At 35.8% G+C, this 72,089-nt stretch overlaps 1 pseudogene; it reads left to right on the top strand.

Annotated features, from left to right (window-relative positions):
- The first annotated feature begins 31,954 nt into the window (after positions 1-31,954).
- Positions 31,955-65,198, top strand: LOC122732105 (annotated as a pseudogene).
- The last annotated feature ends 6,891 nt before the right edge of the window (positions 65,199-72,089 follow it).

Below are 72,089 nucleotides of genomic sequence, written 5' to 3'. Positions count from 1 at the left end.
AGAAATTGCCTTGCTGATTCCAGCTGTATTCTGGAAAACTCATTTTGCTGGATTACAAATCCTACATAAAAATAGATTCTGCCCTATGGTAAATATGCTAAATATATTTGCTGCCACTTAAAAAAAAAAACTAACTTCTATTTTTTTACAATGATAGGACAATTGATACACATTGTGTTTTTGTTCATCTTCCTATTCTCATGGAGAAAGTATGTTTTATTGGATAGAATGCTGGGCTAAGATTTTGAATCTCACATCTTATGTTTTATGGCTATATGATCTTTAATGAATCATAGAATCTCTAGGTTCTTTGGGTAAGTACCTGGGACATGCCTATTTATCACAGGAAGTTTTAAACTCAGATGATAAAGGAATTTTCCACACTAGGAGATCACTACATTGACAAAACAATAGAAACTATTTTTATTCATGAAATTTATTTATAAAGCCCTTTAATTCCACCTCATTTGGAAGTTAACCTGTATTATTGAAGGCTCTGCCATGATCTGGAGGTGAATATGATTTTGAGGGTTATACCTACTGAGTACAAAATCTGTCTGTTACAGGCAGATACTCCTAAACTTAAAGGACTTCAAGTATGGGGTTAAGGACATATTCAACATCTCTTAGTCAAGGACCAGGTTGACTGGGAATATGTTTTTGAAAACAGTCACACTGGAGAGTAATTTATTAAAATAATTCCATATGTAATTTCAATTTTTACAAATCAGAATATGTTTACTGACACCTGCCATTTTTGCCTGAGCCTTCATATACGTCCAAATGTTAGTTTTTTTCATGGGATGATGATAAATTAATTTCTTCCATATTATAACTTAAAACTCTAAATTAAGATTCTGTTAAAACGATATGGGAAAATGACTTTCTATATGGGACTTCCAAAATGATATAGACTTGTTTTTCCGTTCTGCTTGAGAATACATGTCTGAACTTATTGCTACCATATATAAACATCCCAGGAGGAAGTATAGAACAGCAGAAAGTAATGGATCTGATTTGGGGTCAGTAATGGAGTCAAATTTTAATGGCTTGCAAAAACTGGTTTTTAAATTTTCAGGGTGAACATTCATATCTCAGAAACATACAAATGTTGCAATTTAGAGTTTGATTTATTATTTTGTTCTTTATTGTTTACTGGGGTCATGAAGAGTTGGATACTACTAAAACTACTGACAAACCACAACAACTCATTGTCTAGACTTAAGGAAATGAAGAAAATAATAATGAAGATTAAACTTACAAGTGTTTTGTGTGAACGTTTCCCTCCAGAGAGCCAGTTGTTAAACATTTATCATCACAATGCTGAGTTCAAATCCTGGCTCTGCGACTCCCTGCCTGTGTTACTTTAGGCAAATTATTGAATATATTGGGCCATGGTATCCATAAACTATAAGCTTCATTTGCACTTTCTACCGTATTTTATAAATAAAAGTTTACATCCTGGTGTGGAACTGTAATACTGAACTTGAAAACTTTTCACCTAACCCAAAGAGTATGTTTTGAGGCCAATACTTGAATGCTATTTTAAGGGTTCCATCACTGAACTGAACTTTGATAAGATGTTAATTAGTATATTCAAGCCCCTAAAAAAAGAAAAACCTTTACAAGCAAAACAGTCAGACAAAGCTTGAATATCTTTTGTCTCCACAGCTGTGTATTCTTTGAGAATCCACTTAAACAAGGTATTTACTGACAATGATATTGTTAGGGGGAAATGGAAATTTTAAGTACCATTGATTCATGGCTTAGCCAACTTGAATTAGAAAGATGTCAATATAGAGACTTTGTTCAACTTTTCTTTTAGACTGAAAAAATTGGAATAATAAGATATCAACTTAAATTTTTCTATGTCAATGATAATAATGAAAATTTTGTTAAAAGCAGACAATTCTTTTTGGAACTGAGATGAGTTATGATATGGTAGAGCTAGAAGACACCTTAGAGTGATTTCTAATGCTACCTCCTCATTGCACAGATGGGAAAACTGATTCCTATGGGTAAACTGATTTAACCGAGGCCATATACACAACAAATGTCAAGGCAAGGATCCAAATAATAGTGTTCGGATTTCAAGTACAGTGTCCTTTCCATTATATTGTCATGGGGGAGAGGGAGTCATCCTTAGGTATTCTTTAATAAAGAATTATACAGTGGGGCAGCTCGATGGCGCAGTGGATAGAGCACGGGCCCTGGAGTCAGGAGGACCTGACTTCAAATCCGACCTCAGACACTTACCAGCTGTGTGACCCTGGGCAAGTCACTTAACCCCAATTGCCTCACTAAAAAAAAAAGAATTATACAGTGCAATTAGATTTAAAATGGTCTTTTATTTGACCCTAGAGAAGAAGGAGTGGGGAAATTTGGATTCTTGTCATTTTCCTGAGAGTTGAGGGGGATTTTTTTGAAATGATAGTCCTGACTTTTGGGGTTATCTCCTAGCTCTGGTCATATAGTAGCCAACGTTAATTGAGTTTCCTGTTATAGAATTTTATCTCCGCTTATTTCTTAGATATGTCTGTCTTGATATCTAGTTTGTCAATCTAAACTTTAATAGTCCCTTGATTCCTGTATATGTCTGTCCTGTTTTCTGGTCATCTTTGGTTTTGTTTCTCACAGGACAAATTTCTGATTTATCCTAAGCCCCATGTCAATGTCATATACTTTTAAAAAATCCATGTTTTCTTGCATAATCTCAAATCAGTTTCAGGTTTGTATTCTAACGTAAAATGGACTTTTTGTAAGAGATAACAAAAGAAATGTGATGATAGGAAACTACAGGTATTAACAATATTCATTATTTCATCAGAAGAATTAATAAAAATCAATTTTATTACACAAATCTATGAATGTGTATTTCATTTAAGCTGCTCACATTGGTTCACTTTAATTATACAGTATTTCTTGAGAAGTGTTTAAGTATATTCATTTACTATTATTAATATTTAAAAGAGAACTTGAGTAGAATGCTTAAACTTGCTAGAGAAAATAGCTAGAGAAAAAATTTTAAAATCTTTACTTATAACATAATGTAGCTAATATTAATATGGGAAAGTATGGGGGATAAAACTGAGGCCCAAGCTGAGACCCCCAAAATGAGAGCATACAGTTTTTCCTCTGAAGTCTGTGGTTTAGTACCAACTTCCTGATATATGCCTGTTTACTGGAACATGCTGTCCTGTCTGCCAAGTAGCTCACCACAATGTACCTGTGAAAACCTGCATGTATTTCACACTTAAAGGGGTATATAACTGCTGTTTGGACACTTGCTCGGGGCCCAAAGAACCGGGGGCTACTCTGCTTTGGGCCAGTGCATCAATAAACTACTCTTCCTTATTCCTGAGTGCCATTTGGGTTTCTCCATTGAAATTCTGCACAACATTTGGTGCGATGAGCCATGAAAAACCCACTCAGGTAGGCTGGATTGGCCAGAACCGAGAGCTGCGAGCACCAGGGGACCTGCCCCTGAGGAGAAGTGGTGCCACCTGTACCCTGTTTGCAGGACTGTCTTCAGGATCGGCAATCCCAGGGACCGTAGCTACTCGACCGACCGGGTTCCGCTTGGCATTTGGAACAGTGGGCTCCTGGAAGGCACCAGTAAGGTAAGGTCCCAGGGTGCTGTGTCTATAGTCAGGCCTGCCACAGGTGGAAGGGGAGACTAATCACCTCCCCATACAGGTTCAGGTTCAGGGCTCACCATTTGGGTGGGATTGTTTAACTTCTGTTTGATTCTGTGAGTGTGTGTGTGTGTGTGTGTGTGTGTGTGTGTGTATTTTGGCTCCACAGCCCAAAGCTACAGAGTCTGAGTGGGCCTTCCCCGGCTCCTGACGGAGCAGAAAGGCACCTGGCTGAGCTCTGTGAGCACCGCCATCCCTTCTCTCTCTGCAACACTGTACATTCTATCCTTTCCTCATGGGTGGGGCTCAGTCTCAGCATACAGCCTTGCACTGTATGATTAGGAATTTTAAGAAAGGTTTCAGGGGAGATTATGGAGTCAAGATGACTCTGAGTCATCTCCAAACCCTGTGCACCTTGGAATGGCCACATTCAATGTGGGTGGGCCCTCAGAGGAAACTCTAGACCCAGAAATCACCAGAGCAGTTTACAGGGGGGGTAGTTGGTCTCACAGACCAGCCTGAGCACCCAGATCATTTCCCCTATATAGACTCCTGGTTGGAAGTTGTCCGCACCAAGCCCCCGTGGGTTCAGGTGTGTAAGGGAGCACAGAGACAGGCTAGCATTTTTGTTGACCAGGCTCAGACTCTCACAAGCCAGTCATCTTACAGGGCCACCAGAAGACGAGCCTCCCCTGTATATCTTGGCTTCAGATCCACTACCACCCCAGAATCCAAACCTCGATCTACCCCTGGCTCCCTAAGAGACTCCCTCTCGTTGGCTTCATCTCCTCTACTTCCTCCGGGCCTTTCCCCAGACCAGAGAGAGGGACTGAGCCCCGCTGATGTAGCCGAGGCCAGACCTGCCTTCCAGATGCCCCTCTGAGAGACCCTGAGGCAGGGCTGAGAGAACCCAGATGGGACTTACCAACCAGACAGGTCTGTCTTCTATTATCAGCCCTTCACCACCACTGACCTCCTGAATTGGAAAAACCATACCCTTCCCTACTCTGAGAAGCCCCAGGCCATGATAGACCTCCTTGAGTGAATCTTCCACACTCAACAATGCCACTGTCATAATCCACCCCTTGGTTCCTAACCCCTACACCCTATTGGCACAAATACCTCCTGTGGCTGCCTGGTTCACATGCTTGGATCTCAAGGATGCTTTCTTCTGCCTGCGAATTGCCCCAGCCAGTTAGCCCCTGTTTGCCTTTGAGTGGGAGGACCCAGACTCAGGCTCGAAAACCCAGCTAACCTGGACTCGCCTACTCCAAAGATTCAAGAACTTCCCCACTCTTTTGGGGGAAGTTCTGGCACGGGATCTCCAGGCATTCCCTCAGCAGGAGCTTGGCTACACCCTGATCCAGTATGTAGACGACCTCCTCCTTGCCGGATCTACACGAGACCAGTGCTGGAGGGGAACCCTGGCCCTGCTGGATCTCCTCTCTAAAGCATGGTACAAAGTCTCCAGTAAGAAAGCCCAGATCTGCCAAACCCAGGTGAAGTATTTGGGGTTCCTTGTCACACAGGGCCACCAACCTTTGGGTGTAGAGAGGGTAAAAGTCATTCTCAACATTCCCATGTCAAGGACCAAGAGGCAGCTCCGTGAATTCCTCGGGGCTTCTGGATACTGTCACATCTAGATGCCAGGGTTTGCCCAGCTTTCCAAACCCCTGTATGAGGCCCTCTCGGACCGGAGCAGGGGCCTCTATTTTGGGGGGAGGTGCAGGAGCAAGCTTTCAAGGAGATTATCACAGGCCCCTGCATTAGGTCTCCCTGATGTCTCCAGGTCTTTTAATCTATTTGTGACTAAGAAGAACAAAGTTTCCCTGGGGGTCCTTACTCAGACTATTGGGCCATGGGAGAGGCCCATTGCCTACCTATACAAGCACCTTGATCCTGTGTCAGCAGGATGGTCTCCCTGCCTGAGAGCGCTGGCAGCTACTGTCCTCCTTGTCAAAGAGGCTGATAAGCTAACCTTGGGACAGACTATCCACATTCTAGAGTGCCTCACTCTGTTGTCACCCTCATGAATTCCCATGGCCAAGGGTATCTAACCCATGGCTGGCCCAGTATCAGGGGCTCCTACATGAGAACCACCGATTTGGGGGGTTTCCATACAGGAAAGTACAAGGGAAAGGGGAAAAGAGAAGTGGGATAGCGATAGAAGGGAGGGCAGATTGAGGTAGGTAAAAGAGAGAAGTAAAACAATTTTGAGAATGGGCAAATTGAGACAGATACATGGTTGGTAAAAGTGTACACTAATTCAAGCATTCTGGAGAGCAATTTTTAAGTATGCCTATAGTGCTACAAAACCATGCATACCCTTTGACTAAGCAATGTCACTACTAGGTATGTATACCAAAGAAGTTAAAAATGGAAACAACCTATAGGTAGAAAAATATATTTATAGGAACCCTCAAATTTGGAATTTGAGGGCATGTCCATCACTTGGGCAATGGATGAACAAGTTTTATATGATTGTGATAGAATACTATTGTGCTATAAGAAAAAGTGAACAGGATTCTTTCATAAAAACTTTGACTTACATGAACTGATGCAAAGTGAAACGAGAACTTTGTGGACAGTAACATTAACATTCTATGATGTACAACTGTATATGCCTTTTAGATTTTCAGCAAAACAATTATCTAAGATAATTCCAAAGGATTTATGATAAATGCAATCTACCTCCAGAGAAAGAATTGAGGGAGTCTAAATAAAAATTGAAGCACATTTTTGCTTTCTTTTTTTTCTCTTTTTTAGTCTGTGTTTTATTTCACATGACTAATATGGAAATATGTTACACATGAATGCACATGTAGAACCTGTATCAAATTGCTTACCTTCTCAAAGAACAAATGGAAAAAGCAAATTTGGAACTCAAAATTTCAAAAAAATGTTTAAAATGTCTTTTGCATGCAATTGGAGAGAGATTAAATCATTAAAAACCAATATCTTAGATGGGCATATTAAATAAAAGGAGAAAGGAAATATTCTTAGAAAAAGACTTGCAAAAAGATGTAACTTAACATAAGAAATGGTAGGGGAAGCCTTGAAACCACATGCTTATCTAAGCGGGGAAAAGGAAGTGTACAAAGTATATGTGTAATGGAGAGAGGGAAATAAATACTTAAACAAAACTTTGAATAGAATTCTGATTTTGTTACTCAGTCTTTTCTTTAACTATTTCTTATAACTCCCAACAATGTGCCATTGACATTCTTTTTTCTGTCAAACCTTCTACTTTCTATGATATATATATATGCATATATATATGCATACATATACATATGTGTGTATACATAAGTTTCATCCCTCCCAATATTTATATATCTTTCCTAGTATAAAACCTTGATTAAATTCAGGAATCAAAATTTATAATTTCATTTCCTCCACCCCTCCTAAACGCTTATAAAAAATCAAAATATACTTATGAATAACCTTCTGATAGGTCTTGGAGAACATGGAAAAAATTCATCTTGTACACTATTTCTGCCTTAAGTAACTTAGTGATTACCAATGAATGACATAAATTTAGATAACTACAATATATAACATTACATAATAAATGACATTTGGAGGTACAAAACAAATTACAACATTATGATGAGAAAACTGTTAATAGTCATAGGGATGAATTGCACCCAAAACAGTAACCAATACCCATTAATATTCATAGTGCCTTTGAGGATGACATTTTTGAACTATTATTACTTCACATTTTACATTTTTCAAGTCCAGTTAATGTTAAAAACAAAATCTGGACCATCCTTTTTGCAAATAATGCATACTACAAAGTTCTTTTCTAGCTGTACAATTTTAGAACTGACTTCTTCCTGTCTTTGCTTTTTATTCACTTTTCTCTTTTTAATAGGCAACTGATGCATATTAGAATGTAATTATACCAATTAGTACTGCCACATCAGACATATGATGTGCCTTCAATTAAGAAGTATCTAATGGATATTAGTACAATTTAGATTCATAATTAAAGTTCTAAGAGCAGCACAAATTAAACATTATGATTATAAAACAGTAAAAAAAAACACTGGTGACATTAAAACTGAATATTTTTAGACAGATGTTATATGTTGATATTTTTTAGTAGAGTCTAGTTTTAGTAACATTGTTTTTTTTATTTTATTCTGTTTTATTTTCTTAATGATATGTAAAAATAATTTATTTTCTTTTAAACTTTGAGTTCCAACTTCTCTCCCTTCTTCGACTTTCCTCGATCTTTGAAAAGGTAAGCAATTTGACACAGATTACACATGTGAATTCAAGCAAAATAGATTTCCATATTAACCATATTTCAAAAGAAAATATAGATTTAATTTTTTTTAATTAAAGCAAGAAAAGCAAAGAAAGTAGGAAGGGTATACATCAATCTGCATTTCAATTCCATTAGTTTTTTTTTTCCCTTTGGGAATAGATAGCATTTTTCATCATAAATACTTTTGAGATATTAAAAAAAGGAAAAGGTGATATATTTATATGTGTGTGTGTATATATGTATATTTTATGTAGATATTTAGATAGATAGATAGATAGATAGATAGATAGATAGATAGATAGATAGATAGATAGATAGATAGATAGATAGATAGATTATACTCTCTTTGTGGTAGACCTAGTAGTGATATTGCTTTATCAAAGGGTATGTAAAGTTATATAGCCCTCTGGTCATAGTTCCAAAGTGCTTTACAGAATGCAAAGAACAATTAAAATCCTCACCATTCAAGCATTAATGTTCCCATTTTGCCATATCCCCTCCAACATTTGTCATTTTCCTTTTCTGTCACATTAAACAAACTATTAGGTGTGAGTTGGTACCTCAGAAAAATGTTAACGTGTTTCTCTAATCAACATCTTTTTAGAATTTTTTTATAGGAATAGTTTTGATTTCTACCTGTTCATTATCTTTTGACAATTTCTCAAATGGAGCATGACTCATTGATACAAATTTAAATTAATTCTCTACATATTTGAAAACTGACATCTTTATCAGGAAACTTACTGTTATCCTCACTGCCACACCTAACCAGTTTCTCACCTTCATATTAAGCTTGGCAGCATTGGTTTTGTTTCTGCAAAATTTATTTTTTTTAATGTAATGTAATCAAAATTATCTATTCTACATGATGTAATGCTCTTTAGCTCTTGTTTGGTCATAAGTTCTTTACTTATACATAGGTCTGACAGATAAACTTTTTAAATGCTCCCCTAATTTTCTTATAATATCATTCTTTATATCCAAATCGCTTACTCATTCTGACTTTATGTTGGTATCAGAAGTGAGATATCTATATTTAGTTCCTGCTAAACTTCTTTCCAATTTCCCCAGGCATTTTTCTCAAATAATGAGTTCTTATGACACAAGCTTTGATTATTAGGTTGATGACAAACTAGATTACTATGGTCATATTTCTGTTTATTGTTTACCTAATCTCTTGCACTGGCACACCACTGTGTGTACTCGGGTACCAGAAAGTGATGCTAATCGACTTGAGTTTTTAGTCCTAATAGCAAACCATGCCCTGAGGATGGTTTCAATACCTTTTTTAACAAAATGTAAAATAGCCTAATTTGCATAGATTCAAGAGTTCTGATACTGTTTTTACCACATGTGGGGACCAATTTTTTAATTGGGCAGTGTTAGCTAAGTGGCTCACCACAATATTGGGGCAAGGAAGGAAACCGGCAGCGTCCCTCAAAACAGAACAGGATTTATTTTAACAAGAAGGAACTTAAAAAACAACAACAACAACAACAATAACAACACAAACAGGATCAAGGGAAAGGAAAATAAAATGGGAAAGGGAAATTATACAACCTCAAAAGATACCACCACCCAGGAATCAGCTGAGGATACGAAGCAGACCTCCTGTCGTTCCAGCATCCAGCTAGAATGCCCAAGTCTCCTCCCCCAATCCCAGAAAAACCCCACACCAGCCCCAGTCAATGGGATAGCTTCTCTGACAGTCACATGACTGCCCTCACTAGGCTTCCAATCATTATAATTTTGCCAGGCCCATGTAGGCATCAGCGAGTGGTGATGATTTGAAGTGCCAGCGCCATGGCAACTGCTACAACCAGTGGGTGGAGCACCGTGCAATTTGCGGAGCCCCAAGCCAGTGCGCGCTGAGGCATAAAAACCTCAAATAACAATTAATTCTTTACACACACCTATCACATATTTCCTTGTTGTAATTTTTAACATTACTTTATGAAAGTAGTGGTGATCTCTTAGGTCTCTTCCAACTCTAAATCTCATGAATCCTGTCATCCAAGACTTTAAACTCCATTAGGGTACAGAATGCACCTTGTTCTTCTTCATATTCCTCCAAAACTTTAAACTCCATTAGGGTATAGAATGCACCTTGTTCTTCTTTATATTCCTCTAGCATCTGGTATGGTCCCTTCTACATAAGAAACAGTCAATAATTATTTCTTAAATGAAAGAAAAAATGTATTACTTGTTTAGTTTTGATATTGTGAAAGTTTTCAAGAATATTTCTGTACTTGTCTCTCCTATTTAGATGCGTGTCTCTGGAATGGAAATGAGTCTGTATTATTTCTTGCTCTATACCAGCACAATTCAAGCTCTGGATCATTCTAGCAAACTGGGAAGGATTGTATATTTATCATTTGAATATCAGTCTAGTTAAAGGCAGAGAAACATATCTTGAGCAAATGGCCAGAAAATGAATTATGTTTAGCAAAGAAACTCAATATATGATATGTCTATTTGCTAAAATTCTAGTTTTGTGAGTTATGAAATCTTTGCTTCTGATGATACAACTTTTCAATTCATGGATGTTATCTGCTTTGACTTCAGGACATGCATGTGGCATATCATTGGTTTTATTTTATTCTTTTAGGCAAATAAGCCACTTCAAAATAACCTAATTTCTATCCTGACTTGCAAAAACAAACAAAAACAAAAACAACAATAACAATAACAACAACAAAAAAATAAAAATAGGACAGATCTCCAAATGAAGGCAGGGAGAATTTTATTCTCCCTTTATTTGGAAGATATTGGTAATGAGATTCTGGATACTATTTTTTTCAGTGTCACTGTTTATTAAATGATATCTAAGACATGAAAACGTGAACACTAATAGCAATTATATCCAGGTGATGAGATTACCTGTTACTAAGATCAAAATAGCCTTTCTCTCTCTCTCTCCTCTCTCTCTCTCTCTCTCTCTCTCTCTCTCTCTCTCTATTTCACTAATGGTTCAAAGAACTCTGGTTATATCTTATCCAACTGTTTTTTTCTCCTTTACCCATGCAAAATAGATTAGAAATTGAATTAAAAGCGTTAAACAGGAACAAAAATAAAGTTTGATTTCATTTAAAAATTGTTCAACATACAAGGTGAAACATGATAGTTTTAAAATATTGTGTATACATGTAATAATTGAAAATTTAAAACCAGCTCAGCTTTACTTCAAACTTAAACCAGAAAATTTATTAAGGAGCATGTTTGCATGTATAGACATTATCAGTAAAGAAAAACTCAAAAGAAAAATGTCATTATAAGCTACCAATATTAAGTAATATTATATTATCCCTATTCACAGACTGACTAGGAAAAAAATTACTCACAATTCATACAGAGAAAAGATTTTTTTTAAAAATAAAAGAATAATGGTCTCTAGTGCACTGAAAACTAAATCAGAAGACACACAAAGTCATTATGAAAAATAACAAATATACCATGAAATATAAAGAGAAGGAAAATGATTCATTTGCACATAAATTTCAGTAATTTACCAAATTCAATACAAAATGGCCACTGGGTCATTTGCATCCTCTCCTCCCTACCAAAAATTAATGATTTAGTGATTAATTTTAAAATGCAACTAGATATGTCAAAATCAGTTTCGGATCTTCATAATCAGACTCAGGTTGCCTTAAAAAAAAAAAAGTTGGGTGGGCCAGCTAGGTGGTGCAGTGGATAGAGCACAGGCCTGGATTCAGGAGGATCTGAGTTCAAATCTGGCTTCAGACACTTAACACTTACTAGCTGTGTGACCTTGGGCAATTCACTTAACCTTATTGCCCCCACCCAAAAAAAACAAACAGTTGAGTAATCTCGAAGTTAGAAGAATCTTAATTTGGTATCTGCATCTGAAGCAGATAGACTATGTAACAATGGACTCCTAGCAATACTTTTCCTGGTTTCAAAATGCATCATTTTAAGGCAAATATTTAATATATACTTTAGTTGATTTTATTATTTTTATATTAAGAATTAAGGGAGCAAAGGCCTTGTTTCTGCCTATTGATATGTAAAGTAAATATTTAAATATGTCCTTCTTTTACCTTTCTTTTCCCTTTGAGTAATTTTGGGCAATATATATTGCCCACTAAAATGTTCATAAGGTAGAATTAGTGGGGTTATTAAGTGGAAAGACTGAATGAAGGAGGCAGATAATAGATTGGGCTATATGGGGCAAAGTCAGTTTAATCAAGAAGAACATAATTATTCAGTAAAGGCCTATGCCCTTATCTCAAATCAAACATTGGAGTATCCTAGAGAATTCTGCTATTTATTCATAAAATTGTCAAAATGGCCGTAATAAAAGTAGAAATTAGAGCCCTGAAATGGAAGAAATGTGAAGGAAGTGAAGAAAATATGACAGCTAAAAGGAAAGTAATACAAGCCTTTTCCTTCCCCAAACTCCACATGTTAAGAAAAAAACACAATCAAGGCTTAATCTTATAACAATTGGAGTGACACCACCTGCTGGAGAGTTACTGTAGGAAAGCTCTGCTATGAGAAGAAGGTGTCTGAGGGCAAGCATGTGGTTTGCGAAGGTCAGGTCCTTGGCAATCAGGAAGTGACGTTTGCTTGTGGGTACTGTCTATCAAAGCTACCAGCCAATTAGCTTGGAGCGGTGTGTGTGTGATGGGATGTTACGGGTTCCACAGGAGGCTTGTGGGATGAAGAAGGGGCGAGGCTGGTTCTCTCTCTTTCGAGAGGAACCTCAGGGGGAGTGGAGCAGGAGATGCTGGCTCCTGGAGAAATATAGCTGAATTTAGGCCTCTTTCTCTCTCTCTTCACCAAATTCTTATTCTCCTTAATAAATACTTAAAAGTCTAAATTCTTGCTAAAGCTTATAATTATTGGTGACCACTGATTAGATATTTTAGACAGTATAGCTAGAATTTTAGCTCCTTAACTTCTGAAAATAATGAAAGAGTGGTTATAATAAAGACATTCATGTAGTTTACACATGTATGTGTATGAATATACACATTTTGTTTTATTCCCTCTTTGGATAAATACTATTCTATAATATTGGACATTGACTTGAGAATAGAGAATGTTTAAGAATATTGGAAGTAGGGTACAACATGTGTATGTAATCCAATATTTCATTGCTGGGTGCTATAAGACAAAAGTTTTAGAATATTCTGCTTTGTGAATTGAGAGAATCCTCAGCACAAGTGTTTTAAGTCTAAGTATAAAATTCCTTATTTTTATTATTTGTTATTGAGAAGTTATCATATTAATGGATTTCTTGCCTTTTAAAAACTCAAGAAATTCTCAAATTCTACTGGATAAAATTGAATATTTTTGTGAATTTAAATTTTATGTAGTTTATTACATTTATATTTTAATTTAATAATATATGAATACTAAATTATAACCCTTTAATTCTATATTCTTCTTTATCTTGGCTGTTTGATGTTCAAAAGTCCACTTGACTTTGGGAAATAAGTCAGCAGAATGTCACCTCTCTCCATTTTGGTAATAATTTAAATAAAATACATTTTAAATATATGTAGATTTCATTTTCAAAACAATATGGTCCTGAATGAGTTCAGGAATTAGCATGTTTTGCCTTTGCCAAATTAGATCAATTTAGTTAGGTTATCAGCTACCAATTTTGCTAATTTCAGTATTTAATTTTTGTAATTTATTACTCTATGTTATTAACACCTTGAGATTTGAACTATATCTCTTTCTAATTAATTTCAAAAAAGGATCCAATAAAGATCCAATCTTCAATAAATCCAATAAGGCTTTAATTGTCAAAAGAAACTTCTATATGTACACCTCTTCATCATTCCAACAGGGCATACTGGAATCTTCTCTGACACTTCAATTTTTACCCTAGAGCAGAGAGAATAAGCAAATTATATTCAGGTCTATATTATGTTATAGGTAAGACTTCAACCGAGGTGTTCTGATTCTATATTTTGTTTTCTTTTACTCTGTTATGTTGATCATGCACACATAAAGTATTCATTGAAGCATGCAAACATAAGTATATACATAGACATACGTGTTTATATCTCTGTATCATTTATTTCCACAAAATCCTATTTCAAGAAGTTACAAGTCAGAAAAAACAATAAAACTAAGTAGGAAGAATTTAGTAGATATATAGAAAAAATTAAATGAGGTATATGCAATTTTTAAAATATAAGAACATTTTTAAATATGCCATAAGGAGAAGAGTATGAAGAAACTAAAGTATACAAATTAAATTTTAAAAGGCAAAATATTTTTAAATTATTGTTGAAAATGTAACATAAATAAAATAACATTTGCTAAGGAAAATGAATCAAAACATATGGTGCTACAGTGAGAACAACTAGTTTACAAGAAAAGCTTTTTGAAGTTTGAAGTTTTTAAAGAAAATCCTTGACTTTCTTTCTCTCTGTCTCCTCTTGGTGAGAAAGAATAGTGAATCAGATAGCAGTGAATTGCAATGGTGAATCAGAAACACTTAAAATTCACCATTTAGAAGTTACAATTTAGACTATAATACATTTTCCACATTTAGACTATAATACATTTTCCACATTTCCACATATATGCATATAGATATTTAAACACATATACTATCAGCTTTGTATAATGTGTATAGATGCACATTTCCCATATATGTATGTATATACACACATATCACCAGTGGGATAATATAATTCCTCTATCAATAGGATAAGATAAATAAATAGGTAGTATAGCTAGAAAGATACAAGAAGAAAAAAGAAGCAAGAGAACAAGGAAAAAAGTTTAGAGCAAAAAAAAAAAGGAAGAAAGACAAAAGAGAAGGAAGGAAGGAAGGAAGGAAGGAAGGAAGGAAGGAAGGAAGGAAGGAAGGAAGGAAGGAAGGAAGGAAGGAAGGAAGAAGGAAGGAAGGAAGGAAGGAAGGAAGGAAGGAAGGAAGGAAAGGAAGGAAGGAGGGGAAGATGGAAGGAAGGGAGGAAGAAAAGAAAGAAGGGAGGTAGGGAGGGAAGAAGGAAGGATGGAAGAAAAAGTCATACTAATACTATGATAAAATTCTAATATTAACTTCTATAAATAAGGTTGCTGTGATGGTGCAATGATTTTTAATACTTATATTCCTTTCACAAGGTGTAATATTCTCCACCTTTATCTTATATTGATTACAGTTAAAATCAGTGTTATTAAGAAGAATCAAACTGCAAATAAGCCAAGGATCAATAGAAACCATAATGAAAAGTAAACAGGTTGCAGCATATCATAAATTCTTGATTCATGAATAAAAAAATATTAGGCACTTCACTATGTACCAATTTATGTGATTAGAACTGGGAATTAAAATACAAGCAAGACAGTCCCTGTTATCAAGGAGCTCATATTCTAACAGAGGGAGATAAAGGTTGTAAGAGAGATCAGCTCCAAGTATGATGAAAATGCCAAAGTTACCCTCGAGTTTTGACAGACAAAGCATATATCTATAGCTATTATCAACTATATATCTATATCTCTGCCTATATCTGTCTCTGTCTCTATCTATCTCGTACCTGTATGTGTGTATGTGCATATGTATATATATGTGTATATTCATATTCTTTAGTGTATTTTTATATTTAAAAAAAAGTACTAGGTCCATTTTAATGTTGAACTATTTATTGAAGCCAAGGGCTATTGGTAAGATCTTCTGAGGCTCCTAAGGAAGTGGGCTTACCACATCTTCAAAAGCATTTGCAAGATAATTCTTCTAAAGGTCTCAATCCCTTTCATGATGGTATAGGGGTCAAGCTAAAAGTAAAACCTTGGGTTTAGGGAGCACACATTCCTTTACCTCTTTGTCCTTGGTTGTCTCTACCATAGTAGGAGTATTTGTGTTAGTGGTGGCTTCTCTTAGTTTGTCTTGTTGCTTTAGTTCAGCTGACTCACTTGTTTCTTCATTAACTGGAAGGTGTTGGAGGTAATAGTGGGGGTGGATAGTCCTTTATTCACAGGATTTGCTATCTTAGATGAAGGTAATAAGTCATTTTAGGGAATGGCGTATTTACTATTCCAGGAGATTCTTGAGCTTATATGACTGTCAGTAGCTACTGTTTGGTGATGTTATTGTTTGCAACGATCACAATTTACTTTTTTCACAAAGCTGTCTCTTCTCTATGATGTCAGACTGCAAGCAAGACTAGTGGTCTGGGCTTAAGGCTACTCCCAGAGCCCCTGAACTCTGTCATGGGCTTTCTATATAACAGTTTAACAGGAGTTGGTGATAATGGTGGTGGTGGTTTGAGTTAATTGGCCTAGAGCACCTCTTGTTTCTCCAACAAGATCCTTTGCTGTCATATGTTATTAAAAAAAAAATATATATATATATATATATATGTATATATATATAATGTGTGTATATATACACATATATACATATATATATGCATGGGTTTGTGTGTGTATATTTGTGTGTGTATGTGTGTGTGTGTGTGTCTGTGTGTGTGTTTTGGGATGGAACAGGGAAATGAGGGTTAAGTGACTTGCCCAGGGTCATACAGTTAGTAAGGGTCAAGTGTCTAAGGCCAGATTTGAACTCAGGTACTCCTGAATCCAGGGCTGGTGCTTTATCAACTGCTCCACCTAGCTGCCCAGTCATTTGTTATTTTTAAAACCATCCTTGGACATATTCATCTAAAGATTGATGACCAGTTTTCAGGGGTTTTATAGAGATAATTTTTTAAGGAAGGGATTGGATTAGTTGACCATTGATATCTCTCACAGCTCTTGAAATTCCCTCATTCAATGCAATGTGACTACAAATGGATAAAGTGATTAATATATAATAAGAATGAGAGGTAGCAGATGGATAACCAGAGTGATATGTAAGCATTTATTAAATATTAAAATAAAACAAAAATATAGGAAAGTCTTTAGTGAATCAGATAGTTCTCTTTTGGGGGGGGTGCTTATAAGGAGAAATGGGAAAAGAATCATACAGACTGAGAATGCATGAAGTCATCACAACCTATTGCCCCTCTAAAGATTCATGGATTGCAAAATTACAAAGTAGACTCTTTTTTTTTTTTTAAAGTGAGGCAATTGGGGTTAAGTGACTTGCCCAGAGTCACACAGCTAGTAAGTGTTATGTGTCTGAGGCCGCATTTGAACTCAGGTCCTCCTGACTCCAGGGCTGGTGCTCTATCCACTGCGCCACCTAGCTGCCCCTATAAAGTACACTCTTGCAGAATATCAGTGAAAAAAAAATATTTCTTTTAAAATAGACACTTAACTCTAGGAGTCTGGTGGAAGTATGTTTATATCCAACAGAATCACATTGATTTCATTAGCAAATAATTGCTCTGCTTATACCTAATAATTAGCAATTATATCCTAGTCTCCTGTGCCGTTTTTTTTTTTAATTATTTTAAAGGAAAGCATGGCAAAAGTGTGAAATAATGGAATTAAAATTTGCTGTAGTATTGAACTTTTTTTTCTTTTCCTAAAAACAATTTAGAAAAAGAAAAAAAAAACTAAGAAGATGCTCCTTTATACCTAACACTACGGCATCTTTTCAAAACATCTAAGCCCATTTGTCTTTCTGAACTGCACCCAATACAAAGCTTTTTCACAGAGAACTAAACAGAAGTGAGCATCAGTCACACTTCTGACATGAATACACCGTGTTCTAAAGTAACAGCTGTTCCTTGATGAATAGTTGATGAAAAATGGCCAGCATTTGTTAAGGCAGGAAAAAAAGAAAAGAAAAAGTGTTATTACTCCAACAAGAACTGTTGGGAACCAGATGTTAAAATTGAGTGTGGTCTGTTTATTTCAGTTAAGAGTGTTATAAAAATGTTAATAAGGGGTTTTTATCTGTTTTATGCTGTGATGTCTTTTTATGTTGCCTTTGTTGTTATATTTGACTACTAGTTTCATAGATTGGTGTTATTGGCATACGATTACTGAAGAGTAAATAAGGAGTGGATGCCTTCTAATAACTGGAATGCAGAGCTAGGTGAATATAAAGGCCTACATTTCACAGATGACTTCTAAACTTGGAAAAAGTCATTGTCCTTTTTGGTGATTCAGTTTTTCCTATTCGATGACTTAATCTTTGAGGGCAGGGGCTACTCCCTTTTTAAATTTTATTTTACATTATAGTGAATGTATCCATTAAATATTTGTTGAATTTAATGAAGTGAAATTAATATAAATACTAATAAAACAGTGAAAGGAAACCTTTGACTAAATAAAACAGAAAGGTGTAATAAATAGAATGTTGGCCACAAAGGAGATCTAACTTCAAATTCAGTTTTAGATACTCACTAACAATGATGCGGAATGAGTGACTTAAATTATGTTTCTCTGTTCCCTCATCTGTAAAATGAGGATTATAAGAGCTCTTATACCCCATGCTTGATATAAGGATAAAATGAAATCACCTTTGGAAAACGCTTTCTAAAGATTAAAGGGCAAAAAAAAATGTGTTGTTATTGTTAAGAATGGCCAAAGGAAAAAGTGGGATTATAAATCACAGAATTGTAGGATCATAAAATTTATGTTGGTTCAACTAGTATGAAACCTGAGCATACAGAGTGGCTTTCTTCTCTAAATCCATCAGTCCCCTATACCAAAATACTTTATGTAACTTTTAATAACATCAAAACAAAATCTCTCAATCTCCTATTTTCCCCAACAACAGATTTTAAGGGATGATAACTCAGACTTCTCAAAATTTTTTAAGAGTATTTTGATCGGGAAATCATTTCCTGACCATTGCACATTCCTTCTGGCCTTTGTTCCTTTATAGTTCACCATTTCTCTGATATCTTCTCAGAAATGTTTTTTTTTTTCTTTCAAGAAAAATCACTGGAGTACAGTGAACAAATGCTCAATTCTGTAGTGGTAGAAAATAATGAGAACGTATTAAAGAATTAGAGAATTAAAAAAAACTTTAAAAAAACTTATATGAAGAACTTTCTGAAGAATAACACTGATTTCCCAAGATCATAGGTCTGAGATTCTTAAATAATTGTTATGAGATCTGTGAATAATGGCATCACAATTTAGTCCTTTGTAAGCCTTCAGAATAGGTGATATCTATCTTCTAGGATCACCAAGTTTTCCTTTTACATAGGCAAAGAAAAGTCACAATGCCTTTCCCCCTTCCACTTAAGGAATAATTATCCTTCTTTCGCTCCTCTGACATTCTAAAATCTGATTTTTTTTTCTCTGAGAGTAGACTTTTTTTTTGGGGGGGGGGGCAATGAGGGTTACATGACTTGCCCAGGTCACACAGCTAGAACGTGTAAAGTGTCTGAGCTGGATTTGAACTCAGGTCCTCCTGAATCCAGGGCCATTGCCTTATCCACTGCTCCACCTCGCGGCCCTGAGAGTAGACTTCTTAAAAAAATAATCCAGTTTTTTCCAGTTTTAATCACTTCACTAAATGTTAATTCATGTGCTGGCTAAACAGTATCATATTCTCTGTGTATAGATTTTAAATTATAATACACCTTTTAAAAACTTGCTTGTTTTTCAGCCTGAAGAGAAAATATGTATTTCTAAGAAAGAGTTTGCCCTGCAACAGAGGGACTGGGTCAGAGAAGCTCTCCCTCATCTCTACATGCCACTACTTAGAGACCCCCTATGTATTCTCACAAAAATCCCTTCCTTCCTGACATTTGCAGCATAGTAGGGGTGTTGAACTACACACCACCAAACCATTGCAATCCAAATTAGATATAGAAGTACATGAATGCAGTGGGATATTACTGTGCTGTAATAATAAGGAAATATGAATAAATGGAGAAGCATGCAAAGATTTAAGTAAACTGAAGCATAGTGAAGAAAGTAGAACCAGTAAAATAATATTCAAATTACAAATTTTGGAGTCTATATCAATGGAAATGGAAAGAGCTAAAAGGAGAAGCAGATAGGAGACTGCATAATGTTTTGACCAGCTACTTAAAAAAAAATGCCCCAGCATCCAAAATCGGGCAATCATTGATTCATTCTCAGGAGCCAAGTGTTGTAAGTTGCCTGTAGGATCACATTTTAAAATATAAATGCCTGAAGAGGCTTAAAACATTCAACTAGTCTTCACATTTTAGTGTGAATTAATTTATCATATTGATTTCTTCCTCGAGACATGAGAAAAAGGGCCTTGAGGTCATGGGAATTTTAATGGCAGATTGATGGGATTGGACATTTACTTCCATTCAACTCAACTTAATTCTATTTAAATATTTTATTAACAAACTACTGGATCCAGAGCTCTGTGCTAGATACAGGAGGAGATATGACCTTAGACAGGCCTTGGATATGATCACCTCAATGCAAATGAGCCTAAAAGAGTGATTATAAAATATTTACTTGAGGAAATTGGGAATAATCTTGGCACAGAGCATCCTGTTATACAGAGAATCAGTAACAGTCTCATTCAAATCCTGCACATGACATTTGTGTGCTGTGTGATCTTAGAATATTATGTATATTTCAGATATAGAGTCACAGAATGATAATATGTGATTGTTGGTAAGGATTTTTAGCAGACTTCTAATCAATGCCTACATTCAAAAATAAATAAACACACACGCACACACACATTTCCCTCCCCCAGTACTTTATAACTCACCTGGTCATAGCAAATTCTTCAGAGATACTATGCAGAAAAGAAAACATACAAATTGCTGAATGAGGCAGTTCTTAAGTTCCAGCAAATTTAAATTACAAGCTCGAAATCCATTTTTTTTTTCACTTTGGAACTACTTTCAAACTAACTTCAGTTGCTTTTTTCTAATCAGTTAAATCTCCTTCCTCCCTTGCGGGAAAACAATAGATCTATCAATATCCAAAGAAAGAATGATAAGAAGTCTAAGTGTCTTTTCCTCTGTAACTTCCTCATAGAAATATTCTTATATTTCCTTAAAACAAATTTTAGAGGAGGCAAAGCCAAGATGGAGGGGGAAAAAAAAGGTAGTGACTCCCTTGTGCTCTCCCCCAAACCCCTACAAATACCTTTAAATAATGCCATAAAAAAATCCTGGAGTAGCAGATCCCACAAAAGGAAACAGTGAAATAATTTTCCAGCAAAGTCAACTAAGAAAGTTGGCAGGAAAGGTCTGTCCCACCTGGATGAGAGAGTATCATAGGCCGTTACAGGCCATGCCATCACAGAGAATGTCCCAGCAAACCAAGAGCAGGCCTTGAGAACCACTGCCTGCAGCAGCAGCATTTGCTTTCTCAGTTCTCAGCCCACAGACAGTAAGGGTGTTGAACAACTGATCAGGAGATTACAGGAGTCACTTTGCTGGCACTGGGGGCAGGACTCTTGCTTTGCCCATACTCAGATCTGGGGCGCAGTCCTAGGCAAAGAGGAGCACTACTAAACCAGTTTGTGGCCTTTGTCACAGTTACAGGGAAGAAAAGAGTGCTTGTGGTCACTCACAGACCAGAGCAAAGGCCAAGGGAGTAGTAAACACATCTCACCTTACATCATACCACCATGGAAAGACAGAAAACTTACAGTTCCCTAGAAGTCTCTGAGAACAGCTGCACAAAACCCTGAAGCTTAGGACAGTACACCCTCCACCCTGGAAGCAGAGCCCCACTTTAACAAAAAGTTAAAGACTTTCAGTATCAAGAAGGTGGAGTGAGGAAGCTCTCCCAAGTTTCCCCTCCAAAGCAATAGAAAACTGCCTATGAATCACTCCACAAGCAGGGAAGCAGCCTACAAGCTCAGCAAGAAAGGTCTTTCTTACCTGGGTGGGAGGGAAATGAGGTCCTAGTGTTGTGGGAAATTCCGACGGAGAAACCCAAACGGCACTCAGGAATAAGGAAGACCAGTTTATGGATGCACCGGCCCAAAGCAGAGTCGTCTCTGATACTCTGGGCAGCCACCAAGTGTCCAAGCTGCAGTTTTTATATCTCTTAGGTGTGAAAATGCATGCAGGTTTTCACAGGTACATTGTGGTGAGCTACTTGGCAGACAGGAAGGCATATTTCAATAAACAGAGGCATATGTCAGGAAGTTGGTACTAAACCACAGACTTCAGGGGAACAAACAGTATGTTCTACTTTCATTTTGGGGGTCTCAGCTCGAGCCTCAGTTTCATCCCCTGTATTTTCCTCTATCACCGCAGAGAGACTCTTCCGAAAACAAACCAGGAGCAAGGGGCTCCAACCCTCCAGCAGATCTGCAGTAAAATGATCCCTCCTAGCCCTTCTAGCAGAGTGACTCTGTACCATAGAAACCCAGCAGGAGGGCCCCAACCCTTGGGGAGATTTGCAACAGAATTACTCCTCCTTGGTCTGCTAGCAGAGAGTTCCTGTTAACAGAGTAACCTACCAGTAGAGCACCACCCCTGGGGCTGATCTTGTTGCTACAAGATCACTCCTTTAGGACCATCAACCAGAAAGACTTTTTTTTTTTAACTTTTGCAACCCAGCTAGGGGGTACCACCCCTGGAAAAGGCCAGCCCATACCCAGGTGAGGCCAAAAGGGAAGAATAACTCCCCCAGTACCAGTCAGAAGGGAAGCTTACTCTACAAAGAAAGCAATCAGCTAAGCCCTACGGTCCAGTGAAAGCCACTAGGGCCTCAACACAGAAACTTGGGACAGTGAAGGAATAGAGCCCAACTGTCTCATAGTCACCAAAAAAGGCATAAAAATGAGCAAACATCTTGACTATCAAAAGTTACTACAGTGATAGGGAAGATCAACACATAAACATAGAGGAGGACACAGTAACAAATGGCTACACATGAAGCTTCAAAGAAAAATATAAATGGTCACAGGCCCAAAAATAATTCCTATAAAATCTTAAAAAATATTTTAAAATGCTAAGTTAGAGAAGTAGGAGAAAATTTGGGGAAAGAAATAAGAGTAATGGCAAGGAGAACCATGAAAAAGATATACAAAAATTTATTGAGAAAATTCTCTAAATAAAAGAATAGCCAAGTGGTTAAAAGAGGTACAAAATGTCCCTAAAGGAAATAATTCTTTAAATATTAGAATTGAACAAATGGAAACTAATGACTCTATGAGACATTAAAATATAATAAAACAAAAAAAAAAGTAAAAGAAAAATAGAAGAAAATAAGAAAATTCTCATTGGAAAAACAAATGACCTAGAAAATAGATACAGGTCATCCCCCTGCTCCAGGGGCTCATCATAAAAATGGGACATCCCATCATCATAACCCAGTGTAGCTCAGACTATTAATCTTGAGAGATCCATTAGTGGCAGACTCTCTCAAGAGTTAGGTATTATAGGCATGTACCACCAACACAGCAATACATTATTTTTTAATTCCCTTATAAAGTAAACAAAACGTAAATTGTAATACCTTTTTCAAATTGGTCATAAATCACAGATAAATGTCATTCCTTTTGGAAAACTTCTTTATTTGGTTATAGTTAAATCAAGGGATAAGCATTTAATAAGCATCTACTACATGCCAGGCACTGTGCTAAACACTGACTTTCTCCTAAAATAAATTATCTTTATGATGAGACCCTGGGAGTAGGGGGACAACCTAGATCTATTTTCTGGATGAGTTGTTTTTATTTTATTTTATTATTTTTCATTTTTGATTTGTTTTTTGCTGGGCAATGGGAGTTGAGTGACTTGCCCAGGGTCTCAACAGCTAGTAAGTGTCATGTGTCTGAGGCCAGATTTTGAAACTCAGGTCCTCCTGAATCCAGGGCCGGTGCTCTATCCACTGCACCACCTAGCTGCCCCAGTTGTTTTTCTAATAGAATTTTCATATTTCCTTCTATTTTTCTTTTACTTTTTTTGAAAACAAAAACTCCTTATTTGACAAAACTGCTGGGAAAACAGTAAGACAGAAACTAGGTATAGACTAATAGCCTCACACTGTATACTAAAACTAGGTCAAAATGGCTACATGATTTACACATAAAAGAGTGAAACTATAAACAAATTAGAGGTCATGGAATTGTTTATTTGTCTGATTTATGGACAGAGGTGGAATTTAGGACCAAAGAAGATATAGAGGGCAAAACAAAATGTAAAATAAATAATTTTGATTATATAAGTTTTTTTAAATGCACATAGTATTGTAAACAAGATTATAAGGGGAAGCAGAAAACTGGGAAAAATTTTTTGAAAGAAATATTTGCTGATAAAGGCTTCATTCTCTCAAATATATGGAGAACTGAGCCAAATTTATAAACATACAAGTAAGTTCCCCAATTGATAAATGGTCAAAGGATATGGACAGGCAATTTTGAGAAAAAGATATCAAGAGATCTCTAATCATATAAAAAAAATGCTCTAGATCACTGTTGATCAGAGGAATGCAAATTAAAACAACTCTGAGGTATCACTTCATCCCCCTACCAGAGTGACAAATATAACAAAAAAAGAAAATATTGGATGTTGAAGGAGATGTGGGGAAAGCTGGGACACTAAATCACTGCTGGTAGAATTGTGAAAGATCCAAACATTCTGGAGAGCAATTTGAAACTGTAAATCTGTAGCTGTAGTCTCACCCTGTTTTGGTCCGAAAGGTCAAACACCCACGTTCCTCTAAAATGTCTGCCTTTCTTCTCCGTTTACCCTCAGAATCCTCCCTAACTCACTTTTTCTTCTAACCCCTCTAACACCAACCCCCAACTGACTGACTTTTTACTGTATCTTAACCGTCTCCCCCACAGGAAGGGGGAGGAACCATTCTTAGCCCTGCTAAATCCCCCATTAGCTCCGCACACCCACATGGTCTGTCTCCCACTATTATCTAGCCAGACCCACTTGGGCATGGGAAAGCTATTAGAGAGAGGCTTTTGAAACAATGTTTCAATAAATGTTCCTTGGCAAAGTACACAACCCATATTCTCTTAGGCTTTTCCTTTCAGTCTGACCATAAAGCAAAGATAGGGTTATGAAAACCCCAAATCCAATTCTATGGCCTGACACCAAATTATATTTTTCTTGGAAGCTTAGGATATAGGAGCTTTGACCTTGTGATCCTCCTCCAAGTCTGTATTTGATCTTTCTTGTTACCATAGATAACTTTCCAGGGTCAGCATTTCTTTTTGCTCATTTTCCCAAGCCTATTTCTTGACTTTTAACTCCTTAAAATAGGACACTGCTTCCAGGATATAATCTTCCAAGATTCAGGGTGTCCAAGGTGGTACAGTTTAAAGAGAGGCACATTCACCATTCCCCTGACCTGTGCTGTGGTCTGCAAGCAACCACAGGCCTCCTTGCACTTTAACCAGAACAGAATCCTGTTTCACTGTTATCTGCAGGCTCTGGTGTGCCTGTACTCTTCCCTGTGCCTGGGCTGCCACCCAAGAACGGCTTCCTGGAACAGAGTATGGGCAAAACAACAGATGTCCTGTCTCAGCACCAGCTGAGACCCCTGTAATCTTCTACCTTACTGCCAAACCGCTCAACCCACTCACCGTTTATGAGCTGAGTTCCAGAGTGCTGTCTCTGTTCCCCTGATTCTGAGATTTCTGAGGCCCGTTTCTCTGGACGGCCTGCCTGAGGCTGGATCCATGCTGGCATGGTCTCTACAGGTCTGCTTTCTGCTCTCATCCTGGTACAATAGCCCTTTCTTGCCACCTTCTCAGACATCTTTGGCTGGGAAATGATTTCACTGATCTTAGAAATAGTAGAGACTTCCTGGGCAGAGCCAAAATGGCATAGGGACAGGCAGTGACCTCCTCAGAACTCTTCACCTATATCCCTACAAATCCCTTCAAATAATGCATAAAGACCAATCCTTGGAGCAACAGAACCCACAAAAGGACAGGGTGAAATTATTCTCTGGCCAAAGATGGCTTAGAAGGTCAGCAGTAGGGGTCTGCTGTGCTGGACAGGAGTGGAACCCTTATCCTGAGGTCCACACCAACACAGATCCAGCCCCAGCAAGGCGGTGCCATAGACATAGACCTCTGGAGCCTCTGAATTGGCTGCAGCACCAGATTCTTCTGGAACTAAGCTCAAGGTATGTTGAGATGGCTGAGAGGTTGGCTGGGGGGAGATTATAGGGGTCTCTGCTGGCATTGAGGCAGAGCTCAGTGTGTTAAACCTTTGCTGGGAACCAGGAAGCAGACTTAATGGCTAGTGGCCCAGGTGGGAGAGGGGTGCAGACTCACTGGAGCTATCAATCCAGCAAAACAAAAATTTTGTTTTTCTGTTGAAGAGGCAAGTTGCCAGGTTTATTTAAAGATGAGAGCACAGACCAGGTGAGGGGAAGAACCTGCCACTCCTAAATACTACCACCTTGGGACCCCATGATGATTGGGGACAGTGCAGCCTGGAAGCAGTGCCCCACTTTAAAAGGAGTTAAAAGTCAAGAATAGGTGGGCAAAATATGAAAGATAGAGAAAGTTGAAAACCACAGAAAGTTTCTTTATTGACAAGGATGATCGAAGTGTATCCCTCAGAAGATGAATAGCAATGTCAGGGCTCCTATTTCCAAAGCCTCTAAGAAAATATGAATTGGTCTCAGGCCATAGAGGTGCTCAAAAAGGGACTTTGATGATAAAATAAGAGATGTAGAGGAAAAATGGAAAGAGAAATAAAGTGCTTCAGGAAAGTGATGCGAAAAAAGGCATCAGCTTGAAAGTCATTTGGAAAAGCTCTCTGAAGAAAAACTTGCTTAAGAATTAGAATTGAACAAATGAAGCTATAAATAGGATGCAGGAGAGATCATTTGAAAATTATTGGGACTAACTGAAAGCTATGATAAAAACAAGAACTTAGACATCATCTTCCAAAATATTGTCATGGAACATTGCTCTGATTATTTTTGCCCTGATATTCTAGAAATAGAAGCTAAAATAGGAAATTGAAAGATGCTTCAATCACCTCCTGAAAGAGATCCCAAAACGAAAACTCCAAAGAATATTATTAGCCAAATTCCAGAACTCCCTGGGTCAAGGAGAAAATATTGCAAGCCAGCCAGAAAAGAAACTATTAAAGTACTGTGGAGCCAAAGTCCAAGATAGCATAAGACTATCAGATACTTCTTTAAGATTGGAAGGCATGGAATATGATATGCCAGAGGGAAAAGGAATTGGATTATAACCAAGATACGCCTGCCCAGCTTAGTGTGCATAATCTGAAGGTTTTATAAAATATGCATTTCCAGCTACTGATAAGGAAGTGATGTGTCTGAATACTGTTTGAAGGTTATTTTTTTGGTTATAAATAATAAAGATAAAAAATCACTACACTCTTTTGTGAATTCCACTGCTCCAAGGGAATATTCTTATGGCATTATTTGAAGGTAATTGGAGAACTCTTGGGGACAACTCATAGAAGTCTCTGCCTTTCCTCCACCATCTTGGCACCACCCTATCATATAATTTCTATCTATTCTATCCCATTGTTCTTCCTCTCTATTTCTTAGCCAGTACCAGATTGTTTTGATAATTGCCACTTTATAATAATGTTTGAGATCTGGTACTGCTAGACCACCTTCTTCCATACATGCATGTCTGTTGAGCTAGCAATACCACTACTATGTCTATATCTAAAAAGAATTTAAAAACAAAAAAGGAAAAGGACCTATAGGTACAAAACATATTTGTAGCACCTCCATTTCTGGTGGCAGAGGATTGGAAATTTAGGGGCTCCCTACCAATTAGGGAAAGGCTGGACAAATTGCAGTTTGTGATTGTGAGGGAATACAATTGTGATATAAGAAATGATGAGTAAGATGCTCTCAGAAAAACCTCAAAAGACTTACATGAGCTTATGTAAAGTGAAATGTACTGTGTACAAAGTAACAGTAATATTATAAGTTTTAAGCTGTGAATTTTCAACAATACAATGATCCAAGACAATTCTTAAGGACTTTTGGTGAAAAGTCACAACCAAAACAAAGTTTTTATTTTGCTATAGCCAACAGGTTGTTCTGCTGCTATAATTCTCAACTCTCTCCAACCCTTCTATTTAGGCACAAAAGACATTTTCCTAAAGTGACAATCTGAACATTATTCACTCAATAAACTTCAGGTCCATTTTCATCTCCAGGATTAAATAATAAATTTCCTGTTTTGTGTTCAAAGCCTTTCAGGATCTATTCCCATGATCACCATCTTTCCTGTCTTCTAATATGTTACATACTCCTACTCTTCAATCCAGGGATTCTGTCCTCTTTTGTCTAAAACGAGGCATTCCATCTTTCAATGCTGGACGTTTTCTCAGTATTTCATGATTAGAATGTTCTCTCTACTCTTTACCTTCTGGCTTCCTTCAAGTCTCTATTAAAACACCTCATTTGGGGGGCAGCTAGGTGGTGCAGTGGATAGAGCACTGGCCCTGGAGTCAGGAGTACCTGAGTTCAAATCCAGCCTCAGACGCTTGACACTTGCTAGCTGTGTGACCCTGGGCAAGTCACTTAACCCCAATTGTCTCACAAAAAAAAAACACCAAAAAACAAAAAAATCCTCATTCTGCAAGAAAACTTTCCAAAACTCAGGTTAGTGCCTTCCCTCTATTAAGTATTTCATATTTATCTATTTGTAGCTTGTTTGCATATATTCATTTGCCTATTTTCTCTTCTGTTAGATTGTGAGCTCCTCAAGGGTAGCTCCTACATTTTTCTTTTCTGTGTATCCCTAACCCTTAGCAAATGCCTAGTACATAGCACTTAATACTTACCTACTGAATGATTCCTGCATTTCACAGACTGCCATTGTAACTGTAATTCACTTCCTCCTCACCTGTGGTTCTTAGAATCCCCACAAACAATGAAATTGACTATTTTTAAACAGGGGAGAAAGACTTATAATTAATATGTGAGTTATCTCTTGAGTTAGCAGTCTATGTACAATAATACTATTGACTACTCAATGCTAATATATTTTAATAAGCAAGAAGAAAAATATTAATGAGAAAATAAATGTATATTAGAGTTAATCTTAAATGATATAACCATGTTATTGAAAATATTAATAATGGCAAATGGATAATAGCAATGACACATATATCAACTATAATAATTTTTCTTTTAGAAGTTAAATTCATGTGTACTTCTTTATCAAATCATAGTAAAACCAATCATTGTGGTGAACTCTTTTTTAATTATTCTACTACTGGGGAAGGCTGAGGCTAATAATCTGAAATTCTAAGTTATAGTAGGGCTAAAGCTCATAGGGTGTCCACACTTAGATCTTTTCCAAATATGGTGAGTTCCTAGGAGAGGAGAGTCATCAGCTGATTAAAGTGGGATGTAATATCCTTAAATCAGAAATACAGAAAAGGTTAAGGCTTCTGTGATGATCAGTACTGGGATCAAAACTGTGAGTACCCACTACATTTCCAAGATGGGAAAGGGAGGGAGACATATTCTCAATGATGTAATACAAAGCAATAACAAAAAGCTTTTGAAAATGGATTATGAACAATGATGAGTAATAGTATTACATAAATCAAAGAGCAGTGGAAAAAATTGGCAAGATGCTTAAAGAAATCTTGGCAAGTTATCTAAATAGGTAAAGTAGTCCCCAAAGTATTCAAGAATAAAAATAGAAAGAGGACTATTAATGGAAGAAAATTGTAAAAGATTTGATTAATTTTTAAAAATAATCAAGTATATTAGTATTACCACATTGATACCATAAAATCATAGTCTTTGAGATATTTCCAAAAAAGATAGAAATTCCACTGTAGAGAACAAGAGAACAATATTATATTGAAATTTCTGTCTTTCTGCTTCTTTTATTCTGTCTCCGTATACATGTGTATGTGTATATGTGAGTGTATATATGTGTATATACATTATATGCAGGCATATATGTGTATATGTGGTGTATTTTTTCCTATGCCAAGGGAAATGTATTTGTGAAAATATAGAGTGATCTATATACAAGGCTTTCTAAGTAGCTGAAGTACAAAAAGCATGAAAAATAAAATCCAGACAGTGAATTATTAAAATGTGATGATGTGAACATCATACATATCAATTTATATGCCTACTCTATTAATTGTGCTGTTGTTCAGTTTTGCCCAACTCTCCTTTCTTGGGACCAACTGTTCATCAGGGTTTTTTTGGCAAGCATATGGGAGTAGTATGTCATTTTTTTCTCCAGTTTTAGGCAGAGATTAAGCGATTTACCCAGGGTCACATAGCTCATAATTGTCTGAGGTCAGATTTGAACTCTACTCTTTTTGAATCCAGAGCCTTTGAGAGAATATATGATTCAATTGTATTTAGTATTTGATGATTATGGGGTAACTATTCTTTATTGTTGTTAGACCTTTTAATTGGTAGAACTGAGTGCAGTGTGTAGAAACATATAAACACATGATAAATGCTTATAAATAAATGGATTAATGAACACAATTAAAAATAGCTAAACTATTTTTAAAAACAACCCAGTAGGATTTGATAGGTGAAAATATTCTATTGTACAGGCAGAGACAGAAACTTGCTATAATAGAATACAGAGTATTGTCAAAGACAAAGAATTAGAAGTGTTAGGGACTAATCAGGAACATAGTGGGAAAGTGACTTGCATAGCGTCACCTTATTTGTAAGGCAACAAAGATATAAACTCAAGGTCTCTCTAACTCTAAATCTAGTGAATTTTAGGTCTTCCACCCACAAAAACATTACATTTTAATGTGTAGGAATTCTTGATTTTCCTTTTCTCCTTTTCCTTTCATTCTCTGGGGCTGTTCATAATTAGAAATTATTTCACAGCACTATGTATATCCATTTAACTCACTTTGAAAAAAGTACAAGGTGACTATCACATGCACTATTTGATGATAGTTATCTTTACACAGGTCATTATTCAAAATGGAAAGCAAACTACTAGACAGCATTAATTGCTACTTAGTAACCCAAAGCATATTCTGCTGTGCACCATTTATGTCTTTCTTCTGCATCAGAATCAAGGTGATCTAAATTTCAATACAATTAAACACTACATGACTTAAATTTCAGGATCATAAACCAAAGATTCACAAAAGCAGGTCTAAGAGTACATTAAAGGCCGCAGAACCAAGATGGTGGAGTAGAAGCAGGATCTCATATGACTACTCCACCAAAAATTTCCACGAAACAATTTAAAATAACACCTCAAATCAAATTCTGAAGTAGCCTAATGAACAAAAGATCAGCATGAAACAATTTTTCCAGCCTAAGGTAACTTAGCAGGTCTGCAGGAAGGTCAATCACTCTGTGGTGATGTTGAGCCTAGAGCAAAGGCCAGACCATTGTAATGCCAGTAACAGGCCTCCAAAGCAGCAGCAACAACGGCAGCAACAGCTTCAGAACTCTTTATCCCACAGATGCATAAGAGGTTGGACAACTGGTTAGAAAGATTAGAGAGCAATTTTGTTGTCTCTAGATTTAGGGTCCTATTTCATTTCACATATACAGTTCTAGGTCCCAGTCCTAGGAAAAGAGAAGTACTAGTGTTTGTAGCTGCAGATCCATGGCTGAGAACAGTGCTTAGTGTTGCTCATAAAGAATTAGGGACCCTAGTCCTCAGTTGCAAAGCAGAAATGAACATTCATACTCATGGCTGCGACACAACAGGTGACTTGATAACAGCTCAAGGGCCCAAGAGGAGTGCTATCAATTGCGAGTATAGCACAACAAGGTCCCTTCCTGAGTAAGAAATAGAGCATAGACAAAGAGAGTAGTGGCCACACCTCTTTTTTAATTCATACCTCCTTGGGAGCACTGAAAACTTATAGACCACTAGATATATCTCCTAAAAGAATAGCAGGAAAAACAAAAACAAAAACAACAACAAAAAAAGAACATGAAGCTTGGGACAGTTGAGCGGAGCCCAACTTTAGCACGAAATTAAAAGTCAAGAAATAGGTTGGAAAGAAAAGAAGTAGGCTGATAAAAATTGAGCATACAAACACACACACACACAAATTGACCATAAAAAGTTACTATGGTGACAGAGAAAATCAAGACACAGACTCAGAAGACAATGATATCAAAAGAACTATATTCAAGGCCTCAATGGAAAAAAAAAAGTGAATTGTACATAAACCCAACATGAATTCCAGGAAATTATTAAAAAGGATTTTAAAAATCAATAAGAGAAATAGAGTAAAAATTGGGGGAAATGGTGATAATGATGCTAGCAAATTATGAAAATAGAGTTAACGGCTTGGTAAAAGAGGCAAAAATTATTGAAGAAAATATCACCATAATAAACAGAATTGACCAAAAGGTAAATGAAGCAAAAAAAAACAAAAACAAAAACAAAAAAAACAGTGAGAAAAGTACTCTTTCCAAGTAGAAAAAGGCACAAAAGCTCATTGAAGAAAGTATTCCTTATAAATTATAATTGAATAACTGGATGGTATTGACTCCCTAAGACATTAAGAAACAATACAAACAAAGAAAATGTGAATTACTTATTGGAAAAACAACTGACATAATGTAGATCAAGTAAAGGTAATATAAAAAATTATGTAACTGTCTAAAAGCTAAGATGAAAAAAAAGAGCGGGCATCATATTTTGTTTATTTTATTTTTTGATTTTTGGGTTTTTTGTTTGTTTTGGGTTTTTTTGCAGGGAAATGACTGCTAGGTGACTTGCCCTGGTCACACAGCTAATAAGTGTCAAGTGTCTGAGGCCAGATTTGAATTCAGGTCCTCCTGATACAGGCCTGGTGCTTTATCCACTGAGCCACCTAGCTGCCCCCCTGGGCATCATATTTTTTTTTTATGAGATATTTTAATTTTTTCTGTTACATGTAAAGATAGTTCTCATCTTTTGTTTATACATTGCTTTACAATTTCAGATTTTTCTCCCTCCCTCCCCTCCCTCCCCCCTCCCCTAGACAGCAGGTAATCTGATATAGGTTATATCTATATATCTCTATACATGTACATATAGATATATATATACACACACACATATATATATATACACATAATAACATTAATCCTATTTCTGCATTAATCCTGTTACAAGAGAAAGACTGGGGCATCATATTTTGAAAAAAAAAAACTCTTTCTCTCTCTCTCTCTCTCTCTCTCTCTTCTCTCGCTCTCTCTCTGTATATATATAAAAGAAATCTGACATGACATCCTAGAAACAGAGTGCAAAATAGAAATGGAAGAATAAGTCCTAGGAACGTCTTAGGCAAATTTCAGAGCTCCCAAGTCAATTAGAAATATTACATGAAGCCAAAAAGAAACAATTCAGATATTATGTAGCAAGAGTCAGGCTCAAAGAAGATTTTGAGACTTCTACATTAAATGGTAAAGATTAAACAAAAAGTCAAAATAGTTACATGATTGAGACATAAAAGGTGATATCTCATACTAATTAGTGGTGTGTGAAAATTTTGCCTTCAAATCTATGGTTAAAAAAATAAAAACTAAAACAAACAAAAAAATCTGTGGTTAACGGAAGAATTTATGACCAAACAAGTTAGAGGACATGAGGACATGTAAAATGATTATTTTGATTACATTACTTTATACACACAGCACATACACACACAACACCCCCAAAAAAGCAATGAAGGCAAAATTAGAAGAAAAGTGGAAAACTGCAACCCAAAATACCAATTAATTAAATTAAAAATACCGCAAGTTTATCTAATAAAGACCTCCTTTTATAATAAAGAACTGTGCCAAATTCAAAAGGAATTTGAGTAATCCCTCAATTGATAAATCATCAACACCTTTTTCTAATGAAGAATCAAAGCTATCTGATAATCATATGAAAAAAAATGTTCTAAATCACTATTAATTAGATAAATACAAATTGTAACAACTTGAGCTACCATCCCTCACCTATCAAATTGGAAAATATGTTAGAAAAGGAAAATGACAAATGTTGGAGGGGGTCTGGAAAAATCAGGAGCACTAATACACTCAGTGGAGTTGTGAACTAATCCAAGCATTCTGAAGAACAATTTCTAACAATGCCCAGACTTTATAAAGCTGCAAAACTTTTGACTCAGCAAAACAACTACTAGGTCTGTACCACAAAGAGATCAAAATAAAAGAAAAAAGACTTATGTGTAAAACAATATTTATAGTAATCCTTTTTTTGTTGTTGTACTAAGAATAGGAAAATAAGAGAATGCCCAACAGTTGAAACATAGCTGAAAAAAATTGTATGGTTGGTGTATGATTTTGATGGAATAGTATTGTATTATAAAAAATGATGAGCAGAATGCTTTCAGGAAAAAAATGGGGATATTTATATGTTTAAATTCAAATGGAAGTGAGCAGAACCAGTTCTTCATTTCAAATGTGTTTATGTCTTTCTGTCCAAGGTTGTCTCTTGCACATAATTTATTGCTGGATTCTGGTTTCCAATCCATTCTGCCATCACACCCATTCTGTGGTTTAGCTCATCCCATTCACTTTCACAGGTTCACTGTATATATCACTACATCCCATTTTCCTCTCTCTCTGTCTCTCTCTCTTTCATTTTATCCTATTCCTCTTCAAAAGTCTGTCATGCTTCTGACCACTGCCTCTTGTAATCTGTTCTCTCTTTTATTATTGCACCCTTTCTTTTATTTTCTCTTATCTTTCTTTTGTGTAAGTTTCATTTCAAAAATACAATCTGTGCATAATATTCTCTCTTTGAAACAATTTTGATGAGAGTGATATTAAAGCTTGCCTGCTACCTTTCATTGTTCTCCTCCACTAAATATATGTGAGCAAATTTTCCTTATTCCTGTCTATCTTTTCCAATTCATTCTGCTTTCTCTCACCCCTATATTCTTTTTCTGGAGAGTATACAAATATAATTGACTTATACCCATGCCTTCTGTCTAAGCAGACTTTCTATCTGCCTATTAATGATAAAGTTTTAGACTTATTTCCCCCATCTGGAAATATAAAAAGTTTAACTTTATTGAGCTCCTTATGATTACTCTTTGATGGTTACTGTTTATGCTTCTGTGGAGTCTTGTGTTTGAATATCAAATTTTATATTCATCTCTGGCCTTTTCATCAGAATGCTTGGAAGTACTCCATTTCCCGCTGAACTAGTATACTCAGTTTTCCTACTAGCTTTGTTACCCTCCAGAAAATTTAATTCAAAGCCATCCATTTTTTTAATATGGAAGCTGCTAAATTTTGTGTGATCCTTATTAAGTCTCTATAATATTTTAATTATCTTTTTTCCTGCATGCTTGCAATATTATCTCCTTGAACTGGAAAGTGAGGAATTGGCTATAACATTCCTGGGAAATTTCCTTTTGGGTTTTCTTTCAGGAGGTGAGTGGCAGATATTTAATTTTCTATTTTATCCTTTAGATCTCAGCGATTGGGGCTTTCTTTTCTTTTTCTTTCTTTATGTTTTTTTGGTGAGGCAATTGGGGTTAAGTGACTTGCCAAGGTCACTCAACTAGTAAGTGTTAAGTGTCTGAGGCTGGCTTTGAACTCAGGTTCTCCTGACTCCAGGGCCAGTGCTCTATCCACTGCACCACCTAGCTCCCCAAGGCATTCTTTCTTTAAATTTCATTAATATAATTTCTTTGCACTTTTTCTTATTCTTGGTTTTCGGGTGGTTCAATAATTATGAAATTATTTGTCATCAATTTATTTTCCATCAGTTGTTTTTCCAAAGAGATATTTCATAGTTTTATATATATATATAATTCTTTTGACTTTGTTTTTATAGTTTCTTGATGCTTCATGGAGTCATAAAACTTCCACTTATGTGATTCTTATTTCTAAGGAATTGTTTTCTTCAGTGAGCTTTGTACCTCTTTTTCCAGTTAGACAATTCTGTTTTGTGCCTCTTTTACCATTAGGGCCAATTCTTTGGGGTTTTTTTCTTGATTTTTTGTTTATTTTTATTTGTTTTGTTTTGTTTTTTAAAGCTCTTCAGAATTTTAAAAAATGATTTTGTTTCATTATTGTCATTTCTTTTAACATTTTCCCCTCTGCCATTCATTTCTTTCATTAACTCATCCAGGAGTTAGTTTTCTGCTTTGGGTCAATATAGCATTTTTCTTTGAGGCTTTGCCTATAATTGTTTTCTCACTGTTGTCTTCTAGGTTTATGTCTCTGCCTTCCCTATCATCATATTAGCTTTTAATGATCAAGCCCTTTTAAAATTCTTTCTCATTTCCTCAGTCTATTTTTTTTTTTACTTTGAACTTTATTACAATTGTGTTCTGTTCCACTAAAGGTCAAGAGGCACTGTGCCAAGCTTTCAGCTTTTTCATCCTGTTGTTTTCAGAGAGAGTGCTGCAGGCCTGTAAGTTTTTTTTGCTTCCATGTTAGTATGATCCTGGGAGATCTGTGGTCACTGCTTTCCTAGTCAGTGATCTGGTCTTTACCTCTGTTCCCCTGTAACTTCAAATACTAGTATTCGTCTTGGATCTAGAATGGTAACCAGGTGCCCTGTTACTTTACCACTGAAGTGCTAACACTCCCTTTAGCCCTGCATATGTGATCAAGTAGCATGATATCCTGCAGCCATAAGTGCTAGCACCCCTTTTGGTCCTGGAACCTGTTCCCTAGTGACAGATCACATAAACACCTTTCTGCCCTTTAATTGCAAACCCTGAACATCTGATAGGCAATAGGGTTGTCAATCAGCATTAGTTGTACATAGTACCTTCAAAGGATTCCCTGTAATCTCTTTCTGACCAGTCATGAGGCCACCTTACTTATCTTATCTCTTGTCTGAGAGTTCCCAGAGATGCTCCGGATGCTGCTGTTGTGCCTGCCTCCAAAGCATACCTTTAGTGTTCCTCCTGAGCTCTGGCCCTATGCCCACCCTGATGTTACAAATCTATCCTACACAGCTCTTTTTTTTTGTAGTAGGCTGGATAGATCTCTCCCACTGACTTTTTGTTATCTCAGGCACCCAAAAATTTGAATTGTAGGATTATTTTTAAATCATTAGGAAAGAAATGCTGCAAAAGGTCAGCTGTGTCCCACCTTGTACTCTGCCATCTTGGATCTTCCTCACCTAGAATTTTTTTACTTCAAACCCAGTGGTCTTTGCATTATATCAAGAGATAAGGGGGCAGCTAGATGGCGCAGTGGATAGAGCACCGGCCCTGGAGTCAGGAGTACCTGAGTTCAAATCCGGCCTCAGACACTTAACACTTACTAGCTGTGTGACCCTGGGCAAGTCACTTAACCCCAATTGCCTCACTAAAAAAAAAAAAAAAGAGAGAGATAAGGGCTTCAAAGTACTTAAAAAAACATAAAGTGTATATGTGTATACATTTATGCATATACATATGTCTAGTTATACATATACATATTATACACACATATATGTATATACACATGCACACAGATATGTATTGTCTCTGTGTAGATATGTACAGTGTGTGATATATGTGTACATGTATGCACACAACATGCCTGTACGTGCATGCATGCATACATACATACATACATACACATATATCTATGATAGCTAATTGTTCACAACCCTTTCTGTGATGCTTCTCAATTCTTAAGTTTTATATATTTTTATTCTGTGCATCAACATTTTTAGAAGTCATCATCATGTTTATTTAGAATATATCAATTTCGTATTCTGCATAACTTCACATGTGTGACATATTGAATTGCTTGATTTCATAGGGATGGTTGAGGAGGGAGGGAGGAAGAAAAATTTATAACACAGAGGTCAAAGACCTTAATCTCATTAGAGTGGGCTCAAGGAGGGAATAAAACACACAGGCAATTGGAAGGAGTAATCTACAGGAAAGTAGGAGGGCAGAGTGAGGTGGGGTACAGTCAGAAGCAAAACACTTTTGAGGAGGAGTGGTGTAAAAGAAGATAGAAAATAGACTAAATATCATAAGAAGGGAATAGGATGGAGGGAAATAGTTATGATTGACTATAATGGTAAAACATATGATACCTACTTTGCTGGGATATTGTAAAGAAAATCCTTTGTTAAGTTTAACATGCTATATAAAAGTTATGATGAACAGGATCTATCAAAAAAACCTGGAAAGACCCACATGAACTGAGGCAGAAAGAAATGTACTGTATACAAAATAACAGCAATAATGTCAAGATGATCTGCTGGGAAGCACAATGATTATTTTCAGCAAGGCAATGATCCAATATAACTCTGAAAGACTTATGAAAATTGCAAGTCCATCTATAGAGAAAGAACTGATGGTATCTGAAAACAGATTGAAACACATTTTTTTGACAATTCCTTAATCTGAAGTTTGTTTTTATCTGTTTTCTCTCACAACCTAGCTAATGTGGGGATGTTTCTATGACCACTTATGTATACCTTATATTGAAGTGCATGAGTTCTTGGGGTGAGTGTGAGAAGGGAGGAAGAGATGTCGGAACACAAAGGTTTAAAACATTGATGTCAAAATTGTTTTTAAATGTAATTGGGAAAATAAAATTCTAAACAGGAAAGAAAAGGAATATATCATTTTCCTCTCTGCATCAGAAGGCCTGGTTATTATTTTCTGGTCTGAGGAGTCATTAAGCTAATTCATTAACTTTTTTAGGTATATAGAAATACAGAACACTTGCTATGACACGTAAGACCAACAAATGTCCTTTCCTCCCTTTTCTTACTCTGTGCCCTTCCACAAGGAGATAGATAGTCAATATGTCTCTTCCTTCTAAGGATGGAAAAAAATGCCATCTACCTATTTATATCAGTGTATCTGTAATGCTGAGTATAAACTGTTTTTTTCAGAAGGCTTTCTTTCACTCCATGTCCACTGTGAGTACATGTTATACAGTTCCAATATACATTTCTTATCCACTCCCCGTCCCCTTTTTGTGTTACATTCTTCTGCTTACTAGCTTTTTGAAATACTGACTTTGATTCTTTGCTACATAAACCAACCCCCACCTCCTTTCTTGCTGGATTATTGTTTGTTTTTCATTCTGCCAGGAATATACCTCTAATAATTTGGATTATAGACTTTCTTTTACCTTTCTCTTCTATCAGGAAGACAAGTATAGAATTTCTGTTTAAGTGATTGTTGCTTTATGAATGGAATTATATAGACCCTGTAGGTTATGAGTTCATATAGGCTACAGGGACAATATAATATTAAGCTGCAAAATAGCAAAAGAGAACATCCAATCCACTCATTGCCAAAATTTGGAAAACTTAGAAAATAGTGAATTTTCAGTAGAGAACTACAAGCAAAACTAGGACTACTTGTTAAATATGTATTAGAGAAGATTCTTGTTCAGGTATAGGCAACTAAAAGGTCCCTGAGTTCTCTTTCAATTCTGATCTTCTGTGATTCTATGCAGACTGCTTTTTAAACATGCTGCTGGTTGTACTATTAGTATTCATTAATTTAGAAAGTACACAATAAATGAAAACATTGTCATTGTTAAAAAGAGCTATATGTCATTTATCACAGTGACACATGTGTACATTTAGTAAATGGTAACTTAGGCAAGGCAGAGATAAATAAATACACAAACCACAACCCTGGATATACATATGATTCCTTAATCCCTTTCAATAATTTGGTGATACAACATCAGCTCCTCAAAATGAACCATGACCCACAGATTGTAAATCAATAATTGGTCTAATTCTTTCCTCTTATGGAAGAGAAAACTGAAGGTCAAGGAGGCCTTCAGTGATTCAAGTGATTCATCCTTGGTCATACAGTTATTAACTCTGCAACTAAAATTATTAACTGGAACTCAAAAGCACTTTTCATTGCTTATTGCAAATAAATAAACATTTATTAAGGGTCTATTGTACGTATGACTTTGTTTTAATCTAGTCATTATGGATTCACAGAGCATGAGTATATTCTTTCTTGAATCTTGAAATATATGGATCATTTTTCTTTTGATAAGTTAAATATTATCCAATCAGTTTATCTGCCTCAACCCCATCTCTCTCCCCACCCCACACACACATCAGTTTACAAAAAATAAGAATGCCTTCTCTCTCAAGACAACCTTTCCTTCCAAAAACAACCAGTACCTTTATGTTGGAGATCATGTTTTCACTTAACACAAATCCATGATTATTTGACTCAAGGGGAGAATTGATTCACAGGACTATTATAGTTGAGTGAGACATGCAGGAATGAGGCTATGGAGATGATACAGACCTGAAAAGGGAAAAGCATAATTAGGTCTTTACCAAAGGAAAGAGTGAAGGACTTCTCTGTGTTAAATGGGGTAATGGCATCCATTTGGTACTCCTTAGCTATGTTACTGAAATCAAAGCCACAACTACCACCAACTCATCTTTTGCATGTTAAATGTTACATGAAACAGACAAAAGAGTGATGGAACTCTAGTAGCTTTTCTACTAGGTAAATTAGTAGTGATAACATTTCTCTCACCTACCTTCCATATTTAACTTTAACTATTTATTTAAAAATAAACTGAAATTTCTCTTCTAAGATACCTCAGTTGAAGTCTCCTTTAAATTTCAGATTCACTATTTAACAACTTTCTAACAAAAAATTATCTATATAGTTATATACTTCTGATTTTTAAAATTGCTTTTAGAAATATCAAAGAATTATTTCTATTCCTCCAGTGAAGAACCTGGGAGGCATTTGTTCACATGACTTGTCAAAATTCATACCCAAATCATAAATAGATGCCTGAGTAATAATTCATTTACTATTATACGATTTGTCAGGTCCTATTTATGAAAACAAGAGTCAAGACCATGATGTCGTTTAGTGACATTCACTGTTTTATCTCTTTTTCTCTTTTTATTTTTGGTTATTTTAGCAAGATATAAATCAAAAGGCATTGACTGATGCACAACAAATCTTCTATGAATATAATCAGAACTAAGCCTAAGGATCAGGGCAGTAAAATGGTCACGAGATAGCAATTTAGCTACCAAAGAATTGCTTGGGGGAGTGGGTAGAGGGGGAGTGCCTAAGGGAAAAGAAGTCAAATGAAATGGAAATAAAAATCCTTACTCAAATAAACCTTGATATAGCCAAGAGACAAGAAAGGAAAGTGTACTTTTTCTCAATGTGAAAAAGTAGCTGATGGCTTTTTATGGGGCATCTCCTTTTATAGCTCTCATTTGGCCAAATTAGATCCTTAGATACACAGCAGGTACTCAAAATATCTGTGGAATGAATGGATAATAAAGAATGAGATGGAGAAGTTAAAGAGAGGACAACAAAAAGCTACTGATAGAATTAAAATTATTTAACAGGCAACTACATATTCAAAGGTTGAAAAGAATAAAAGGACCAGTGTTCTATGGATTATAGGATCAGAAATGTAGCTTTTTGTTATTCTTCAATGTTCAAAGTGCTTGCATACCAGAGATGTGAACCACTTGTTTGAGAGAATCTTTTTGTTGTTTTGTGTCCTTTGTTCTCTAAAAGGACCATGACATGCACTGAATTGGATTTAAGTGAGGCAGAGTTGTGCAAGACCACCAACCTTATTCTTTCCTCCCGAGCCAAGTCCAGTGGGAACATATATATCAGGATGACTGGAGATGACTCCGGATGTTTAAAGCAATTGGGGTTAAATGACTTGCCCAGGGTCACATAGCTAGTAAGTCTCTGAGGTGAGATTTGAATTTAGGTCCTCCTGACTTCAGGATCAGTGTTCTATCCATTGAACCATCTAGCTGCACTTGAGAGAATATAAAGAAGAGAAAGTGCATTGCAGTGGGGGCAGCTAAGTGGTGCAGTGGTTACTGCACTGGCCCTCCTGTCAGGAGGACCTGAATTCAAATCCAGCCTCATTTTACACTTACAATCTTTGTGACCTTGTGTAACAACCCCAAATGCGTTGCCAAAAAATATTACATCATATTATTATAGATATGGATCTAGAGGGAACTCAAGAGATCATTTAGTGTAGTTCTCATATCCCTATAAATAAGGAAACTGAGACCCAGAGTTGTTATACAAGCGTCTGCTAGGGCTGCCAAGGATATAGTGTTGGGCCTTGAGTCAGGAAGATCAAAGTTCACATCTGTCCTTAAGTACTAGCAGTGCAACCCTGGGTAAGTCACTTAAATATATTTACTTCAATTTCTTCAACTGTAATTTTCTTATAGACTTTGTTATGAGGATCATATAGCATAATGTTTGACAGAAAAAAGGAAAGAAGGAAGGAAGGAGGGAAGGAAGGAAGGAAGGAAGGAAGGAAGGAAGGAAGGAAGGAAGGAAGGAAGGAAGGAAGGAAGGAAGGAAGGAAGGAAGAAAGAAAAGAAAGAAAGAAAGAAAGAAAGAAAGAAAGAAAGAAAGAAAGAAAGAAAGAAAGAAAGAAAGAAAGAAAGAAAGAAAGAAAGGTTTGTATGTATGTGTACATATACCTAGTACCAAAGACTGACATAAAAGGACAGGCACAAGTATGCTTTGGGACATTTCTTCATTTTGTTTTGTTATTTCCCCTACATAAAATTCTGGAAAATATATGAATGGTAGTTCATAGTCATATTTGTATTAATAATTATAGTCATAGTACTTATAGCGATAGTGGGAATAGTAAAAGTCACAGTAGAAGTAATAATAACAATAGCAACAATAACAATAATACCTACTTTTTATTTAAGATTTGCAAAGCACTATACACTTGATTCTCAAAACAGCAGTGGTAAGTCATTTTACATACAAGAAAATTGAGTCAGAGATTAAGTGATGTGCCCAGGGTCACATAGCTAATATCTAAGACTGGATTTGAACTCAGTTCTTCCTGATTCTGTCTGTTGTTCACTATCCATGTGAGCATTAATAGAGGTAGAAATTAATTTAATATACTTTTAAGTATACAAGCTCCAGGACTATAGTGACATTATTATTGATATGGAGAAAAAAGTATCAGTCATGGAATAAATACCAACTAATGCTAAATATTTATGAAAATTCCAAAGTCCATTAGGCTCCTGAGTTTGGAGGATTCTTATAGTGAACATGTTTCCCCATTAATGCTGTCTTGGCCCACTATCCTAAGGATAATCTCTAATGCTCAAAAGATAGAAGGAGCAGGCATTTGGAAAATTTCCTTTTCTTCTTATTTTGTCTTACTGCTACTTTGGTGCCATAGCATGGTCATTGAGTTCCCATGGTGAATCTAGTGCTTATTACCAATATATGCTAAAATTCATACCAAAATGAAACTAATTTATTTAATTCATTCAGCAAATATAACAAGGATAACAAGGATTTGCAAGGATATTTGCAAGGATAACAACCTGATTTTTTAATGAATTAGGTCAGAAAAAAGATGTGATATCATTATATTCCAGATGGGACTATTCTTCATGGATAATTATTTTGGTTCAACAAAGGGTGGGGATTTCAGCAGCAGATGAAACTTCTTGTTTAGGAAGTCCTCAGATACCTCAGATCACAGCACATCTATGATATATTCAAAAAGTTCTTGGAAGCTACTTGAGTACTTACAGAGGTGATATTAATTGTTGAGGGTCAAATAGGTGGCTAAGTGTCAGAGCATAAGAACCTAGAATTTCCAGTTCAAAGACTGACATTACTTTTATCCACTAGATCACTGCTATTTAATAAATAATTGCTTTTTAAGTAAACAATAAGGAACATCTATATTATCCATGTATCCAACAATCACTAAGGGAATGACGGAGGCAATCAAATCTTAAAAGCCCTTGATTCTTAGAGGTGATTTTTGTTATTTACATTAAAAAGCATATAATGATGCTGAAAAATCAACAGACCTTTTCCCAGCTGAATGACAATATTATTTGTGGGACATTCAATGATATTGATCAGCCTCATTTATAAGTAATTCATGGAGTTTAATGTTGAACAATAGAAATTACATGCAGCAAATGTGCAAAATTAAAAACCCAAAATTGCCTGTTTCAGTTTAACACCTTGACTTTTACTTCAAAGCAAATTTATAGGACAAAAGTCATATGTCAAGAGAATTGCAGGAAAAAAAAAGGAAATGATTCTTACATTGAACATATAAGATTTTCTTTCTCTTTCATAACTTGATCAATACTTCACATTCTGCTTTTGGCTTTCTTTCATCGTCTGTAATTTGAAATGAGAAATTTAGAGGAAAGTACTATTTTTTAAAAAGCTGTAGAAAAAAAAAAGAAAGCAAAACCAGTTTGGAGATTGTCATGAAGTAATAAACTACATAAATCCTCATTTTACCATTGCTTCTAGTTATTGAGTCCTACAAAATAAACTCTTCATTTTACAGAGATGTGGATACAATACAATCATCATCCTGAATACTATTCCCAAAGGAGGAAGGGTCTTGAAATATGTATGAAAGTTTCATATTCTGGGTCACTATTCTTTTCAAGTAGACAACTGAAACTCAGCTGGAAGTGATTGCGACTGAGTAGATTACCTAAATACCGTCCTGAACATTTGAATTAATTCATCATTTTTTTCCAGATGTATTTGGGCCAGTTTCCTGAAACAACTGACATATTTTATGTGATGCATATCTTTTAAGTTTTATGATGAAAATCTCAAGATAAAAGTAGACTCTAAAGATAATATATATGTCATCACTAAGCAGGGTGTTTTGTTAGGGAGGATAAGGTGTTCAAAACAAGAATGACAGAAGAGATGGCGAAAGATTTGTAAAAGACTTAGAAATGATATCACCAGGGATATCCAATATGGGTCACAATTGATTCAGAAGAAAAATGTACTTCACATTCTGACTCTTGTGCATGTTAATTGTCTCATTGTATTAGTATTTCTCATCCGGTGTTATAAGGCAACCAAGAGATATACTTTGATATTTCTACACAAAATAATAAACATATACAATCTCTCTCATTATTCATCAATTAGTTCTGGATGTTCTCCCCAGTGCATTTATAAATTAGAGAAAACTCTTTCATCTTAAGACTTTACCTCCTTCATCACTATTAGATACACAATGTATTGCATTAGTAAATAATCAAACAAAGGTATAAATCATTATTTATAATTATTACACAATATTTACAATTATTGGAATGAGTGAATTTTACATGAGAATCAAGAGAAAGAGGTGTGGCAAAATACTCTCAGTTAATCAACAGGAATATATTGTGTTCCAGACATTGTGACAAGTGTTATAGATGAAGCAGGAGCAGGAGCAGGAGAAGCAGAAGCAAAAGTAGAAGCAGAAGAAGTAGCAGCAGGGAAGGGGAAGGAGGAGGAGGAAGAAGAGGAGGAGAAACAGGAGGAGGAGGAGAGATAAGGGAGAAGGAGTGAAGGGAGGGAGCAACAAAAAGGGAAGGAAGGAAGGAAGGAAGGAAGGAAGGAAGGAAGGAAGGAAGGAAGGAAGGAAGGAAGGAAGGAAGGATGTCTACTTTAAAAGAGCTTATGTTCTCTCCATACTATCACTAAGTACTTTTTTTTTTTTAAGGGAGGCAATTGGGGTTAAGTGACTTGCCCAGGGTCACACAGCTAGTAACTGTTAAGTGTCTGAGGTCGGATTTGAACTCAGGTACTCCTGACTCCAGGGCCGGTGCTCTATCCACTGCGCCACCTAGCTGCCCCTTATCACTAAGTACTTTTAACTCTGAAAACATTATCACATCAACAGGGTAATTCAAGTCTTTCAGGAATTCTTTTAATAATATTCCTTCACAATTTAAGAGTTAAAGAATATTCTCTCAGTGTCCCTTTAGACACCTTTTCCCCTTACTTTCTTCAGTCTCTCAGAAAAGACATTCTTTTAGTATTTTTTGTGATTCATTATCTCTCATTATGAAAGTCAACTTTCACCCGAATGACATTTAAATTCTGACCCTCCAAGAATTTTTCTTAGAGCTACAATAAACATAGACGTTCTCTGCAAGAGGCCATTTAAAATAGGATTGTACAATTAAAAGGGAAAATCAAACAGATTTATGTGGCTTAATTTGAAACACAGTGAAAAAAAATTGAGGTGAGGTAAAGATGATGTAAGTTAGCAGGCATGACAGATGATGTACCAATAACTGAAGCCAGTATGTTGTTGGCACAAGAGTCTCTTTTTAAAATTGTTTTGGGAGGATCACTTTTTAAAGGTGAAAAAAAAATATGAGAGGTTGAGTTTGAGATGGGTAGGATAGGGATTCAGGTAGAAATGTTCAGTATGTAATTATAAATATGAAACAAGTGTTTGAGAAAAAGAATAGGACACTGAATAGGAAATTATTGACATATGTGATGAGTGAAATCTGAAGTAACAGGAAACAAAGGTTCAAGATTCTGAGCATATCGATTTATTAGGTAATGCATACCAATTGTATAACCAATTAGGACAAAACCTCTTCAGCTTGGCCCTGAAATCCAATACAGGGGGAAAACATATTTTTATGCATAGAAAGAAAAAAAATAACAGGAAACAAGGAAGGTTATGAGATTAGTTAATCTTATTTCTAACTGGAGGAATGATTAGGGGCTTTCTAAGTTGAGAAGAAGGTAAATGAGTTTTTGTTTGGTTGTTTGTTTTTTCTTTTTTCTTCTCTTGGTAGCATTCAATTTCATTTTCGAATTATATGCAAAGACTTTCCAACATTCATTTTGCAAGATTTTAAGTTAGAAATCTTTCTCCTTCCTTCCATTCCCTCCTCTCTCCCCAACATGGTAAGCAATCGGATATAGGTTATAAATGCACAATAATGTTATACATATCTCAACATTAGTCATGTGGTAAAAGAAGAATCAAAACAAAAGAGAAAAACAACCAGAAAGAAAAAATAACAATAAATAAAGTGAAAAAAATATATACTTTGATCTGCATTCAGATTCCATAGTTCTTTTTCTGGATTTGGGGAGGATTTTTCATCATAAGTCTTTTGTAATTGCCTTGGATCATTGCACTGCTGAGAAAAGCTGTCTTTCACAGTTGATCATCACACAATCTTGCTATTACTATGTACAATGTTCTGGTTCTACTCACTTCACTCAGAATCAGTCTCTCCAGGTCCTTCTGAAATCTACCTGCTCATTGTTTCTTATAGAACAATAGCATCACATCACATTCATATAGCACAAATTGTTCAGCGATCCCCCAATTGGTGGTCCATTCCCTCAATTTCCGGTTCTTTGCTACCCCAAAATAAAAGCTGCTATAAATATTTTTGTACATGTGGATCCCTTTCCCTTTTTATGTTCTCTTTGGGATATAGATCTAGTAGTGATATTGCAGGGTCAAAGGGTATGTACAATTTTATAGCCCTTTGGGCATGGTTCCAATTTGCTCTCCATAATGGATCAGTTTACAAATCCGCCAACAATGTATGTGTTCCAAATTTTCTACATCTTCTCCAACATTTATCATTTTCCGTTTTTTGTCATATTAACCAATCTGATAGGTTTAAGTTAGTACCTCAATTATTTTAATTTGCATCTATTTATTTAATAGTTATTATAGAATTTTTCATATTACTGTAGATAGCTTTAATTTCTTTATCTGAAAATTGCCTTTATCAGAAACAGTAACTGTAATTTTTTTCTTTATCTTTCTTCTTTCCTTCTAATCTTTGTTGCAATGGTTTTGTTCATGGAAAAACATTTTTTAATTCAATGTAATCAAAATGATCCATTTTGCATTTCATAATGTTCTCTATCTCTTCTTTGTTCATAAATTCTTCCCCTCTCCACAGATCTGACAAAGAAGCAATTCCTTTCTTTTTCTAATTTTCATATGGTAACACCCTTTATGTGTAAATCATGTACCCATTTGGACCTTATTCTGGTATATGTTGTAAGAAGTTGGTCTATGCCTATTTTCTAGTTTTGCCAGCAGTTTTTGTCAAATACTGAGTTCCTATCCCAGAAGCTAGAGTCTTTAGGTTTATCAAACAGTAGATTACTGTCATTACTACACTGTCTTGTGTGCCTAACCTATTCCATTGATCCACCACTTTATTTATTAGGGAGTACCAAATAGTTTTGATGTTTACTGCTTGATACTATAGTTTTAGATCTGGTATGGCCAGGCTACCTATGGATGAAAGCATTTTGAGAGTTGGTGGGGGCGGGGTATGAGCAAGTGGACTTTTCTCAATGTGAAATGATTCCCTCAATTCCCATGGTTAGCAAGCAGGTAAAAAATGCAGGAAAATGAAACAGGTGTCAAAAATGGAGTCTGTTTTAAAAATGGAGTCAGTTGGGTTCACACAATTTCCATAATTCTCTCACATAGAGAGGAACTCTCCAAGAAATAGAATTTAAATAGAGAAAAGCAGAGAGAGGAGACCTGAGCTATCATATGGGCAGGCTTGGAGGAAGGGTACTTTGTGGATGTGAATATGATTTGTAAAGCTAAATATAAATTAATTTTGGATGAACTGCTTGTAGATTTTTCGTGCCTATATTTAAAATCCTTATTCTTTTTTTCTCACAAAAAGCCATCTTTCCCAACTTCTTAATCACTGTCAAGGGCACTACCAATTTTCCTGTCATCCAGGCCTGGAACTCTCAGTATCATCCTCATTTCACACATCTAATATAGTGTCAAGCCTAGCCATTGTTTTTCTTCATGACATCTCTCTCTTCTCACAGCTACCACACTGGTTCAGATCTTCATCCCCTCACACTTAGACTATTCCAACAGCTTTCTATTTGGTCTTCATGCTTTCTATCTCCATCCTAATTTATGTTGTACCCAGCTGCCAAAGTGACTTTCCTGAACAACAGTCCTATATTTATAGTTTATGAAAGTTGAGTTGATAGGGGTACTTAATGATCAAGTGCCTTGCCCTCATTCAAAAAGCCATTATGTATCAGAGGCAAAGCTTAGGACTCTATCTTCCTGACTGCAAGCCCAAACATTCACTACTTCTCATTGCCTCTTTTCATATTCAAAGATTTTGTGAAGTATTTTATTCATAACAGTGTTATAAAGTATGAAGTTTAATTATCATTATCCTCATTTTTACATGAGGAAATTGAGATTCAAAGAGTTTAAGAGGCTTGACAAAGGTTACTCAGTGTCACAGCTGAAATATGAATCCAGACTCTCTGATGCTGAGAAAAAATGCCCAGTTCACCCAGCTGTCTTTAACAGATTCAAAGAACGTTATAAGGGAACTTCAGTACAGGTCTCATAACACTAAGGATAAACACACATATAAACATACACACTCAAATTTGTCACTCATGATTTAATAGGTTACACTGCTAATAATCAATATTTGAAAGGTGGTTTTTTTGTGGCACAATGAGGGTTAAGTGACTAAGTGACTTACCCAGGGTCACACAGCTAGTAAGTGTCAAGTGTCTGAGGCCTGATGTGAACTCAGGTCCTCTTGAATCCAGGGCTCGTGCTTTTTCCACTGTGCCACCTAGCTCGCTCCCGTTTTTTGTTTTTTTTTTAAGTGTTCTTCTTTGTGGATGTTTGTTGGGGTATCACTCATCCTGTATGTATTTCCAACTCAAACGCTGTGAAAAAGAATGACCATTTATCTTCCTCAAAATTATACGCTATATGGTTCTTGGGGTTCAGTACAACATGCATTCCTTGAAGGCAGGGACCATTCTGTTGTTCTCTTTTCAGCTTCATAGAGAAGGACACTGCCTAGTACATAATAGGTTTATTATGGATTTTTCTTAAATTGAGTTTGGGTTATTCAAAAAATCACAGAGATTGCCTGTGAGTGGTTTTGGATGCATTATTTCTATTAATGTGTAATGCAGAGAAGGAGACTTGAATTCTTTTAGTCAGCTAGTTGATGTAATCACAGAAGGCAAGGAGCAGATATCTGAGATAAACAGGTATTATTAATATGCTAATGAAATGCAAAGTCTGTCTACCACAGGTCATGCCTTTATTAAGTGTAAAGATATCCTATGATTGAATTACAAGGTCATGGCCATTGATTGGAAGACAATTGGCCATACTACTTTATAAAGCTAAGACTATTAGGGGCAGCTAGGTGGTGCAGTGGATAGAGCACTGGCCCTGGAGTCAGGAGTACCTGAGTTCAAATCCGACCTCAGACACTTAACAGTTACTAGCTGTGTGACCCTGGGCAAGTCACTTAACCCCAATTGCCTCACCAAAAAAACCAACAACACCAAAATACAAATAAAAAGGGTTTTCCAATGCATATAAAATACATCAGATTATGAAGAAAATTAATTATAATGAAAGGCAGTTATCAAAAATATGTTAGGGGAGGCTAGGTGGTGCAGTGGATAAAGCACCAGCCCTGGATTCAGGAGTACCTGAGTTCAAATCTGGCTTCAGACACTTGACACTTACCAGCTGTGTGACCCTGGGCAAGTCATTTAACTCCCATTGCCCGGCCAAAAAAAAACCCACAAAACAAAACAAAACAAAACAAAAAAACAAACACACACACACACACACACACACACACACAAAACACAAAAAAGCAAAGACTATTAATCCCTGAAAACTGCTAGATAGTTCAAGAGGTTATGTTTAAGGAAGAGAATAATCTTGTGGAGGTGAAATCTTTACATATAGTAGGTGGCAGTAAAGTATAATCTCCTCTCTCTCCCATCAGCCATGGTGTCTAGCAATGGAACTATCATACAAAAGACACAGCATCCATCAGGGAGCACTTTGGTGTGTCAAGCATTTTGAAGGAGGTGACAGAAATAGAAACTCTCCAGAGACAAAGCCACAGAGAGGGAACATTCAAGGCAGGAAGCAGTTTCAAGGAGCAAGACTTCTGGCAATTGAGAAGAGAGAGAACTATGGATTCAAGAGAGTAGTCCTGGTCATCTATAACTGAATTGTGGAAAGAAGCAGATGCAGAAAGTGCATCTGAGTAACTCATCCAGAAAAGATACTGAAGGGGATGGATGCAGCATCAGGAATCCATGAAGAAAGAAACAAAAATGGATGCTGCTGTAGTGTAAGCAGCTTGAGTTGTCATTACCACATGTTTCTCATGTAAGTCACTCACTTCGAGATTATTTGATGACTGAAAGTGTGTATTTGTAGGATAATGTGCCCAAGTTTTTTGGGTGAAAAATTTTGCAACTTTCTTCTCACTCTATCCTTTCAGTAAATGCTTTTGCTTTGAGATAATTACATATGCTAGCTGGCTATTAAAGGTACAATCACTTCTGGGAACTCCGGAGCAATGTTGTTGTGGTGTGATAACACTGATCACCTTGAAACCTGAGAGGAGTCAACCCTAAACCCCTGCAAGTATTCTGAAGACCCATAACGTGCTGAAATGAGAAGGGAACTCCAGAAGCCATTCTACAAATATCAAAAGGATTTTAATAGAAACAAAGTATATATAGAGCCTTCTAAATGGCCACATATAAACCATAAGGAGATATGTCTTATTGTATTTTTATAAAAAAGATAAAAAAGGACTTTTGATTTAAAGGGAGGTATAATAAGACATTTATATTTTGTTATTACAGAGATAGAGATATTAATAATGTGATATAGAGACAGGTTATAGATATAGAGATAGCACAAAAATGTTGTTTATTTTTGCATAGAAAAAGTATGAACACCAAAGTTTCAGATGGTTATGATTTTTTAAAGAAATAGTATTTTATTGTCCCCAATTGCCTATAAAACCATTTTAATATTCATTTTTAAAACTTTTAGTTACAAATTCTGTCCCTTCCTTCCCCATTTTCCTTTCATTGAGAAGGCAAGCAACTTGATATAAGTTATACATATGTAGTTATGCAAAACGTATTTCCATATTACCCATGTTGTGAAATAAAACATAGAAAAAAGAAACAAAACAAAAACTTCAAGAAAGATAAAGTAAAAAAAAAGCATGCTTCAATCTGTATTCAGACACCATCACTTCTTGCTCTGGGGATAGATAGTATTTTTTCATCATAACTCCTTCAGAGTTGTCCTGGATCATTGTATTGCTGAGAATAGTTTAATTATTCACAGCTAATAATTTTATAATAATGCTATTACATTTATGACATTTAATCCCTTCTTTTCATTCCCTCCTTTCTTTCTTCTTTCCCTTCCTTATTCCTTCCCTCCCCTCTCCCTACTTTCATTCCATTCCCTTCTCTTCACTTTCTTTCTTTTCTTCCTTCCCTTCCTTCCTCCCACCCCTTTCTCCCTCTCTCCCTTCATTCCTTCTTTCCATTCTTACCTTCTTCTTCCTTCCTTCCTTCCTCCCTCCCTTCCTTCCTTCCTTCCTTCCTTCTTTCTTCCTTCCTCAAATTTCTACAGTAAAGGTTTATATATAATATTACAGCATTACTTGTCTCTAAATGTGTTAAAGGGAAAGGGGCTTTAATTATTATTAAGTATGAGTGAATATGAAGATTCATTGATTAACCAGTATCCTTATTTGTCAGAGAATCCTGCAGCATGAATAGAGGGAAACTTGCTCTTCATCAGTGGTATAAAGATAAGTGCCTGAAGAAATGTGCTTTTAGAACGTGTATATTTCACAGGGTAATAATATGTCTGGTGGGAAAATCAGCTTTATCGTATTAATTTTTAATATTTGCTTGGGGGAAGGGGAGACACCATAAATTGTTTCTTAATCCAAAAGCTTTCCTGGGTTTCCTAAGGTAAACTAAGATAATATAATTTTCATAGAGAGAAAGTATGGCAGAATTGATGGCTATATATGGAGTCAGTAAAATACTACTTTTGCCACATATGCTGTCACTGTGACCAAGATGTTACCCTTTCATGGCTCATAGGCAACTAATTAATGGCTGCCATGCTCCATAGGTGAAATCAAATCAATAAACATTTATTAAGTACCTACTATGTTTGATTAGTTTCCATACCAGGAGTTCCCTAAATTGATGAAATCAAAGTACCTTCCAAATCATTGTATCTTTCTTCTCACCCCCCAGTCCAGAAAGAAAGAAAGAAAGAAAGAAAGAAAGAAAGAAAGAAAGAAAGAAAGAAAGGAAGGAAGGAAGGAAGGAAGGAAGGAAGGAAGGAAGGAAGAAAGAAAGAAAGAAAGAAAGAAAGAAAGAAAGAAAGAAAGAAAGAAAGAAAGAAAGAAAGAAGGAAGGAAGGAAGGAAGGAAGAGAAAATAAAATGTCATGAAAAGACTTGCCTCTTTTTTCGCCCCAGTGTAGGCATAGTTCCTCAGAGCTCAAGGTCATGCAGAAATTATGTATTTGCTGCAAAACAAGGAAAGGGAAAGGATATCATATCTGGAGGGTGAAGGAGAAAGATGCATTGGAGATATCTTTGGAAAGTGGCCAGTGGTCAGACAGAGAGAATAGAAGTAATGTTAAATGAACATTTCCCCATGATAAGTGCTTCCAATCAATCCTGTTTGTTAACAGCATAGCATATCAGTTATCTCACCACCTACTATTTTTAGCTATTGCATTTTAAAAGCCTCAGGAGATGAAAGCTGACTTTTTTATTGGATCTTTATTATTAGAATTAAGTTTCATGGCTCCTAAAAGTTACACCCAAAAGCAATGCACTTCCTATTGCATATTAAAATAAAGATGCTATGTGATAATGTAGAATATAAATTAATTTAATACTGGGTGGATGATATGTTGTTCTGTAGAGAAAGCATTGCTGTTGGTAATCATAAAATATATTACATTGTAAAAGCAATAAAAACTGTGGGATTGTTTTAATGGCTTCACTACTCTCCAGGCCTGAAATATTTATCAATATTAAATATAAATACAATTTGTGTTGAACACTGACTATTAATAGGTTCTGATGAGACAGCCTTATCAACTGCTTATGCATTCTTATAAGATATTTTGCCTCAGAAAGTTAAAAAAAATGGACTGTTAACTGCAAATTACCACACTGTAAATTCACAAAAGGCAGAAAATTTTAATCAATCCAGTCTATTTATTTGTTAGCCTTTGGGTCTTTGTTATGTTTCAGGTTTATGTTAAAGCTTGCAAAAACAAAAACAAAAGTATGATAAGCTATATTCCCTCTCACACTCAGGGGATTTACTTTAAACTATGGGGAGGAGTTGTGGGGGAGAGGATAAGGCCTGTGAAATAATACTAAGTGTTGAATATAATTAAGTGATAACTTAAATGGCCAATTAAATTCAGCATGCATTCCACTGAAGCACTAACCAGGCCAAAAGAACTGTGCTAGGTATTGGGGATATTAAAAAAAAAAACCAACCAAGAATGAAGTTACCCCCACACTCAGGAAGCATACATTCTACTTTATATGAAGTAGAGGAAACAATGCAAAATAATTCCAAGAGGGAGAGGATGTTAATACTTGCCCAGAGGGGTAGGAGAAGCATAATAGAGGAAGTGTTTCCTGTGGAAAGCTAGAGATACTAACAGATAAAGGTGGGAAGCTACATCTCAATATGATGACTCAAGATTTCTTCCTGGTTCCCTGCTGCGGTGGGATATCCAAACTCCTCCTCAGGTCCTGCAGACACCCCTGTGTTTTCCACCCCCCACAACCAGCTGTTCAACACTCTCACCTGATGATAAGCTTAGTTCCAGAAGATGCTGGTGCTGCAGCTGATTCTGAGGCTGGGGGTAGGTTCCCCTTGCACAGCATGTTTGGGGTCTGTGTTGGTGTGATCAGGGGTTGGATTCTGCTCACAGCCCAGTGCAGCCCCCTTTGATCTGGAAAATAATCTCAGCATCTTTTTTGTGGGTTTTGCTGCTCTAGGGCTTGTTTTATTACCGTTTTGAGGGTAATTGGGTCAGGAGCTCTGTGTGTTTAATTTAATGTCGGGAATGAAAGAATATTAAAACAAAAGAGGGAAGAAATGGTCAAGGGCAAGAGAAATCACTTGATTTGAGCCTTAAAAACACCTGGGCACTCTAAAAGGAAGCAGAGAAAAGAGTGTAGTGTATTCCAGAAACAAGGGTTGAGGTGGAGGATGATCAAGCAAATATACGGAAATAGGGCAGGGAATCTCAGATATAGGGAACTTCAAGTAGATCTGTTTGACAGTAACACCACACAAACTTGAAAAGGTAAGTGGAGTCATTTTATGGATGAAGAAATAACTGGACACAATATGGAATTTTTTAGAATGGGAAGTTTATATGATATAATGATATTTTAGGAAAATTAATCAGTAACATAGTACTAAATTGATTAGAAGTAAGTGTTTGGAGACAAATTACTAGGAAAGAGACCGCTGTGATGATGTAAATATAATACAATGATAGAGAATTGAAACATTGGAAATAGAGGGAATGAATACAATCTTATGAAAGTATTGTTGGGATCAAATAATGGATTGAACTAGGGAAATAGATATCAGTCAAATAAGTCAGATAAGGGAGAGAGAGAGACAGAGACAGAGAGAGAGTGAGCACATTCAGTTATTCAGTTACCTCAGTTCTCCTTGTGACTTGTTAAAGTCAACTGTTTTTTTTCTTTTTGCTCATTCCAGTACTTCTTTCTATATTTCCTAAGTGAGCATTACATGGGGGTTATCCTCTCCATTCTATATATCTTTTTCTCTGTCTGTCACTCACTGACTCTCTGTCCTCCCTCTGTATTATTCTTTGTCTGCCTGTCTCTCTGTTTCTGTGTCTCTCTTTGTCTCTGTGCTTGCTTGTCTATCTCATTTAATTCACTCCACTTTTTAAATAGGGACTATTTAATTTCGAATCTGTATTCCAAATATATAGTACTCATATATATTGTTGTAAGGACTTGTTGCTTGTATTATTGTCATTATCTAGCCTTATAACCATAAGCTTTCTTTTAATCTCTAAGCATATATGTTTCAGGGTCTGAAGCACTTCACTTTCTGGTTATCTCACATCTTCAATTTGATGTTACCAAAAAGAAACTTATCTTTCCAACAAAACAACGCATTTTTTCTTTCATCACTTTTTCTGTCAGGGATGCTGTCATCCCCCAAGTTTTTCATATTTGAAACCTTGATATTATTTTTCATTTTCCTCTATCATATATCATAATCACTTAATATATCATGTCAAAACACTTAAATCTCTCCTTGCCTATACCGCTATACATCCTCATAATTGTGCTACTAGCCTTGGTCTTTTTCTACCTGCATGGATTCATTAAAACTTTCTAAACATTTCTTCTTCAACTCTCTTCCTCTATATTAAACCATGTATAAAAGTATCCACTTATGAATTCATTAGATCATATGATTTTTTTGTCCAAAAGTCTTCAGAACTCCCCATTGCTTATCAAGAAAATTGAAACCCTTTTCCCTGGAATTCAAGTACCTCAACAATTTTATTCAATCTTATCTATATTTATCTCATACTAATCTAAATCAGGATTGTGATATTAGGAGAATTATACCAATATTCCAGAGTTCCTAGGTCAAGGAGAAAATGCTAAAAGCAGCCGAAAAGAAACATTTCAAATAGTGTAGAGGCACAATCAGTATAACACAGGATTTAGCAGTTTCTAAGTTCAAAGATCAAAGGGTTGGAAAAACACTAACAGAAGCAATGAACTTGGTCATATTTCCAGGCTGGAAAAGAATGTTTGTGGTCAAACATAGACTAGAGCATAGAACAGAAGCACAGTGATCACACCTCTATATAGGTCATATCAATTTGAAAGAACTGAAAACTAACAGACTCCAAGATCTAGCTTTGAAAAGAGCAGCATGAAAAACCTGAAGATTAGTACAGTTGCACATGCACTCCAGGAGCAGAATCAAAATTTAAAATAAAGGTAAAATTCAAGAAATAGATAGAAAAAAATGAAGAAAATTAAAAATAATTTGAACAGAGAAAGTTACAATGATGATGAGGAAGATAAAAATACAAATTTAGAAGAAGACACAATAGTCAAATCAACTATATACAACACTTCAAAGAAAAATCTTAATTGGTCTTAGTACATGAGATATGTCCACAAAGAATTTTTAAAATGAAACCAAAACCCAATAAAATAGATAAACCAATGGTTAACTTGATTACAACAGAAAGAAGAAAACCAAATTATCAGGATCAAAAAAGAAATGAGTATAATATTCACCAATGAATATTAAATTTAAGAAATTATTAGGAGCTATTTTGCCCAATTTTATGCCAATAAATTTAGCAACCTAAGTGAAATGAATAAATAAATATCAATTTCAGATGAACAGAGTGGGTTTATAATTCATAAATAACCCTATCTTCAAGAAACAAATTGAGAAAGATATCAATAAAATCCATTAAAAAATCCTCAGGACCAGATGGATTCATAAGTGAATTTGCCATATAGTGAAAGAGCAATTAAGTATAATACTATTAAAGAATAATTAAGTACAATATCATATTAACTATTTGGGGGGAAATTGGCAATGAAGGATTCATGCAAAATTTCTTCTATCAAACAAAAAGGTGCTGACACATAAAGCAGGAAGAGCAAAAACAGAGAAAGAAAAGTATAGACCAATTTCCCTAGCAGATATTGATGAAAAAATTAAATAAAACATTAGGAAGGAGATTATAGAAAAATATAATAAATTTCTTACATTATCATTGGGTGGGATTTATACCAGAAATGTAGGTTTGGTTCAATATTAGGAAAACTATCAACATAATTGACTTTATCAACAACAAATGCAGGCAAAATTATATGATTATTTCAGAAGATGAAGAAATTTGGGGCTAGAGCCAATATGGAACAGAAAAGGCAGGGATTCACCTCTGATCTCCCACATTCCCCTCCAAATAACATCAACTGACGCCTTGAAACAAATTCTGGAGTGGCAGAACCCACAAAAAAAAAAGTTGAAATAATTTTCTAGTCTGACAACTTAGAAGATCAGTAGGAAAGGTCTATCACTCTGGGGTGAGAGTGGAATAAAGGCTAGTGTAGGCCATGTATCTGCAGGACATATCAGGTCCCCAGAAAACCAGAAGCAGTCATTTGGAGTGACTGAATCATCAGTGGAGCTCTCATCTCATAGATGGTAAGGGGGTCAGACAATTGATTGGAAAGAGATTACAGGGTTCCCTTTATTGGTATTATGGACAGGACTTGGTTGTTTTGCCAATACTAGCATCTGGGTTGCAGTTCTGAGTGACAGTTCCAGGGAAAGGAGTAGCACTGGTGCTTCAGAACTTAAGGTTACAGAGGAGTGGGAACCCTGGTAACAGTTCCAGGGTGGAAAGGAGTACTTGTGGTCACTCATAGACCAGTGAACAGGCCAGGAGAGTAGTAAACACACCTCTCCCAATATCATACCACCTTGGAAGAAACAAAAAAAAACATAAAGGTCCCCAGAATTGGCTCAGGAAATAGCAGTACAAAATACTTGAAGCTTGTAGCATTGTCCCCTCGTTCTAGAAGCAGACCCCCACATTGGCATAGGGTAAAAAGTCAAGAAATATCCTGAGAAATGAGCAAAGAACAGAAAAAACCTGATTATTAAAAGTTACAATAGTAATAAGAAAGATCAAAATACTCAACAAAAACAACAAAGTTAAAACTTCTATATCCAAAGCCTCAGAGAAAAATAACTGGATCTCAGGCCATGGAAGAGCTCGGAAAGGATTTGAAAAATCAATATAGAAGAAAGAATTGGAAGAGAAGTAAGAGTGACATAAGTAAACCATAAAAAAGGAAAAAAGAGACCCAAAAAATTCACTGGAGAAAATTAACCTTAAAAAGTAGAACTGACCAAAAGAAAAAGGAAGTATAAAAGTTCATTGAAGAAAATAATTCCTTATAAATTAGAATTGAGGAAATGGAAGTTAATGACTTTATGAGAAATCAAGAATCAAGAAAACAAAATGAAATTAATGAAAAATATACAATAATGTGACATATCTCATTGGAAAAAAAAGAATCTCACCAGGAGAGATAATTTAAAAATTATAGTACTACCTCAAAGCCATGATCAAAAAAAGAGCCTAAAAAGGAGCGTAGACATCATTTTAAGAAATGATAAAGGAAAATTGCCTTGATATTCTAGAACCAGATAATAAAATAGAAATTGAATAAACCCCATGATCCCCTCCTGAAAGAGATCACAAAATGAAAACTCCCAAAAATATGTTGGCCAAATTCCAGAGCTCCCAGGTCAAGGAGAAAATATTGCAAATGGCCAGAAAGAAACAATTAAAATATCATCAAGGATCGGGGCAGCTAGGTGGCTCATTGGATAAAGCACCAGTCCTGGATTCAGGAAGACCTGAGTTCAAATCAGGCCTCAGAGACTTGACACACTTACTGGCTGTGTGACCCTGGGCAAGTCACTTAAACCTCATTGCCCTGCAAAAAAACAATAAACAAAACAAAAAAGCAAATATATATATATATATATATATATATATATATATACATATATATATATTTGAACTGAACATTCAATGAAATAGAGGATGTTCAAGCATTCTTGATGAAAAGACTAGAGCTGAACAGAAAATTTGACTATCACTTACAATACTCAAGAGAAGCAAAAAACTGTAAATAGAAAAAGAGAAGTCATAAGGGACTTAATAAGATTAAATTGTTTATATTTCTGTATGAGGTAATGATACTTGCAACTCCTAAGAACTTTCTCATTATCTGGGCAGTTGGTAGGGGTATATTTAGATACAGGCTACAAGTGTGAGTTAAATGTTAAGGGATAATATTTAAAAATAAAATAAAATTAAGAGGTGAAAAAAAGAAATGCATTGAGAGAAAGGCAAAAATGAAAGGTAGAATAGGGCAAATTATCTCACATAAAAGATGTAGGAAAAAAGTTGTGGTTTTTTTTGTTTTGTTTAGAGTGGAGGGGGAAATGATAAAGGAAGGGGGTAGTGAATGAATCTTACTCTCATATGAATTGGCTCAAAGAGGGAATAACATACACACTTTAGTGGATATAGAAATTTATCTTCCCCTACAGGAAATTAGAAGGGGAAGGGGATAAGAGAAAGGGGGGGGGTGGAGATAGAAGGAAGGGCAGATTGGAGGAGTTGTTAGTCAGAAGCAAAACATTTTTTTTAGGAAGAACGGGGTGAAACGAGAGGAAGAATATAATAAATAGAGAGGGAAATAAGATGGAAGGAAATAGAGTTAGCAATTGCAACTGTGAAAAAAATTGAATCATTTCTCTAATAAAGGCCTTATTTCTCAAAAAAATGTATAGAAAACTGAGTCAAATTTATAGAAATAAGATATGTTCCCCAATTGATAAATGATCAAAAGATATGAATAATTTTCAGATGAAGTCATCAAAGCTATCACCATATGGAAAAAAATGCTTTAAATTACTATTGATTGGAGAAATGCAAACTAAAACAATTCTGAGGTACTGCCGTATACCTATTAGATTGGCTATTAGGATAGAAAAGGAAAATGACAAATTTTGGAAGGGATATAGGAACAATGAAACATTAATTCATTGCTGGTGCAGTTGTGGACTGATTTAACTACTCTTTAAAGCAATTTGGAACTATGCCCAAAGGGCTATGAAATTATATACATCCTTTGAAGTAACAATACCACTACTAAGTCTATTTGAAAAAAAGAGATTAAAAAATGAAAGTACCTATATGTACAAAAATATTTATAGCGTCTCTTTTCTAGTGGCAAAGAATTGGAAATTGAGAGCATAACCATGAATAAGTTCATGGCTGAACAAATTGTACTATGTGATTGTTTGGAATATTATCATGTTATAGGAAAGGATGAGCAGTATGCTCTCTGAAAAACCTGGAACATATTACAGAAGCTGATGTAAAGTGAAATGTGCTTCATACAATATAACAAAAATATTTTAAGATGACCAATTGTAAGTGACTTCTATCCATAGAGAAAGAACTGAGAATGTCTGAATAGAGATTGAAGCATACTTTTTTCTCCTAACTTTATTTTTCTGGAGAGTTTTTTGTCTATGTTTTCTTTCAAACATGACTAATATAGAAATAAATTTTGCATTCCAATGATGAGACTGGGGAAGGAGGAAGGGACAGAGTTTGGAACTCAAAGTTTTAAAAAGGAATATTAAAAATGGTTTTTACATGTAATTGAGGAAAATAAAATAATAAACCACATATAAAAATAAAATAAACTGGCAAAAGGAGGGGGGAGAATAAGCCAAATGAAAAAGAAGGTACAAAAACTCAATGAAGAAAATAATTCATTGAAAATTAGAATTGGGCAAATAGAACCTAATGACTTTTTGAGAAATAAAGCTACAATAAAACAAAATCAAAAGAATGAAAAAAATAGAAGAAAATGTGTAAAAAAAAATCTTATTTAAAAAAAATAATGACTAACCTGGAAACCAGATTGAGTTGAGATAAGACTTATTGAATCTGATAACTATGTTCCCAAAAAGAGCTTAAATATCACATTTAAGTAATTATAGAAATTGAAAGAATCCATTGGACACCTTCTGAAAGAGGTCCCATGAATATTATAGACAAATTCCAGAGCTCCCAGGTCAAGGATAAAATATTACAAGCAGCAAGAAAGGAATAATTCAGATATTATAGATGCACGATTAGAATAAGAAAAGATTTATCAGTTTCTGCATTAAATGATCATTGTGTTTAGAATATGATATTGCAGATGGCATAAGAGCTAGCATTTTCACCAAGAATCAACTGGTAACCAAAACAGAGCATAATCCTTTAGGGGGAAATAGATTTTCAATGAAATAGAAGAATTTCAAGCATTCCTGTTGAAAAGACCAGTGCTGAATATGAATTTTTTATTTTGAATAAAAAAAAAACTCAAGGGAAGCATAAAGAGGGTAAACAGGAAAAAATTATAGCATTTTAAATAAGATTAAATTGTTTACATTCTTACATGGGGAAATGATCTTGTAACGCCTAAAAACATTTTCATTATGGCAGTTAGAAGGAGTATACATAAACAGAGGGTATGGGTGTAACTTGAATATGATTAGATGATTTACTTTTAAAAAATACAGGATGAGAAAGAGGCATGCACTGGGAGAAGGGGAAAGAGAGAGGTAGAATGGGGTAAATTATCTCACATAAATAGCATAAAAAAGCTTGCAGTGAAGGGGAAAATTAAGGGCCAGGCAACTTAAGGAGTCTAAATACAGATTGAAGCATACTTATTTTTTCTTTTTTGTAACTATTCTCTTTTGCCATATGACTAATATGGAAATGTATTTAAGATTACTGCACAGGTATAATCTATATTAAAGTGCTTGCCTTCTCAAGGAGGTGTGGAATAAAGGAGAAAGGAAAAATCTTTTTTTTTAAGTTAATCTTAAAAATCATTTCTGCATGTAATTGAGAAAAAGATAAAATAAAATAATCTATAAAAGTAAGATAGGTTTATTTAAATATGCTATTTTCTCTTCTATTGATGTGGGAAGTTTATAATTTTTGAAAATATTTACCCACTTCACTTAGATTCTTTATTTTATGAGGATTAAATTGGGCAAAACAATTTTTAATAATTGATTTAATTTAATCTTCATTGGTGATTCGGCCTTTTCATTTTCGATACTAGTAATTTGGTTTTCTTCTTTCTTTTTTGTAACAAAATTAACAGATGATTTATGTATTTTTTAAATGAAACCAGCTATAAGTTTGACTTTTTAGTCCACTTATTGTTTTCTTTCAATTTTATTCATTTCTCCTTTGAGTTTAAGGTTTCCATTGTGGCATTTAATTGAGAATTTTAATTTATGTTTTTTTATTTATTGGTTGAATGAACAAGTCATTGATCTCCTCTTTCTCTCCTTTATTGATATGTACTTGTAGAAATATACATATTTACCCCTAATTAACACTTTGGCTGCATCTCACAAATTTTGGAACAATGTCTTATTATTGTCATTCTCTTAAATGAAATTGATTTTTTCCATGATTTGTTCTTTGACTCACTCATTAAGATTTGACTATGTAGTTTGAAATCATATTTTAATCAAATTTTTCATGAATCTTTATTAAATTAATTTTTATTTCATTATGACTTGAAAAGGGTGAACTTAGTATTTCTGTTTTTCTGCATTTTGGTGTGAGATTTTTATGCCCTAAATCTTGCTAAATTTTATGAAAGTTCCATGTACAGTAGAGAAAAATGTATACTTTCTAATCCCATATAGTTTTCTCTAAAGATATATCATATCTACCTTTTCTAAGAGTCTGCTAATCTTCTTGATATTTTTATTAATTTAAACTAGTTCTTAGATAGGACAATTGAAGTTCCTCACTAGTATACTAGTATTCCTCACTATTTACTTCTTTAATACATTTAACTTTTCCTTCAAAAATGTGGGTGTTATGCTGGTTAGTGCACATATGATTAGTATTGGTATCATTTAATTGTCTATTGTCTTTTTTCAGTAAAATATGATTTACATGCTTATTCCATTTATTTAAGTCTATTTTTGTTTTTGCTTTCTCTAAGATGATGATAGTTATGCCTGTCTTTTTTACTTTAGCTGAAGTATAATAGATTCTCTTCCAGCCCCTTATTTTAACTCTGTGTATCTGTTTCAAATGTGCTTCCTGTGAACAAAATATTGTTGTATTTTGGTTTTAAAGTCATTCTGCTATCCATTTCTGTTTTGTGGGTGTGTGCATGACATTTACATTAAATGTTATGATTACTAGATGTCCATTCCCCACCCATTTTCTTCTGTTTATCCTTTTGTTTTTAATCCTGTCCCTCCTCAAAGGCTATTTTCTTTCTGATCTCTGGCTTCTTTTATCTTCTATCCCTTTTAATACCTTCTCTTTCTCTTATTCCCTTTCCCTCCTAATTTCCCATTGGTTAAAATACATTTTATATTAGTAATTGGATATATAGACATATTTTCCCTCTTTGAATGACTATAGATGTGAATGAGGTTCATGCATTGTCCATCCCCCTTTCCACCACTTCCCTCTCCACTGTAAAAGATCTTTAGTGCACATTTTTGGTGAGATACATTTCCCCATTCTTCCTCTCCCTTCCTTCTCCCTTCTCCCAGGGCATATTTCTTTTTCATTTATTCATTTTTTTTACATTATCCCAACATATTTGACTCTTACTTGTACACTCATTATATGTAGAATCCTATAAAACAGGTCTTAGAAGATACATGCATCATTTTGCCCCATCTTTTATTATTATTCATTTATTTATTTATTTTGGGCTGATATGTACTCAGCCTACCTGAATTGTTGCTACTTACATAGTCCTTACACATTTCTTTTTTGGATCCCACCTTATACTCTACTTTATACTTTTCTGATAGATTTCTGCACTATTGTGCCTCATAATTATTTATACTGAGAAAATGTGGTGGAAAAAATGCCCTCCTGACATTGTGTGGCTCCTTTGTTGTTAATTTATGGAAGATAAAAAATGTACAGTATGAGCAAGCATGGATAGTTTGTGTAATAGGCATGATTCCCTACTGTCCTAGCCCAGGTTTTATGTTGGGACAAAATGAGGCATTCATAACTCACTGAACTTGAAACACAGATCTTACTTTACCCCAAACATACAGTAGCATTTAGCTCCTTTTCATCCATCCCCACCCCAGCTTCACTTTAAAACACATCTCCTCAGTATATGATTAGGTTATGGTAATTCATGTGGTCTCAGGCATCTGCCAATTTAGAGAGACCCAGACTAAAAGGGTAGGCCAGGAACCCACAGAAAACAAGCTAGAGCCGGTCTGATTTCACAGGGTAGCAAAAAATGTAAAAGGACAGTCAGGAAAAAGGTGTCAGGAAAACACTGGTGCTATCACAAGTGATGATTGACATTTGGGAGGGAATGCCTGTATCTTTAAGTTCAAAAGTCTTTTGTTTCATTGGTGTATTGAAATATTTTTTGATAGTCTTTTAAAAATTTGGGGGCTGAGCCTGAGCAAAGATGGCTGTGCCCATGTGAGTCTTCTGCTAGCTCTCTCTGGTGTTCGGCGGCGTCCAAGTTTGAGGCCAACTCAGGGAACAACAACACGGAGGCCAAGATGCTGAGGGTGGTGCAGAGGGCCTGAGAGCCAACAGTCAGAGCAGCCGGGGAGCCTCCCTGCGCCCTGAGACCTCTGGGAAATGGCCTCCTCCTGCACGAAGCCCGAGCCTATGCAGACCAGAAAGCAGCAACTCAGTCTAGCCAGATGGATAACCTCCACCATGCTGCTGAAAGATTATCAGAATGTCCCAGGAATTGACAGGGTTCATGATGTTGTGAAAATAGAAAATGAAGATAAAGACTGAGCAGCTGTTAAACAAGATCACAGAAAACCCAGAAGGTACCACATCCCTGGAAACTCAAGTTATAAGATTGACGATGAAGATCAGAAACTATGAAGAACACACGAAGACGAAGCATCACAAAGACAAGGCTCACAAGCCATCCCTGCTTATGACCACTGACCAGAGAAAGAAGCTACTCAAAAAGCTTCGGCAGACTAACTTTGACGTATTTGAGAAGACGCGTAAAGAGCTGGGCATCGGGTACACATTTCCCCACTCTATTAGTGGACCAAGCACTGGCAGTGGATGGCTAAAAAGGCTTTTTGTATTAAGGTTTTCCAGGAGCCACAGAAGCTGAAGAAGCAAGAAACAGGACTGAAACGTGAAGGAACAAAGAGGCCCGAGATTCAGGGAACTTCAGTTTGATGGCCAGGCTCCACCAATCCTCTAGCACTTTATCCAGTCCAAAAAATAAATTGTTAAAACCCAGGAAAAAAAATGTGTTTATTTTTATGAAGTTCAGAAATAAAACAAGCATTTCCATAACATTGTAGAATATTAAAAAATATTATATATGAAAATATAAATCTATTGTATACAAATTGCTATTTTGTTTACATATATAATAATGTTATTATGTAGCATTCTTTTTTCCTTTTTTATCTTCTTTCCCACTCATAGCCCTACAGATGGCTACCATTAGATGCATGTATGTTTTATATAATATTAAGTATTATATACTTAGCCCATGTTTTGGATTGTTCTGTTGGTGACCCCCCCATCATCATCATCATCATTATCATTATCATGGAGACACTAAATTGTTGGTGGCAAGCAGGTCAAATTACCTTTAGAAGGGACCAATTTCAGGTTATGTTTATGTCAAAATATATTATCATCATGACACTATTTCCTCAATAAGCTAAAAGCCTATTTGACTCCATTTGTTTTTGTTTTTTGTTTTTTAGTGAGGCAATTGGAGTTAAGTGACTTGCCCAGGGTCACACAGCCAGTAAGTGTTAAGTGTCTGAGGCCGGATTTGAACTCAGGTACTCCTGACTCCAGGGCCGGTGCTCCATCCACTGCGCCACCTAGCTGCCCCTCCATTTGTTTTTAAACAAGTGAACATATAATCTTGGCATTAAAACTTTCTAAGAAAGTATTCAAAAATATTTGATTTTTTAAAAGACTGACTGAAACCTAGAATTGAGAACCTAACATTTAAGGCTATATTATGTGCCATTGTTTTACACTGCCAAAATCTATACTAATAGAGTTTCAGATTATATGGGCAGACTTAAAGGATGCCACCACCAATACAACATTGTAAGAAGGTTTGTCTACATTTATTGCCTCTGCTTTCTTGACATACTCACTTCTCAATCCTTTTTGATATGATTTCTGTCCTCTTCAAGGTTACCTGGCCTTTTTTTGAGTGTTCAATATGGTTGGCTTTTTTTTCAGTGCTAATTCTATTCTAGTTCTTTGTAGCTATCACTGCAAACTACTTCTTTCTGGTTATGGTTATTCTGTCTTTCCTCTTATTTTATGATGTCAGTGTCTTTCCCTAATTTCTTTTCTTAGAAGTGTGATTGTTTTCTGTCTTTTTTTTTTCTAGATCATCCATACAATAACTTTGGGGGGCGGGGCGATGAGGGTTAAGTGACTTGCCAAGGGTCACACAACTAGTAAGTGTCAAGTGTCTGAGGCTGGATTTGAACTCAGGTACTCCTGAATCCAGGGCTTGTGCTTCATCTACTGTGCCACCTAGCTTCCCTCCATTTAATAACTCCTTAGTATGGATGCTTCTCAAAACCATGTTATGGATGTTCTCTTCTCACTTTCTTGCTCTTTTCATGATTTTATCAGATAGGGTAGGAATAATTATAATTAATCATATGATTCTAAATGTAGAATTGAAAAAGAAATCTAAATATCTGCCCCTAATCTCTCTCCTTAACTCCAATTCAAAAACACTTTTGTTTTAATTTTTGTCTCTTTAATATAATATTTTGTTATTTTCTAGTTACATGTGGAGAGTTTTCAACATTTGTTTCTATAAGATTTCTAGTTTCAAATCTTTCTCCCTCCCTCCCCCCTTCCCAAGACAGCAAGCAATCTAATATAGGTTATATATGTACAAACACATTAAACATATTTCTGCATTAGTCATGCTGTGAAAGAAGAATCAGAGCAAAAGGGAAAAACCTCATAAAAGGAAAACAAACAAAAAAATAGAAATAGCATGGTGCAATCTGCATCTAGGTTCCACAGTTCTTTTTTTCTGGATTTGGAGAATATTTTCCTTCATGAGTCATTTGAAACTATCTTGGATCATTGTGTTACTGAGAAGAGTCAAGTCTATAACAGTTGATCACACAATGTTGTTGATACTGTGTACAATGTTCTCCTGCTTCTACTCATCTTGCTCAGCCTCAATTCATGTAAGTCCTTTCAGGTTTCTCTGAAATCCACCTGCTAATAATTTCTTTTCTTCTTTTTTTTTTTTAGTGAGGCAATTCGGCTTAAGTGACTTGCCCAGGGTCACACAGCTAGTAAATGTTAAGTGTATGAGGCTAGATTTGAACTCAGGTACTCCTGACTCCAGGGCTGGTGCTCTATCCACTGTGCCACCTACCTGCCCCTCATCATTTCTTTACACTGATTTTTCTTAAAACCGTGTGTTCTAAATTTTCTTCCTCCCTCCCTCCTCAATCCTCCCTATGGAATAAAGCAATTCAATATGAGTCATACATGTGAAAATATGCCAAGCATCTTCACATTACTCAAACTGTGAAAGAAAATAGACAGAATAACTTTAACAAGAGGAACTAACAAATAAAATTATACCTCAATCTGTATTCAACTACCATCAGTTCTTTCTCTGTTGATGGTTTGCATTTTTCATACATCCTTCTATTAGCATTCAGCTCATAATTTCTTTCACAGTTACTATTGCTAACTGTATTACCCTTCATCCTATTCCCTCCCCTTGATATTTATTCTATTTTTTAATCTTCTTTCACCCTATCCCTCCTCAAGTGTTTTGCTTTTTTACTGCCCCCTTGCCCAATCTGCCCTCCCTTCTTTCACCTCTCCCCCACTATTCCCCTTCCCCTCCCACTTTCCCTCAGGGCAAATATATACTACTATACCTACTTGAGTGTTTATATTCTGTTTGAGTCAATTCTGATGAAAGTAACGCTCACTCACTCTCCCACCCCTTCCCAATTTTCCCCTATACTCCATAAGCTTTTTCTTGTTTCTTTTATTTGAGTTCCTTTACACCCTTCCACCTCTCCCTTTCCCTTTCTTCCAAGGCATTCTTCTTATCCCTTAACTATATTTTGAAGATATCATCATGGCTCAGCTCGGTGACACAGTGGACAAAGAACTAGCCCTGGACCCAGGAGGCCCCAAGCCCAAATCCAGCAACAGACACGAGCCATTCCACCCTGCCTGCCATTCATACTCAATTCATACCTGTGTCCTCTAAGTATATTTCTTTCAGCTGCCCTAATACTGAGAAAGTTCTTATGAGTTGGAAGTATTATCTTCTCATGTAAGAATGTATACAGTTTATCCTTTTAATGTCCCTCATGATTTTTTTTCCTGTTTACCTTTTTGTGCTTCTATAGGGTCTTGTATTTCAAAGTCAAATTTTCTATTTAGTTCAGGTCTTTTCATCACAAATGCCTGAAAGTCCTCTTTTTCATTGATGTCCTATTTTTCCCCTGAAAGATTATACACAGTTTTGCTGGGTAAGTGATTTTATGTTTTAGTCCCAGTTCCTTTGCCCTCCTCAATATCATGTGCCATTCCCTGTGGTCCTTTAATGTAGAAGCTGCTATATCTTGTGCTATCCTCACTGTGGCTCCACAGTATTTGAATTGCTTTTTTCTAGCTACTTGCAATATTTTCTCTTTGACCTAGAATCTCTGGAATTTGGCTATAATATTCCTGGAAGTTTTCCTTTTGGGATCACATGCAGGACATGATCCGTGGATTGTTTCAATTTCTATTTTACCTTCTGCTTCTAGAATGTCAGGGCAATTTTCCCTGACACTCTCTTGGAAGATGGTATCTAAGCTCTTATTTTGGTCATCTTTTTCAGGTAGTGCAACGATTTTCAGATTATCTCTCCTGGATCTATTTTCCAGGTCAGCTGTTTTTCCAAGGAGATATTTCATATTTCCCTCTATTTGTTTTTATTCATTTGGATTTGCTTCAGTGTGTCTTGGTTTCTCATAAAGTCACTAGCTTCCATTTGTTCAATCCTAATTCTTAGGGAATTATTTTCTCCAGAGAGCTTTTTAATCTCCTTTTCTTTTCTTTTTTTTAAAAAAAAAATTTAAAATAAAAGTATTTTATTATTTTCCAGTTACATGTAGAGAGAGTTTTCAACATTTGTTTTTATAAGATTTCTAGTTTCAATTTTTTCTCCCTCCCTCCCCTCCCTTCCCCCCTCCCCAAGACAGCAGGTAATCTGTTAATCTCCTTTTCCATTTGGCTTTTCAAACTGTTGACTTTTTTCTCATGATTTTCCCTCATCGCCCTCATTTCTCGTTCCATTTTTTCCTCCACCTTTCTAAATCTTCTTTCTATCTCTCCTATTTTCTCTTCAAAGTCTCTTTTGAGCACTTTGAAGGCCTGAGACCAATTCATATTTTTTGGAAGCTTTGGATACAGGAGCTTTAATGATGGTATTATCTTCTTCTGAGAGTGTAGTCTGGTCTAGCCCACGCCCAAATCAGCTTTTAATGGTCTGTTGTTTTTTCTGCTTACTCATCTTGATACCCTGTTTGTTGGCTTTTAACTCCTTCTTAAAGTATAGTGTTGCTTCCAGGACACACAGTTCCGAGCTACAGTTTGGGCCAAGGGGTGATTGGGCTTTTTTTCAGCCTACCTGGCCTGTGAGTAACCACAGACTGCTTTCTCTTTGACCCAAAACAGAAGTCTGATTGAAATCTGATTCTCTATGGTCCAAAGCTTGGCATGCCTGTGCCCCTCCCCCACTGGGTTGCTGTCCTTCAACTTTGCTTGATGGTTCAGAATGTGGGCTCCCCACCCCAGTTCCAACAAAGACCTCAGCTATTCCCCCCAACCACTGGATGCTTCACCAATACACAAGCTGAGCTTCAGAAAAAGCAGCTGAAGATTCTGAGGCTTTGGTTGGAGGCACTGCCTGTTCCATGCATTGTGCTCCTCTCTCAGCTGGAACAGCAGGTGATCACAGTCACCTAATTAAGAAGTCCTTGGCTGGAAAAGAGTTTCACTCTGTTCTTATGTGGGATATGCTGCTACAAGAGTGTCTTATCACATTATTTTTGGAGGTATGTGGATAGGTTTTCTGGAACTGTGAGAGTCACAGCCTTTCTTCTGTCATCTTGGCTCCACCCCACAAACACTTTCCTAATAAACATATCTACCTCATTATCCTAATAGACACTTCAAATTCTATATATACAAAATTACATCCTATATTTCCTTCCAAAATCATCTACCATTCCAATCTCAATTTCTTTTGAGCCCAACATTATCCTTTTACTTGATTTGGAATTTCAGATTCATTTTATTTTTTTCCATTCCAATACATCCTCAAAATATAAATGTTAATTAATCAATCAATTCAAAAATAATGTGGCAATAATAATTCATAACTTGAACATCTCATCTCTTTACTTCAATCACAAAGTCACCACCCTAATCTAGGCCCTTATAACCTTTTGCCTGGACCTTTTTAGTAAACTCCTAATTGGTATCCCTGTTTCTTCTCTCTTCCTCTTTAAATCTATTTATCTTTCATATAATTGCTAAAGCAGTGAGGATATTCTTATAAAAGAACCCTCAGGAGCTGATATATTAAAATCCAGATTTGACATGTTGGCATTGAAAGTCATCACTATCTGGATCCTGCCTACAATTCCAAACATTCTCCATTACTTTCTTCCCCAAGCTTATCAGTTTATCTCCTACCCTTGTGTCTTGGAATTTATTTCCTTCTTATCTCTGTGCCTTAGATTTATTAGTTTGCCTTTGTGATAGAAGCTTTCCTTGATACTGTTTGGATACTAATTATCTCTGTGTCTCTGTCTCTGACTGTCTCTCCCTATCTCTGTCTCCCTGTCTTACTACCCTAATTCTCTATCTTTGCCCCTTCTCTCTCTTTTTATTTTTCTTCCTCATCTTTCTCCTCTTCCTTTCTTCCTTCACTCATTATCCACCTCTTAAACATCTTGCATATATTTATGTTTGTAAATATTAATCTTTAATAGAATATTATTTCCTGGACTTCCAGGGGTAGAGCCAGGATGGCAGAGAGAAGCTAGGAAGGTTCCTGAGCTTTCCCTTATTTCCCTCAAAAACAACATTAAACCAAGCCTCTTAACAGATTCTGGAACTAAAGAACCTACAAAAAGAGAGACAATGTGAGAAAATTTAGAAGACTTCAGCAAAGGTCTGTCTCGCCTGGGGTAAAAGGGGAGGGCAGCTCACCTCTGTAAAGCTCGGCTCAGTGTGGCTTAGCACCACTAGTCTCAGCTGGCAGATCACCTCAGCAAAGCTCCACTCAGTGGCAGCTCAACACGGTTGTAACTCGACACAGCTGAAACTCGACACAGCTGAGAGTGGGACAGCTGATAGTGGGGCAGCTGAGAGCAGTAAGAAGTTTGCAACTGTGAATCCTGTGCTTCATCAGCAGGCAGACTTTAGCTCTACCCTCTATCTCAGATGGATTGATCAAAAGATAAAGAGATACACAGACAGATATCTCAATATGTATTGACATGTACAAATAGTTCATTACCTATTGATATTGAAATCACCTATCATCCATCCATCCATCCATCTACCTATATCTTCCTTGTGCATAAGCTCTGTTTTAAGAGGTCCCCCTTTAGCAATTCCCTTAACCATAAAAAAGAATAGAGATTTATTGCTCATTTCAAATCTAATCCACAGTGATACAGTGGAAAGTATATTGGATTTGATGTCAGATATGCAGATGTATGAGCCAAATTCAGTTTGGGGAGATTTAATTGGGCAGCTTGTCGTAATATTGGGGTTCAGAAAATAATCGGAGACCTTTAGGTCCATAGTTTCCTCTCTTCTAAACTGCCTTTTCTTTAGTTATTTCTCTCAGACTGATAAGACAGGAGATTAATAGCCTGTTTTCCACAAACAAATCAGGTTTTATTAATGAGAACAAAATTTACAACACAAGTGAATAAATAGAGCAAGGGACAATGAGAAAGGGGATAGAGAAAGGGAAAAAATATGTCCCACTTCCCAGATGGTTAGAATCTAAGTCTCCAGGGT

Source organism: Dromiciops gliroides, chromosome 6 (assembly GCF_019393635.1).
Source record: "Dromiciops gliroides isolate mDroGli1 chromosome 6, mDroGli1.pri, whole genome shotgun sequence".
Lineage (NCBI taxonomy): Eukaryota > Metazoa > Chordata > Mammalia > Microbiotheria > Microbiotheriidae > Dromiciops > Dromiciops gliroides.
The sequence above is the reverse complement of the archived record's forward strand: the minus strand, read 5'-3'. Positions and strand labels throughout refer to the sequence as shown.